Source organism: Taurulus bubalis, assembly GCF_910589615.1.
Source record: "Taurulus bubalis genome assembly, chromosome: 2".
NCBI classification, from domain to species: Eukaryota; Metazoa; Chordata; class Actinopteri; order Perciformes; family Cottidae; genus Taurulus; species Taurulus bubalis.
Window position 1 is genome coordinate 19,781,563 of NC_136590.1, and position 71,368 is coordinate 19,852,930.

Here is a 71,368-nt window from a genome sequence, read left to right on the forward strand (position 1 = left end):
GAAATAGTTTAAGGAAGAGGACTCTGAGAGGAGCTGAGATGAGGTGGAGCTGGGCTTGGAGGTTTCGGTCAAAACAGACGTGAGAGGAGCAGTGCAGCTTCCCACTGTCCCAGTGTTTCATACATATTGATGAAGCAGGGTATGCTAAAGCAGCCTCTGCTCCAAGGAGATCAATTACAGTAAAAAAAAAGGGCTCACATTTGGCAGATGTAAAGCATACATGTGTATGTTTTTAGTGTTGGTCCATTTTTATTTTATCTTTTTAATTAACAGCTCAAGGATGTTCAAGGAGCAACCTGTTTGTGCTTTCTGAACATGTGTTGCACTGTGAATTTGCACTGTCACTTCTGTTTTTGAATAAAGGGTTGGAAATTAATGCTTTTTAGATCTTTTGTTTTTTTTATCCAATTAATCGAAAAAAATAATTAACCGATTAATCGATTATTAAAATAATCGTTAGTTGCAGCCCTAATAAATAGTAAAGTAGAGTACAGATATCCAAAAAAAGAAAAGTACAGTAACGAAGTATTTCTACTTCGTTACTATACACCAGGCCTATTCAACTAGCGGCCCCCGGGCCGTTTGAATTTAACTTTGGCCCTCAAGACTGCCTGCAAATCAGTATAGCTTCGTAAGAAAACAACTGACGGACACGCCTCTTTTATACATTGAGACATCTAACCCAGAGCCATTGAGTTTCACTGTTGCCTCAACCAAACCTGTATGTTTACATCTTTATGTTACGCTCCTGTGTTGGTTGCCGTAACCCACTCCTCACTAGCGCTCTGGTCTGGCTGCCCACTGAAACACCTGCGCTAGCTGACGCTACCATTAAGCTGCGAAATGTCCCTCTCAAAGCCGAAGCGTCGTAAAGTTGACGGTGAAAGCGTCACTTCATCCATTAAAAAAGTGGATGACAAGTGGATCCACCTACACATGTGAGTCTAGCTTTTCTCACATGAATGCAATCAAAACAAGGGCACGTTGCTCCATGACCAATGAAAAGCTACACGAGTGTCTCAGGGTTGCCCTTACTACTTATGAGCCAAACTATGTTGAAATTGCCAAATCAAGGGAATGCAATTTTTCTCACTTAGTCAAACAAGCTCAAAACCACATAGGTCTGATAAGTAAGGTAGTTGTGTAGCAGTAAAATACCCTGACTGAGGCATGTGATGCTATCAAACTGAAAATGCACAGAATACAAATCTGTTTTATGGTTCAGCAGGCTCCCTTTTGGTTTGTCTGGAGTTTTAGTTTTTACCTTTAACAAATATGGACATGAACCTGCTATAGGCACCTTATTTTTGGCTTGTTTGTGATAATATCATGAGTCGGCCCATTTTTTGTTAATCTGGTGGATGCTGTTCAACCAGAATCCTCTGGCTGTTTGTGTTTGTGGATATGAACCTGCAAAGCACCTTATTTCTGCTTGAAAATGTTGTTGAAGGCTTATTTACTATTATTGTGAAGGATACTGTTGTCAAGATGTTCAGTTTACGTTATGCCTTTTGGGATATGGACCTGCTGTAACTACCTAATTTCTGCTTGGAATTGTTTTTGATAGTTTCCTGAACAGGCTCTGATACTGAATACTATTATACTATTTTCAAATTGTTTTCTACATTTGTGGATATGGACATGTCAGAAAAACAATTTCAAATTTTTTGTTTATGTTTTTTATGTAACTTTTGTACTTCTGTATCAAAGCTTGATAGCCTTCCTGTGTTTTGGAATGGAATGACAGTCTGTAACTGATTATATAAAGTGGAAGAAAAGAGATGCGTGTGTGACCGTTTACCTGTGGAAATATACATTACTGTTTTTCATTTTTTGCCAATATTTGATCAATATTCTGTGCGGCCCTCACACCCCTCGTGATTTTCTTATTCGGCCCACTTGCTACTGAAGTTGAATAGCCCTGCTATACACCACTGTCAACGGCGATCCTACCTCAAACTATAATAACACGAAAGTCAGACGGCGGCTGGTGGTACCACGGTGTCGCACTCTTCTTCTTTCACATGAACCATGGTAGCCTTCATGTAACGTAAAACATAGGGGGATCTCTCTGGGGCCAGTGTTTGGTTTGTCCGTTCTGGGCTACTGTAGAAACGTGGCGGTGCAACATGGCGTAGTCCGTGAAGAGGACGTGAAGAGGACCCACATGAATGAAATGAAAATATTTTTAACAACATACACGTTATCTCACAGGGGTTACTGTATTATATCCGTTTAAATTCAATTAGCCCTTGTGGTTGATGAGCTAGATCTGTTTTAGAAAGCTTATGAAGGTTTTAAGACAGTGAATTGTAATTAATCAGGATTTTTGAGATGCAGGGCTTTTCACTGAACAGCAAAAGTATACAATATATATATAATAATCAGATTTTAATAATCACAGAAGCTGCATTATTTGTAGGATGACAGCATATCAACTAACCATAATCTTTCATTGTTTGGGAGAATTGAGTTTATTTAATTAGACGATTACTCATTTCATTTTAACGCCGACAGCCGGTAAAAGAAATCAAGATCTTTTGAGCTCAAAGCAGTCCGAGCCCCAAACTGTTAAATCTGCAATGATAAAGAGAGAAGCCCGCTTTTTTTCCCCCACTAAAGACTTAATAGCGAGATACCAGGAGAGAGGTGTTTCTGCCTGGCTGTCTCATACAGAGAAAACCAGGCCAGGGCATGCAGAGCCAAGTAAGATTATTCATTCAGTTGTTTGCTGTATCCGTCATTACGGAGTCCCTTTCATGTGGACAGCTCAGGGCATGACAGCTCCCACTGTCTACCACTTACCCATCTCTCTTACCGCAACCTCTCTGTGCTGTCGATTATCTCTTCGTCATACCTGTTCTCCCACGGCCCAAACACAAAAACCCATCGCTCGTATGCGCCGATGCTTCTGCTCAACCGGGTTATCGGTCCGATCCTGACAGCACATCGGCAGATGTATCAGAGGCAAAGAATCTGGATGTGATGTTGCTATCTATCCTGGCTGGAAGTGGAGAGGTTGACAGGTTGCGATAAGGGGAGAAGGCGAAGAAACACAAGGCATGACACAAGCAGAGAGGAAGTAAAGTATAGCAAAGCACCTTGACCGTATGTGGTGACAGCAAAGTCGAGTTACAGGAAGTAACGTGTGCCCCAACAGCTCAGCTAGAGGGAAATGTTCCTTCCGTCAGTTGGCCATAACTAAACATTAATGCAGGAAAGTTTGAATTTATTAGAATCATATCTGCTGTGTTTTTGTATTCCGGGGGAGAGGAGGTATTTGATGTCTTAGCTGTGGTACAGCTATATAACAAACTATATTACAAGCATAAGTCCTGCATTCAGAATGGGCCCTTATTATTAAGCAGTATTTTAATGTTGCAGCTGGCCAAAGTGGAGCTAATTGTAAAAGTTTGCACGCTCATAACTATTAACTGTTAGCTGTCAGGCAAATGTAATGAAGAAAAAAATAAGAGGCTACAATTATTCCCTCGAGAAGGCAGCGGGCAAAGATGTAGAAAGTAAAACATGAGCCGATCAATGCAGGCCGGTTACTTGCTCTGACGTCATGCACACATGGTCAACGATGAGCTCCCGAGATCGAGGCGGCCGCAGATTTTAGAGTCGGGCGCCGCGACTGCTGGGAGACGCCTTGGCTGGCCAAAGAGCTGATTGGCTCTTAGATTTGCAAGTTTTGTAGAAAATCAATTTTTTTCTGTGTAGTTGTAATACTTTAGACCAGGGGTGTCCAAACTTTTTTCACCGAGGGCCACAAACAGAAAAATATACAAAAGTCTGGGCCACTTAGGTGAGTTTATGGCAAGATGAATCAAATGAGGTCAATTATGCTCATGTGTATATATATATATATATATATATATATATATATATATTCTTTTTTTATTATATTTAATATTTAAAAAAAGTTCAGAGAATTGTTGTTCTTCAGAGAATCATCACACTGCATTTCCATCAGTTCTAGTTGCAGACTCTCTTCCATTTATTCTACATCCATCAGGAAGGGAGTCGAGAACAGCTGGATTTATTTCTCAATGCAGAAAAATCTTGGAAGCGCTGACTGAATTCTGTCATGAGAGATGTGATGACAGACACATATTTCCCCTTTTTAGAAGAAAGGTTGACTTCTAGAAAAGCTACTTTGATTTCAGACAGCGTGGGGAAGTGTGCAACATTGACGTTACGTAGTTGTGTCTCAAAGAGACGGAGCTTCACACAGAAGGCTTTCATGTGTGTGTAAAGTTGTGCTACTACCTGGTCTTTGCCTTGCAGGCTCGTTTTGAGATGATGAGTATGATCAACTAGAAATGTGAAGTCTGCCAACCATAGAGGGTCGCTCAGTTCATGACGAGGTCGGTCCTTCTCTTTAAAAAACTGCTCAATTTCTGACCTCAGGGAATAAAACGGCTGCAACACAGAGCCGCGACTGAGCAACGCACCTCAGAGTGAGAGTAGGTCCCGTATTCAGCTTCAACATCAGCCAGGACAGCTTGAACTTCTCTGTGGTGGATCTGACACAGCTTCAAACATGTCCTTCCCCGTTATTGTGCACTTGAAGTCTCAATCCAGCAGCCCCTCCATAATGCAACCGTTATCGTCAACTATAACTATGTGGGTTGATTAACTTCATTTAAATTGCTGAAATACTGTTTCATTGTGATTTTTCTTTAGGTCATTATCTTTACAAAGATGGGTCTTACAACTCTGTAGGTTGTTGTTTAGGCCTTGAAGCATGCATCTGGAAAAACTCGGGGGCGGCTCGAGAAGGCATTTTTGGGAAATCTTGCTCATATGATTCATGCTGGATGTTCATAGTTATGATCAAAATGTTATAAAAGTGATTTTTCTGAAAAAAATGATATGGAATAACACAAGTATTAGAACTCATTTGGGGTTCATACAACTACTTGAACAGACCTCACTAAGGCCTCTAGAAAGGCTTCTCCCACCTTACGGGGGGAATCAAGGCTCAAAAGGTTAAGTTAGCTGACAAGTCTTTGTGTTTCTGGACGTTGTTGAATTCTGGCATCTTTTCCGGGCACATTACTCCTGCGACTTTAATGAGGCTCTGTGTTGTGAAGTCTCCGTCTGAGAGGTTTCCCGTGTATGAGTTGAGCGACCTCGTTCCAGCGCCCCCTGCTGCTGCTGCCTGCTGTCGTCTCGGCTCCCGTTGTGTCAAATTGGATCGATGGGATTCGAGAGCCCGGCGCACCTTCGGGCGAAGGAGAAGGAAAACCAGGTCAAACTGTTGCGATTGGCGGGCGCATCTGTGCGCACAGCACCAAAATATGTTTTTATTAAGCTGTTGTTGTCATCCTCCTACTACTAAAAATGGCTTCCTCGCAGCTTTGTCCTCTGCGACCTGAATGCGCCGCTGTAGCGCGTGATATGCCTTTATCCAGCAATCCACTCCCTCTTCTGCCATCTCGTTCGCTCCGTCTCTGACAAGACGGCCACCAATTTGGCCAGCCTCCCCGCGCTGCTGGTGCCAAATCCCCTTCTTAGTGGTTACAATGGGACAGGGAGCAGCTGAAGTGTGGATCGCCACGTATAAAAGGCATTTATGAGACAACTTAACAACCTCATCCTACCATCTACTGTACTAAACTCCACATCCACCTCCTGGCCTCCAGTGGAGTACAGGAGGAGCTGCTAGACTGGAGATAGCCATTAGTGCCCGGCACGGAGCCCTGTGGTGTTCCAGGGGGCCGGTAATGGCCCACTTTGAGGCATGGTGGGAGCTTGTCAGGGGGGGCCTAATGAAGACAAAGGAAGGGTTGGTGGAGTACAGAGGCATGTGTGAGGACGGACTAATGCTTCGTTAATGGCAAACCTCTGCTGTCCTTGACAAATCGTAGGGTTGGAGCGGGGCACTCGCATAGTGGCCGTGTCCGTGCGTGGATGCATACATGCCGCAGGTGGAATGAGGGAGGCGTTCAACATTCATGATTATATATGTGACCGTGGCACGTGGCCCTGTGCATTACTCGAGACAGACGGGACGGCGTGCCATTCCCAGAGGTCTTATTATTACAATTGGATAAATTACTATCCAACCAGATGCAAAGTTAACAAGTAGCGGGAGGACGTTAAAAGTTTACTGCTGTCTGGAATGGCCCTTCGCATTCTACGTGGTCAATTAAAGGCTGGCAAATGGATTTCTCTGGTTACACACCTACTTTTATGACCCGTGAAGAGGACACACCGGGAAAATTGATATCGGGGGACGTGCGAAAGGAAGATCAGAGGCTCTGCCGCTTGCCCCCCTCTCACGGCCCATTGTAACGCGACACTGATGGAACTGCTGCCCTCCAGGCCTGCCAAATGGCCCGCAATCTCCAGGCATCAGCAAAGTGCTGCGAAAGATGTTTGAGATCAATACTGAGTGAGAGCTGGTGGTGTGTTGCTGTGAAAACATGTTGTGTCTGACCAGGAGAGTTTCTGAGAGGAGACGATGCAAACGTTGAGACAGATGTGACAGGGCTGAGGGAAAACATATGTGCAGATCCCCTCATTTAGAGCCGGAACAATCGATGTTCCTTCAGCTACAAAGAATGATCACCAGCTGCTGTTATGTAGCGGGGAGGCTAAATACCACAAAGGGGGATGTAGTTTTGTAAAGTCTAGTTTATGGTTCTCCGTCACGTCGACGTGACGCCGTCGACGTGACGCCGTCGTTGAGCATTCGAAGTTCTGCGTCGAGGGACCGCGTTGCTCTGCAATTAACCGCCATGCCACCAGGGGGGTGTGGCTGTGTGTCTGTGTGGTTTCAGGGGTTATAGCCGAATTCCGGTCACAGTAAACAATGGCGACTAAGTTGGAGCGGCTGCATTAAAGTTGGAGCTCATCAATATTGAAGAGCAAATGCTTATATTGCAAATGTTGAAGCGCAGGCGACAGAGAAGACGTTTGCGGAGGTGGTCTGTACGACCACTAAACCGGTCGAGGCTGGGAAAAAGCAACTGCCGGAAATTACGTTCTGAGCGGACCAATCACAGCGCTTGCGGTCCGCGTCAACGCGACGCGTAGTTAGGATTTTTTGGAGGTGCGTGTCAGGCTACGGCGTAGGGGTCTGCGTCGACGGCGTAGCTACGGCGTAGCTACGGCGTAGGTACGCCGTCGACCTGACGGAGAACCATAAACTAGGCTTAACTCTAGAAAGTTAAGCTTTTTTTCCATGGGATTTTTCTATTGGATTTATTGCAGAAAATAACTTGATGATGCTGAAACCTTTTGTTGAGCAAGATAATCTTCTCAAATGAACGCCACTTTTATGATTTTTGAAGCGAGAATGAAGTAGTCGAAAATTAACGAGGCTGCATACGAAAACTTAAACTTGTGTTTAAGACCTTATTTCAGGCATCTGACCAAAAACGCGTTAAAAATCACTTTGAGACGGGGGAATCGGAGATGCAAAAAGTGCTCAGAGCCTTGGAAAATTCCCGAAAAGCCCATGAATTGTCTTTGGAAAGATGAATGAATGAAGTCCAGAAATCAGAAAGGTTTGTCAACTTGTACAAGCTGTGATCAGCTTCTGAGTACGGCATCAGGGTTTCTGACAGAAGGGAAGGAGCTTTTCCTTTATTCCGTACGCAGAACTGTCTGGAAACGGCCTTAACGTTTCACTAGATCGTCAATAAGTACACTTTACAAAGTTGGGTTTCAATAAAAGACACTTCTTTGTAACCCTATGAGCTTGTATGAATCACTACAGTAGGATATATTCTTGTGTGTAGTATATTAGAACCTGAAAAATCCAAATGTGGCCGGACTGTTTTTGTTTTCGACTCGCTTCGACTTTTTCCACTCTGGAGGCTTCCGTGATCGTGGGAGGTTTCTTAAAACGCGTCACACGTCTTAAGCAGAGATTTATGCACATTTTAAATCCCAGCATGCCCCAAACCTGTGTTTAGACATAAAGGTTATAATTTTTACATTTTTGAACCGAACGACAGAGTTTTTTGATTAAAACTCCATGGTAATTCCCCAAGGCTTTGATTTATTGTGATTTTTGTGATTTTGATTATTTAGGTCATTATCTTTACAAAGAGGCGTCTTACAATTCTGTAGGTTGTTGTTTAGGCCTTAAATGATAATTTGGGTGAATTAACCCTTTCAGGGTCTTTTTGTCTGCTGTGGAAAAACTGGTGATAAGTTTTCTGGAATGCGAAGAGGCATCGCTCCTAACAGCAAAGCATTGATTTTTGACTGCCATGCCACACATCATTCAGATGGGGCGTTCAGAAGAATAGCTGCACTCACAGGCTGCCTCTCACACACACACACACACACACACACACACACACACACACACACACACACACACACACACACACACACACACACACACACAGGGAAAACAAAACGCTGCTCCCCCTATATCCAATCCCCTCCTGTGGGCCCACAGAGATGTGGAGTGATGGAGGGCCGGCTATAAAAGACAGAACATTAGCTTCATTGATACCTGCCAAAGGGGGAGGAAGGATGGGGGAGTGGTGTGTGTGTGTGTGTGGGGGGGGGGGGCTGACAGTACAAGCTGAGTGTCATAACAACTTTATAAAGATGTTGTTTTTCAGGAAGCATGAAGCCCTGTGAGCTGACAGGCTGACATCACTCACGCTTCCTCCCCCCCGCCGCCACAACCCTGGAAAATGTCACAGCCAATAACCACAGCTGCTCTGTCACTGCCACACATTACATTAACATTGTTTCTGTTACACATTATTCTGTTTGTCTTCGTTCCTCTAACTTTGTGTTGCTTATTCTTCCTCTGAAATACAAGGCGCATCCCAGGTCACATGAAACAGTCCCCAATGGGACAGAAGAGAGCGGTGATGGATCAGCGGCTGCTGCAGAGAGGAAGGCAGGTGGGCGGAGCTCCAGAGAGGCACTCAGTTGATGCCCTACAGGCAAGAGATACACTGTTGTAAAGATTTCCCTCCTGTCGCCCGAGGGTGTCAGGGCTGCAAAACACTATCAAGTTTGGAATCAGTGCAAAACGCACACAACAATGCAATACAACGAAGGACGATATCATTGTGGGTTATGGTTAACATTAGCATTAATCTGCATTGCTATAAAAGATCTCCCTTAATTAATCCACCAGCCCTTTGAATAGTTCACACGACGCTCAGTGGCAACGTAGCTAAACATATGCATTTTAAAAATGGAAAAGTAGTAACCCCGAAGAAACTCCAAATTAAACCGACCCGCATTTGTTGCCCGCCAACAGGTGCATTGTGGGTGTAGCTAAAAGGCTCATGGTTGATCCTCCAGTTCCAGATAGTTCAGTGAAGAGTGCGATGTCCCCTCCACTCCACCTCCAAACCCCCTGTTTCATTTTACTATGAATGTAACATATGTCTCACCCCTTCACATCGGAACAAGACAACCTGACTGACAGAGACACAAAATGACAACAAACATGCACCATTTTGCATCCCTCTGTGGACTTGTGTATCTCATTGTGAATGTTTTCTTGTTTCTTTTCAGTGGTTGTACGTCTCTTTTTAGTCATTCTGCTTCTCTTAGTTGTCATTTTGAAGCCTTTTTTTGTGTGGGCCCGTTCAGTAGTCCTCCTGTAACGAACACAGACACACACATGCTCGCACATTATTTACAGCCTTCAGCTGAGGAGATCGGTGGTGTCGAGCGGAGAAACTGCAGCGGCAAAGATGCCTTGTTCTGCTGTTGTGATGAGGGCCAGCTCGGTGTTCTGCTGTTGCTCTAAATCCTATCAGAGAAACACACCTGTCATCCTGTTATCCCGCCTTACACATGCTGCGTGTGATGCATACATTGTTCAGTGGGAGTATCATGTGAGTGGGAGGAAGAAACGTTTTTTTTAAAAAGCATTTTACTTCATATGATCGGGTGTCGTTGGCAGAAAGCACATCAGTCAGGGAGCGGGGAGCCTCACGAGACTCTGCTGCAGCCTCTCTGGATGTGGATTCACTTTCAAAGGGAAGTATGAAAAAACATTCATTTCAAGGTGGATCTGCCGCTGTGACGATTCGTTAGCAGAACACAAGACAGGGAATGTGCTAGAAGCTCCTCACTGCTCATGCTTTTTCTCCCTGAGGAGGAGGAGGAGGAGGAGCTCCCTGGGTGCTGCCAGACTGCCCCCCTGTGGCGGGAGATTGTAACTACAAGGCTGTGGTTATATAATAAATCTCCTGACTCTGTGGAGCCTGGTGACTATTTTACATTTTGGGTCTCTTTTTTTTTATATCTGTGGCTCTTATCATGGTCTCTTATAAGTTTGCATATTTTTATTTTGAATCATGTCCTCATGATGTTGCTGTGTTTATTGTCATGCACCAATCACCAAGTCCATCCCTTGTGCAAAGAGAATCAGAAACGCTTCATAACTATGAGTTGGTTAGTACTTTTATACTGATGATGACTGTTGTCAGTTTTATTACTGTTATATTTAATTTGTGTGTGATTATAGGGCACAGCTTTTTCTTTGTACAAGGCAATACCGTGTCATTTGTTAATATGTTAATATGTTTTACAATCCCAGGGGCTGGGATGTGGAGGATTATTTTATTGGATTAAACAATTAAAAGTACTGAAAATAATAATAGTTTATTTTGCCATTTTCTCACCATGTCCTCAGTTATGTAGCTGACTGTACAACATCTGTTTGGATATAAATTACCTTGATGTAAAGACCTGTGGCATTCAGAGATTTATTTACAGATATAATGAATTCATGCTAAAATACAGTTTTTGAAGATGATGTGGCTCCCTGTGATCTGTGAGCAACATAATCCGATCCATTACTGGTAGGGAATTTTGATACGGATGCAGCTGAATGGACTGAAAAAGCAGATGAGAATTGTAAACCGATCAGATCAGGTATTAAAAAAGAGAAACATTGTAAACCTCAAGTAGAAAAAAAGAATACAAGCAACAGTGAGATTAAATATATTTAATCTCACTGTTGCTTGTATTCTTTTTTTTCTCACTGTTAGGATGAGTCTGACAGGTCACATGATCTTTTAAATCAAAGGTGTCAAACTCATTCTCACCCCGGGCCACATCAGCATCATGGTCGCCCTCAAAGGGCCGGTTGTAACTGTAACACTGTATAATTTTAACTACTACCAAACATATTGTTAAATAACTGTCTTTGTATTAGATTATTGTTTATTCAACTGTAACAAATATTGTACATGCATTTATATAAATGTAAAAATATATGTAAGCAAATTTCTCTGTTAATATGACATAAATATATTTAATTTAGGATTAAGAAACCCACATTACTCTATCAAAGATCTAACTTAAAACAGAAGAAAATAAAAAACACAAAAATTAAACGCACGTTATTATATTAACTTTGTTCAAAGCTTTTTTGTCACAGTTCTGAAAGGACATAACTCTGGTCCAACAAATAATTGTGAGCCAATAAGAACATGCATGTGGTCTAGGCCATTGGTTCTCAAATGGTCTGGCTGCTTACCCACCATCCTCCCTGAATGACCCACCAAGATCCAATGCGAGGAACATTTTCAACTTCTCAAATTGATTTAATGAAAATATGGTGCAGTTTAAGCCTGAGTTAGTACAGCATATCACATTATGCCAAATACAGAAATATTCCCTTTTACACTCAATTAAAAACCTCAAAGTGCATCTTAAGGACATGAGGTAATATGACACACATAATAATTGTATAGTTTCAGCCTTTTTAACAGATTCAAAAATGCTTTCATGCACAAACATAAAACAAAAAAAGGTTGGGAATGAACTAAACTATCACGAATAGTCCAATGTGTAAACTCACGCAAGTAAAGCGTGTTGTGAATGCAGTATTGAGGAGTGTGAATAGATGGCACTCTGCTGCATTAAAAAAATCTCTTCAAAATAAAAGCACAGGATATTTTTTTGCCCATGCAAAGGCCCGTGACCCATTGAAAACGGGTCGCGATTTCATGCCTTTCAAGCCGTTTAAGTTGAAAGATGAAGCAAAACAAATCGATTACACAAAATTACGTTTATCTTTTAAATATATTTTCTGTCCACTTTGACCCTTTTCTCAGAAGATATAACTTTGGCTGAACTATTCACAACTCCTCTAATAAACACCCCATAAAAAAGGCAGATGAAAGGGATGGATGGATGTTGAAGAACCAGGTGGATGAGCAGGAGTAGTGCAGAAAAGTGTAATTTAAAGACGAAAAGATTATTCAAAAAAGAAGAAGAAAGAAACCTGGGGAATTCCATCAAACTATATTTATACAAACAAACCCGAAACACAAGAATGTTGAACTTTAAAGTTAGGGGTTCATAAAAAAAACCTAGAAGGAATGTAATGTCTACAACAGAGGCTATTAACATTTCTCCAGATATAAGCCCTGAATGTTGCTTGATGGACCCTGTGTGAAATGAACCTTAGCATGGCCCATGTTGAAACACAGAGAGGTCCCGTGTACTGGGATGCTGTGTGCGCATCCTAGATATGTTCCTCGATAGAAGAAGTAGATCACTGTGACAGCATCGACTTGTGGGCTGCTGTTTTTCAAGTCTCGATATTTCGCATTTTGCCGTCACAATCTAGGTTTTTGGGCGTCTCCTACTATTTTTTTGTTAAGCATACCCTGTGTTATGGTCTATTTGATTCTAAATGGACCATAATTTACTAAATGAACATCATGATGTATTGAAGACTTGAAACTAGAGATTGAGACATAAACTCATGTTTACAATGTTTACTGAGGGAATAAATCAAGAGAGAAGTAGAGTCATTTTCTCATAGACTTCTATACAACCAAACTTATTTTTGCAACTGGAGGAGTCGCCCCCTGCTGGTCGGTAGGAGGAGTCTCCTGATCTCGAACACGACTGATCGGTGGTTTGAGGAACAGAAGTGCATATTGGTCAAAGAGCGTCTGATGTCATTATCAGTAAATAGGAAGACACAACAAGGTCGGTATTATTCATCATTAAAATAATGACTGGACTGAAATTAATTTATTTACAAAAGCACGATTAATGTTGGGAAAGAGGGCCGCGGGGAAAGGATTCTCAGCACTATGACGTGTTTACCGACATGCGTCCTTGTTTTCCTTTGCAGCATTCACTGTTTGATATCAAAGCGAAACCATTCTTTAGTTCCAGAGTCCTGCCCTTTGTACAACTGCATCTCACCGACCAGCACGACCTGCACACAGGGTACAAATGCACATAACCCGACATGAACATGAGGCAGGCAGCCATATGAAATGTTTCTGAATATGAAATCCTCCGAAATTACTGACTAGCAGAGGTCAATTCTCTATTAGATTTAGGGGGACCAAGTTATGGAATAACTTTTCCCACCTCACAAAGAAATGTCCCTCTATAAAAAATTTAAAAAATTGCCTAAAAGAAAGTCCAATTGCTGTTTTGCAAGAGTTTGTTATGTATTGGTGTTTTTTTTCTTCTTTTTCTTTCTTGTTTTAGCTGTTATATCTACATTTTTAGTTACCATTGCTTAGAAATTGCCACAGAGGTTTAATCCAATATTCCTGAACAAACACAAGCCATGCTGACTTTCACGCTCACACATGCACACACACATGCACACACACACACACACACACACACGCGCGCGCACACAGACTTGACATAATTACATTATTTTTTTCTTCTCTTCTTTCTTTCTTTTGTTGTCTTTCTTTATTGTCTTTATTTTTGCATATTTCAATTTATGTTTGTAATTTTTTTATTATATAGGTGGAGGCTTCAAATAAGCCCAGTTGGCTTTTTGTCTCTTCCTGCACTGTGATATTAATTTTCTGTTATGATTTTTTGTTTTATTGTTTGAATTGTGCAAAATAAAAAAAATGTCTCTCCCGTTATTTTGTTCTGCATGTGTACAGACATATTGCATGACAGCCCACTTGCTCCGGCTCACCCGGAGGACTTACATGACTGACACTATGGGCCCTCTTTCAAGTTTGAAGCGATCCATCCTTACATGGCGCTCTGGCAATCGTCGTTGTTTTCTTCTGTGTGTGTGTGTGTGTGTGTGTGTGTGTGTGTGTGTGTGTGTGTGTGTGTGTGTGTGTGTGTGTGTGTGTGTGTGTGTGTGTGTGTGTACTTTGGGCACCAGAGTGGTTCTGTGCCTATACAAGGTCATGTGAGGCAGCTTGAGAAATAGTCCCAAAAACCCATTCTACCTGACAAAAGGAGGTATCCGTGGACGAGGCTTGTTCAGCGTCCAGGGCCGACTGTAACACCCCTTAAGGCAAATTCATGGTTTGTGATCTCGTGCTGTGTATTAAAGTGACTTGATATTCCCTGAAATTATGAATTCATGGAAACAAAAACTCTGTGTTTCACAAGGGGGAGCTTCTTTGTTTTACACTCCAGACATTGCTGCTCTTGCAGCAACATAGTCAGAGGTTAATGCCGCGTGGCAGCGTGGGCTCGTCACAGCCCCAGTCCCACACAGTGCGTGTTATATTACAGTCATGATTCTCAGCCATGCAATGATCCCCTCTGGGCAGGAGGATGCTGCAGAGATCTACGGCCGTCATGAAAGCGCATCCGGCTAAAAAAAATGACTCTCCCCCACCTTCCCTCCCGAGGGCCGGAGCGGTGGAGACAGGTGTGCGGAGGTGCGTTCAGGTGCCTGCAGGTGTAGTCTGGACTCAACAGTTACGTCCATCTTCAGATTGCAGGCAAGGGGGCTTTAGAAAAAAATGCCATAAAACCTCCCACACCTTGAAATCCCTCATTTGCCTCCACGTAGAGAAGCAAATTCAGGCAATAAAACTACACTTTTTTCTTTTCTGCCCGCGAGAGATTTGAGTCAACAAACATTTTTTGCATCCGAAAGCAATTCCGCTGAAACAGCATCACACTCTCGCGAGCTGGGAGGAGAAGTGCCTCTAAAAGCAAAAATAATGACTCCGTATTACAATATATTACAGCAACGAGCGGCATCGTGCCCTCTGCATTGAACACAAGAAAGAGAACCTCTCAAAGCGCCGGGGCGGGGCCCAATTACGCCACGTCCTCTGTGTGCAGTGCCTCCGAGAGACACACACACACACACACACACACTAATACGCTTTCTGGAGTAGCGTGAACAGCACTTAGACATCAATAGTTTCATTCTCCTGAAAAATACAGCGAGAGAGAGAAAGAGAGTGAAAAAAAGACGGTTTAATCCTGGCCTTAAACCCCTGGTAAAAATAGGACTGGAAATAGAGCGCAAGAGATTAGGCCACGGGATTAACTCTCCATTTGTTTCCTGAGAGCATCCGCTGCCGGAGGTGCGAGAGGTGAGGGAGGAAGAGGAAGAGAGGAAACAGGGGCCTAGAGGAGAGACGAAGGAGGGAAATTGAGAATAGGAGTAAGAAGTAAGGAGAGGAAAGAATAGGACATTTATAAAGATTGTGATTTTCTTCTTTTTTGCAAGATATGTTGTCACATATGAGTCTCATTGACTCATAAATCTATGAGAAAATGACTCAACTCTTTTAAATTTATTCCCTTAGTAAACATTCTAAACATGAGTTTATGTTTCAATCTCTAGTAAATTGATTATGGTCCATTTTGAGTCAAATAGACCATAAAGCAAATCTATGTAATGTCCCCAAAAGTGAAAAGTGTGTGTGTGTGTGTGTGTGTGTGTGTGTGTGTGTGTGTGTGTGTGTGTGTGTGTGTTTCACTTATACAACCAAAGTGGTGTCAACCAAAGGCCAAGAATAACCAGAGTTAATCACACACACGCTTTATCTCTGGCTCTCCCTCACTGCTGCCTCAGCGTTCATGAAAGCAAGTGGCTGCCAGCCAAGGAAGCAAAGGGGGGAAATGTCTTAATGTTTCAATATCAGAGGGAGATTTGGCTTTTGAGCCGACATACCTAATATTTTCTCACTGCACGGAAGTTGGGCTCGGAGGAACTCCATCAAGTGAAGTGGGCGAGGTGGGGATACGACAGTGCCCTGAGCAAGAGATGCAGTTCTTGGTCTCTATAGCACAGACTGCATTAAGGTTGAGGCCATTAATGTCATGCAATGCCCAGTGATTTTATGACTCGTCTGCAGCTCATACCATGAAAGCCATGAGCTGCGGATCCTTAACCTTTAAGTGCCCATAAAGCTGCCTTTTATAGACTGTAAGCCTGCAGATTTCACATGTGTGCAAAACACCACTACTATTAGCATGATAGCAGTAGTTTATGTAGATGGAAGTGCATAGCAGCATGTCTGCAACAGAATAGCAATAATTTACCCTCTCTGTCTCCACTACTCATTTCTACTTTAGTAACATTATAGTATCTTATCGTTAATTACTATATGCTCCTCCATGTTAAAAGTAATTGTAATTTACGAGATAAATAAACCTCTCAGGTTTAGGACTAAAACGCAACAACAAACAAACGTGTTTTACTTTTAAAACAGAAGTTTCAAACCAGGCGGCACCGAAGTGGAATAGTCTTAAAACTTGCATTTCCTCTAATGGCCATCAGGAGGCGACTCCTTTGGTTGTTAAAAGAAGTCTGGTTGTATATAAGTCTATGAGAAAATGACTCTACTCTCTCTTGATTTATTCCCTCAGTAAACATTGTAAACGTGAGTTTATGTCTCAATTTCTAGTTTCAAGTCTTCTCCAACACAGCATGATGTTAATTTTGTAAATGATGCTCCATTTAGAGTCAAACAGACCATAAAGCAGGGTATGCTTCAGGGCGGGTTTACTGTGATTGACAGGTCGCTGCCGCTACCAGAGACGTATACGGTATCACTCCTCCGCTGACCACTGGCTGTTGTCTTTTTGGCCAAGACGTTTGGTGTGTCTGGGCCTTAAGACTCATCGGGAAGATAGCCAATCATGGTTTAGGATAATGAGTTTGCACCAGGGTTGGTCAATCAGATCCAGTGTCCATGAAGTGGCCTTGTGCCACCCCAGGCCACTTCAAGGACACCCTCCTGGAAGTTCATCATGATGAATCATCAACTACAAAAAAAGAGAAGTGAAGAACTCAACATTGTAAAAAATACATATGTATATCTATTAAAAGGATTACTTGGTTTTGAGACTGAGACATAGAATTTAGCAGCATTTAAAGTAAGCATTTGGGTCATAGCAACAAACTGGAGCAGTCTCTTCCTTCAACAAACGTGAGTGAGTCCTGATATTTAACAATCTTAAACTGTGGTTTTATTTCAAAGTTAAAGGGTTCTGTTTCTGTAACTTGTGTTGTTTAGTAATGGAACTCATCTCAGAGAGTCTTGAGTAAATGATGTGTAAAGGTTAATAGCATGCTTACCAATATATGTGGATTCAAATTCTTACTATATTTATGATGATATATCATATAAAGTGATGATTGGTGTTCTTATATATCTGTTTATACGTCTTTGATGAGTAGCATGAGCTTCGCTCGGATCAAAGTAAAATCATCAAACCATATTTGACAATACCTTCAACTGCTTTCTGTTTGAAGCTGTATCCATGGTTATTACAGGCGCTGCCAAAGCTGCAACACTTATAAACTGGTTTAGTATTATTTCAGAACTTCAAAATGAGCATGAAGGAGAAATATATTTTTAAGCACTGAGGATTATGCCTAATCTGGATAAAGTTGCAGTATGTTTAGAAGTGTACTCGACAGATTTAGCACTGCACTCCTATAATCACAAGAGATCCTATTACCTTTTATTTTTTTCATTAAAGTGCCATTTTTTGCTCTCAGCCTGTACTGATATGTCCCACCACACTTGAAAGATTCATTAATAGGCAGATCTCGCGACACCAGAACCGAAGGGCGGGACTTCACGAGACTGCTTTTCGGACTGCTCTTTCTATTTTGTCTCCTATGTCTTGCCGTCGCGCACCAGTCTCCGCCTTCTTGGATAAATTGCGGCTGCGCAAGCTCTGTCGGTCTTCTCCTCCAACGTCAACCGGTGCAGCTGCTTCTTTCTAGGTTACCCAACGTCAACTTTATTATCAAGGTAATGTGAGCGTTTTACTTGGATATGTGACGTCTGGATAAATAGAAATACTCATAAGTGCCTCTCTTTCACATGCCCGGATTTAAAGCTGGCGTTTGTCAGTTTTATAACAATCTTACAGTGGATGTGGTTTGAACACGTCTTCACTGCATGTTAATAACTGGCGCTACGGGTTAACTATACATATGTATTTATTAAAAAAAGAATTCACTTCCAACGTCAGCGACGCAGCCACATTTATCCATGAGATAAATGTGGCTGCGTCGCTGACGTTGGAAGTTTTATAAAATCTTTTTCCAGCAGCACCGCGAACAAAAGACCATGCGGCTGTGTGTCCTGAGGAGGCCCGGGCTCGTCATGTCCTCTGAGAACTGGTTGTTTCAACCTTGATTGGCTGCTTCGTCTGTTTCCTGCAATGACGTGTCGCTCAGGACTATAGACCTCTCTTCTTTGTTCCGGGGTTTGAGTTTTCACTGTACGGTTAATTCCGGCACACCAAACGTCATTGACATCGTGGCTAAGGTGTCCTTTTGTGCTCGCGTGCAGTCCAGCGCTTTTACAGAAAAGCGCTCTCACGCACACCGGACATATCGTGACCCGTGACTCTATACTAGTACATCTATTCTTCCCATTGGCGCTTTGCTAACATAGCTATGCATTCTTTCTTTGTTAAGCCACTGCGAGAAACTGTCTGTGTAAATGTCAGTCAGCTTGCTGCACCTGCAAGTTGGAGGCTCTCTGCGTGCAATGTCTGTAATCCGGAATATGTCTGTCATATTCTGATGAGATGGTTTAAAATGCAATCTTGAAAGTCTATAGTGTCATGGTCAGTTTGTTTCATGCTTAAATGGTTATTTTAATGTTTCTCTGTCTTGGACTCAATCAATTTTTTTTTTTTTTTTTTTTTTTGTGCTTAAATTAATCTAGGGCTGTAAATGTCATTATTAAATCTTGTATCAATATTTTCAAATATCCAAGGGGAGATTCTGAAGAACTATGTAATTGGGTTCTGGAAACTAGTTGATTATATAATCATATTCGTGAATTGTTAGTTATATTTACTTAATATTTTGCAATCTCAGCTACACTGCTGTGCACAGAAAAAAGTAAAAAAAAAAACGACTTTCTACGTTCCCGCTGACTGTGACAAATGCAATCAAGAGGTTTGAGTCACACTCTGGGCATGATGCACTTTATTTATTTATTTTGTTTTTAGTGTTTTAATTTCTTTTCTGCTTTGTTTCAGAATCATGGCTGAGATGAAGGAGCGCACATTCATTGCCATCAAGCCCGATGGTGTGCAGAGGGGCATCATTGGAGAGGTCATCAAGAGGTTTGAGACCAAAGGCTTCAAACTTGTGGCTATGAAGATGAAGCATGTAAGTACACTTGTTTTTATTTAAGTGATCTTTTAAATTGTTTACTTTCCTGACAGTTGGTGGTGTTTAACTATCCACACTCTGAATGAGTTCAGTGTTGCTGTCAAGAACCTCTGGTGAGCGGATAAGCCTACGTGTCTATTCCTGACTGTAGCATAGATTAGCACCGAGTCAAAGACTCCTGATCCGCGAACATCGGATCTGGGACCGAGTGGGATGCTGCCTTTACGTGAAGTGTGTTCATTTATATCCTGCATTATGCAATAATTCATGTATATATTTTATTGCAAGCTTTAATATCTATATCTCTATCTATATATCTCTATCTATATATCTCTATCTATCTATATATATTAATTATCTATCTATGCCCCACTGTACAACATGGACTAAGAATCATTATTTCATGTACATGTCCGAAGCCCAATTGGCTTACTGAGGTCCCTATCTTCCTACATTGTCTCCATGCTGCAGGCCTCCGAGGACCTCCTGAACCAGCACTACTTCGACCTGAAGGACCGGCCATTCTTTCCTACCCTAATCAAGTATATGAGCTCCGGCCCAGTGGTCGCTATGGTAAGAAAATATGATGCATATAAGACTGGTATGTCCATGGACCCAGAGTGAGAAATGTAGCAGGAGAGCAGCGGTCCCCAACCTTTTTGAGCCACGAACTGGTTTTGTGTCAGACAATATTTTCATGGACCGGTTCACGGTGTGGGTGAAAAATATGACGTAAATGATACGACCGCCATAAAGACAATTATAAAGATACAACTCACCATTACCAAATCAGTGGGCACCCTGGGCTTGTTTCTCTGCTACCGTCTCTCTCTAAGCCGTTTCCCATCTCAGGGAGACGGAAGAAAAAGACTGATTTGTGTTTATGTCCAGTCTACTGACTCTACTCCGTAACTTAAACCTTTCATGTGCACTCTGTAACTTCATTAAAACCCGCTTCACAAAGACAGAATGTTGAAATGGAGGCAGGGTTTCAGAGCTCGGGATACTCTGCCTTGATTTTAATCCAGAACACCGAGTTGAAACGGACTTTTAAGTTTCATTTTTGGGGAAACTTATCACGGAACCACTTGACATGTGTCAAGGGGTTACGTTTGAGGCTACGCACAGACAGATGTATCTGGTCATTTTTCAAAATAACATTTTTTTTCAATAAATTCTTTCTCTGCGGCCCGGTACCAAGGGACCCACGGAGGGTTGGGGACCGCTGTGTTAGTGAACCTGCTGCTGGACAAGTGTTAGTTCTGAGGACTAACCCCTTCTGTATTCCAGGTGTGGGAGGGCAAGGGTGCAGTGAAGACCGGCAGGGTGATGCTGGGTGAGACCAACCCCGCTGACTCCAAGCCCGGAACCATCAGAGGAGATTTCTGCATTGATGTCAGCAAGTGAGTGCTTTTCGGTAACCCCGACAACTCTTTGGGTCGCTAAAGTTTGTTCCTATGGACCGAATTATCCGAGTCTTCAATGTTGCGCTCTTCCTCACTTTATTTGTGTATTTCTGCCCTTAGGAACATCATCCACGGCAGCGACTCAGTGGAGAGTGCCAACAAGGAGATCTCCCTGTGGTTTAAAGAGGACGAGCTGTCCAGCTACACCAGCTGTGCTTTCAGCTGGCTCTACTGAGCACCGGCTCCTGCAGCAGTCCGCACTGGTTGGAGACCAGTGAACTTTTGCCTCAGATTTCCTTTTCATGTCCGTAGCCTAGAGAGAGAAGAACTCAGTCCTCATCATCCTCTCCCCTTGGACATCACACTGATTTTGGTCCATTCTAAATTCATTCCTCAGCTCTATTCCTCTTTTTTTAGAAACATTCCATTCAATCCTTGACATGTACAGTTAGTGACAAACTCTCCTTGACTGTCGTTTTTGTTAAAAGGTGATCTGCTTTCCAATAAAATGAACACGATACAAACGTCTCTTCATTCATTTGTCTGGAAACTCAACACTCGTACATATGATCCTTGGGTGACCTGCCAACCTCTATCAGAAACTATTTAATTGTTTACACATACAAGGAACTTGTCCTGGCGGCCGGTTTTTCAGAAGTAATCCGATCGGATTACGGCTATTGCATAAAATCTTGAAAATGGGTTTTTCATGGGGAAAAAAAGATTCAGAGATTGGATCATGTAATCCAATCTTGTTGATCTGGCTCAAACCTTGAGTTTGGGTTTTTCAAAACCTTTTGGTAGGTTTGGTATCATTTTGATCCCAAAAATCAGGATTAAACTGATCCCAGCAGGAGGGTGGATTCATGGTAGATATCAGTAATACAATTAGGTAACTAAAATTGGTTAGTTAAATAATACATGTATATCATGCATTTTACAGTATATTTATTCATCAATTTCACTTTAATTGTTCCAGCAGGAAGTACATAAAGTATGTAGGCTAGCAACCTTTCAGTACAGCAAATTATAAATATTTCTGCCCCATAAATGAATCCCCCAAACTGTCTTTGTGTCAGTGTGTTTAATGAACAATCAGTCATGGACTTATCAAAAATAGTGTAACAATTGCATCTCTTATTGGTCGTCCAGTCGGGCCCTCATTCTGACAGCATGCCGGAGGTTTGTCAGTGTCTCCAATGGGCTCAGGTCCATCAGGGACGTCATCAGAGAAGGACTTTGCGCCTGGTGTAATGTTGTGTAGGACAATGCAAGCAAGTATTGTTGCATGCTTTCTGTGGTTCCATTCAAGTAGTTAAGGCATGCGAAGCGCCTCTTCAGAATTCCATTCAAGCGCTCAATGGTGCATCTTGTTTTGCAATGAGCAGTGTTGAAGCGTGTCTGCTCAGGCGTGTTTGCAGCCAGAAAAGGGGTCATCAGCCATGGTAGAAGACTGTCTCCTAATATGATGCAATTTGGTCGGTTGGTTTGGAGCTCTCTATATAGAGCGCTCTCCCTCAGGATGCGTGCATCATGGACAGACCCAGGCCACTTCACAACGCAGTTTGTGATGAGCTCAGCGTTGCCCACAAGTTGAACGTTGATGCTGTGTCTCCCCTTTCGGTTTACAAACTCCCACTCATTCTCATGAGGTGCTTGTATGTGCACATGGGTGCAGTCGATTGCTCCAATAGTATTGGGCATATTCCCCAAAGGAAAACAATTCTGCTTGGCCTGGATGATTGGGTCATCCTTCGGAAATGAAACAAATTCATTAATCTAATCAGGCTGGCCAATGCAGTTGACACTTTTCAGAACATCACAAGCAGTTGATCTTTCCACACCCATGTAGTCACCCACAACTTGGTAGAAAGTCCCACACGCATAGAAGCGAAGAGCAATGAGGACCTGTTCCTCCACAGACAGATCATGACTCCTTTGGGTTCTGCGTTGGAGGTTGGGCCTGAGAAGGTCCACAATATACTGAATATCAGCTCTTCCGAAGCGAAACCGAGCATACAGCTCCTCATTGGTATATTTCTGCAGTGGATCTATACGCTCAACATACACCCTTTGACGGTATCTTCTCCTGTGGTGGCGATGGACAACACCTGCCATGTCACTGCCTATCTGTGACCTTCTCTCTGAGTCCTCTGAGAAAGGCTGAATATACATATGGCTGTGTAAATTGGTCTTCCCAAACACACCTGTTAGCTTAATTGCTTTGGCTTGAGTTCAATTAATGGAATCATACCCAAGGCCTATAAAATGATGCTTGCTACATCAAAGCGGTGGAACCATGGACTCAAAAAGCCAAAATTTCGCTGCTGCTGAAACCCACGCCCTTCTGGAGGGTGTCAGGTGCCATTATAGGTCATTGGTAGGATCTTTTAGTTCTGCCAAGGGTGGTGAAGTGAGCAGTAAAATGAAGAAGGAAATTTGGGCTGAAATTACACAACATGTGAATGCCATGGGGTTTGGCCAGAAGAGACAACAGAGAAACTAAGATTTCGGTGGACGAATCTTAAGTCCAGGGCAACAAAAGACCACGCTGAAGCCAAGAACAGCCAAACAGGCAACAACCCATATAAGAGGGATGAATACACAGACATAGTCCTTGATATTATTGGAGGTGAAAGGTCGGAAGCTCTGCATGGGATCCAAGATGTTGCAGAGGATGGTGAGCCTGTGATGACAGCAGAAAGTGAGCCTTCTTCAGAAACATTTATTCTTAATCTCAGCCCTGTAATCGAGGGAGAAGGTCAATCACAGGTGGAGCCAGAAGGCCTAGTTCCCACAGGACCTCCAGAGAGATGCTCAAAGCACCCAAAGAAAGATGATGCCTATAAGGTACTTCTGCAAAAAGAGACTGAAAGGGCGGAAGTACAGATCCATCTAGCAGAGGAACAGCTTATTCTTGCCTCACTGCAGCAAACCAAGGCCAGACTTGAGATCTGCCTCCTAAAGGCCAAGCTTGGACAAGCTGGTCTCTCCACAGCAGACAAAGCAGATGATGATGATGATGATGATGATGATGATGATGAAGAAGGAGAACTCATAAGAAGAACTAAGAAGTAATTTATTTAGTTAAGTTTTGGACATGTAAGCCTTTTTTATCCAGTTCAATTCAATAAATCTTTGTTTGAAACCTGTTCGAAACATCCATAATGTATTTGTGAGTAAAGTATGTATTTATTTATTTGTTGTAGGTCTCAGATGAGCGGACTGCTTGTTTCCAAGAAATGGACAATGGAGGGGGATGTTTATATTGTTTGTTTGCTGTTCCGTTCAGTCCTATTTTCTGTTCAAATGAAGCATTTTGGACTGACCTCACACTATTCTACTTGTTGTTCTTTACATAGCTACATTGTGATAGTCCCATTTAGACCACAGGTAATCCAGATTTGGTAATCCTGAACAGTTTGAATCCAGATCAGAGTAATCCAATCCCACATTGCTTTGAAAAACCATCATAAAAATAAAATGGATTACGTGATCCTGGATAACAGAAAAAGAGATTTCCAAATCTGAATCAGTTTGATCCAGATTAAAACTTTTGAAAAACCGGCCCCTGGTGTCGGAAATGCAGAGTTTGTCCGACCGAGTTGGAGAGGCGGAGACCCGTGTTGAGCAAGTAGAGGGTTGGGTGGTGGAGGCGACAGGAGCGCTCTGCACCTGCCTGGAACAGCAAAGAGCCCTGCAACAAAAACTAACGGACTTAGAGTCCCGGTCTAGGAGAAACAACATGCGCCTCTTTGGAGTGGCAGAGGGAGAGGAGGGAAACTCCTCAAAAGTGAGCTGCCAATACCACAAGACGTAGATCTGAAAATACAGCGGGCTTATAGGTCCGGGGCGCAGAAACCCCGTCCCAAAGCCCCTCCGAGACCTATCATGATCAACGTCCATGAGTTCACAACCAAGGACATGGTACTGAGAGAAGCTTGGAAAAAGGGAAAAATCCAACGGAGTAACAGAACTCTCTACTTTGACCACGACTATGCGACTGAGATAGTCAAGAAGCGCATGGAATATAGCGGTATGAAGAAAGCATTAAAGGAAAAGGGGATTCGCTTCCAAACACCATACACGAATATCCGGATCCTCTGGTTTACGGGAACCCGAACATACAGCAGTGCACAAGAAGCGCAGCGGGAGCTGAAGAGACGCGGATTCCCCGTGGAAGAGCTGGAGACCGAAAGAGAGAGCAACCTGGAAACACGGCTCCATGAGCTTCTGGGATGGCAGCAGGCACCGGGTCGCCGGGAGACAGGACCAGCCGTGGCGCAGAGAGCGAGGGATAAACTCCAGGAGTTCCAGAGGGGCCGCACCGAGCAAACATGAACGGGGTCTCAAGCCCCACGACCCGGTATGACTGTTACAATTCTGAGACTCTAATTTGACGACACTTGACTTGTATTTTGGCTTTATATTAATCACTATATATCTGGTATTGATGGTATCACTTTTCCATGGGATACGTTGGGCACACAGGATGGTAGAGCTACTGCTTCTTAATAACTTACCAGCCATCCTCAATGCACTGCCCTCTCCTAACGAGAGGCAGTACCCTCGACCCACCAACGGGGTCACAGTCGAGGAGGAGCAAAAGCCTTCTTCACGTTTGGAGGTCTGTTTACTTTTGTGTTTCATAGTTATTGTTTTTGTTCAGATTTTGTTTTGGGGGGCAAAAAACTCATGTATTATTTGGTATACGTATGATAGGGTCACATAACTTGAAAATGATCTCCTTAAATGTGAACGGCCTGAGTAACTCAGTCAAGAGGAGTAGAGTGTTAACAAAAATAAAAAAGGACAATACACAAGTTGTATTTCTACAAGAGACACACCTGTCAAAACAAGAACATGATAAACTGAAAAAGTATGGGTACTTAAACTCTTCTTTCAGCTCGTGTAAAAATACTCGAAGAAGAGGAGTAGCTATTCTGATTTCCAACTCTCTTAACTTCGAACTGATTAAGGAAAAAAGAGACAAAGAGGGCAGATATATAATATCAAAGGAAGGATAGATAACATTTTGGTCACATTTGTTAATATATATGCCCCTCCGGAGAGTGATAAACAATTCTTTAAATTACTATTTGATACAATAATTTCAGAAAGTGAAGGAATTTTAGTCTGTGCCTGAGACTGGAACACAATTCTAAACTACTAAGTAAAAAAAGACATAAATCTCATCGGTCAAAAGACCTCAATACTTTAATTAAAGACACGGGTATGTTTGACGTTTGGAGGAACCTCCATGCACGAGAAAAAGACTTTACTCACTATTCAGCTACTCGCCAGGTGCACTCCAGATTAGACTATTTCCTATTGAACACAACAGACAGACACAGGGTGAAGGAATGCTCAATAGGAACAGCAGATGTCTCAGCTCACAACGCAATCTATTTAACCATTTCCTTGAATAACAGACCGAAGAGTACATTATGGAGAATAAATATTAGTATTTTAAATAAAGAGAAAAATGAAGAATTAACTGCCCCAGCACAAAAAAAAGAATTGGACTTGGCGATTAGTAAATTGAAAACAAAAAAATGCCCAGGGAGCGACGGTTTTCCAAATGAGTGGTATAAAATCTTTAAAGAAGACCTCGCCCTGTATTGTTAGAATCCTTAAATTGGACACTCAGCAAAGCTGTGGCTCCACCATCATGGAAAGAGGCTGTGATATCAGTCATCCCGAAAGAAGGTAAAAATAAAGAATGTTGTGAATCTTATCGCCCAATCTCTATATTGAATGTAGATTACAAACTGTTTACATCTATAATCTCAAAAAGAATGGAACACTTCACTTCCCAAATGAATAAATGAAGATCAGACGGGATTTATAAAAGGTCGGCAAACACAGAATAACATTAGACGAACCCTACATATTATAGAACAGGCTAATAAACAACATCTAAGTGCAGCTCTGGTCAGTCTCGATGTGCAAAAGGCGTTTGATAGAGTCAGCTGGTCTTTTCTGTACAGAGTGCTAGAAAGGCTGGGTTTTAATAACCAATTCATTAGGTGCATACAATCTTTATATAGAGAACCTACCGCAAGAATAAAGATCAATGGCCACCTGTCAGGTAGTATTAAGCTGTCTAGAGGCACCCGCCAGGGTTGCTGCCTTAGCCCCTCCCTTTTTGCAATATTCATAGAGCCGCTGGCTCAAGCCATTAGACAAAACAAAGAGGTGAAAGGGATCAATATAGCAAAGCAGGAACACATAATATGTATGTATGTATGTATGTATGTATATATATATATATATATATATATATATACTCTTATTCCGTCTGTATATTTAATTGGAAATCGATACTATATTCTTCTTACTGTTTTAATACTGTTTATTGTTATTTGTTATTTTATTATATTACTTTTTTTTACTATGTGTCTCTATTGTGTGCAAGGCTGCTGTATTCCCGCAATTTCCCCACTGAGGGACTAATAAAGGATTATCTTATCTTATCTCATGACTTTTCACAGATGACATTATTACCTATCTCCAAAATCCCAACTCCTCAATTCCAAAATTTATGACAATTTTGGCTGACTATGGTCGGTTGTCGGGCTATAAACTGACTCACAAAAACACAGGTACTCTCTCTTAATTACACACCAAGAAAGGTAATTAGGCAGAAATATAAACTGAAGTGGGAAGCAAAATCAAAAAAATAAAAAGTGTTAATTACTCAGGAAATGAACAAAATATCTGAAACAAATTACAATATAATAAATGATAGGATACAGAAAGATATAACAAAATGGTCAACACTAATATTGGATTGCAGTTCAAGAATTGAAGTGGTGAAAATTAACATACTGCCAAAGCTGCTCTACCTCTTCTTTTTTCTTTTCACCAGTGCCGCCGCTCCCATAAGGCGCGCACAATGCGCCGTGCGTAGGGCACCAGGCCTGGGGGGGGGGGCACCAAAAAATATGCAACAAAAAAATCATCATAGTTGTAATAATTATAATGCCGATATTATTTTAGTATAGGAATATTAAGCACCTTTTAGGCACGTGTATATCACAAAACAGGCAGAACAAGGGATATATTTAATTGCTCAAAAAAAGTTACGTTGGTGCACCACCCCCGAAACAAATACACATTCAACTTCCCAAGCTTGCCGTGAGTGCCCTTCTCAGTGGCGAACTTTGACAGTAAGCTTAAAAAAGATGGCCTCAAAAAACAACAGGAGTCAGGGTCAGAAAAAAGGAAAAGAAAGAAACTGCGAGATGATGCCCGTGCATCTCTTTCAGGTAAGTCCATGTTTAATCATTGTTAAATACGGGAAATGTGCGCTGCTAATTTAATGATTAGCCTATGCATACACCTCGAACTAGCTGACGTTATTGCTAATGTTAGCAGGGCTCTTAAGTTTTGAAGACGGGCAAGAGTGACATATATCCCCCGGGAGCCGTTGACGGTGGGACGGGGGGACCAGAGGATTTGTATCCGTGAAAAGAGAAAAATATAACAGTTAAGTGTAATCTGTGTGATAGAAAAATTTACTCGACACCTTGAGGTAAAATCATAGATCAGGACATTTATTCTTCGAAGAAGGAACAGAGTCAGAATCACAACATGATATGTCAAAATAATGACCAGGAGGACAATGCTGAACATCATGAGGAGGAAGAATCAACGGATGAGGAGGATTCAGGGTCAGAAGATAAAGAAAATAATGATGAGGTGATTGATCCAACATACAGACCACATGCTACTTCTTCCTGTGAAGAAGCCCCACATCACCCGCTGCAGAAATGGAAGAAGGGTATGAAGTGAAGGAACATGATGAGGTAGGATCTGAAGCTGAAATGGAAGAAGTTTCAGAACTGGAGGACCGTACTTATCATAATGAAGAGGAAGAATTAACTGATGAGGAAGAATCTGAAATGGAAGAAGTGTCAGAACTGGAGGACTGCACTTATTATGAAGAGGAAGAATCAACTGATAGGGAAGAATCTGAGGAAGAGGACCCAGCTGTGATAGAAGAATATTTCCAGTCAAAGGATGAAACATTGATCTGGTCTTCTATTCCTCCCAGTGACGGACGACACATGTTGACAGCAGAGAGAGCAGAGAGAGAGACAAGCCACCATGGACCAACTGCATATTCAAGGTCTCATATTGATGACATAAAGTCCACTTTTTACCTGTTTCTGCCCACGTCTATTGAAGAGGTGGTGCTGAACATGACAAACAAGGAGGGGAAACGTGTTTATGGCAACAAGTGGAGAAAGATAGATCCAATGGACCTGCAGGCATATGTGGGTTTGTTGATTCTTGCTGGCGTGTACCGATCCAGTAAAGAAGCTACAGCTAGTTTATGGCATGCCGAGTCTGGGAGGGCAATTTTCCGTGCTACCATGGCACTCAAGATGTTTCATAAAATCTCAAGAGTGATTCGATTTGATAACAAAGACACCAGAGCAGATCGCCGTGCACGAGACAAACTTGCTCCCATTCGAGACGTTTGGGACAAGTGGGTGTCTCTCCTGCCGTTGATGTACGATCCAGGCACCGATGTGACTGTGGATGAGCGCCTGGTCCCCTTCAGAGGTCGCTGTCCATTCAAACAGTACATCCCAAGTAAACCAGGGAAATATGGGATAAAAATATGGGCAGCATGCGATGCCAGGTCCAGCTATGCATGGAACATGCAAGTATACACTGGCAAACCTGCTGGTGCGAAGTCAGAAAAAAATCAGGGCATGAGAGTTGTCCTTGACATGACAGAAGGTCTCCAGGGGAAAACGATCACCTGTGACAATTTCTTTACTTCACATGCCCTCGGCCTGCAGCTGCTGAAAAGAAAGCTGTACATGGTGGGGACAGTACGGAGGAATACGCCTGAGCTTCCCCCAGCACTGGTGTCCAAAACAGACCGGGCTCGACAACTGGTGATACCTCACATCAAGCGGCGCAAGGTCAGCTTCAAACTACATTTCTGTTTCTCTGCCTTCTGTAGTGACCTCACAATTTGAACTATTTGTATTTGCACTGTGATTTGTTATAATAAAGTTTGACTTGACTTAACAGGTTATTCCCCGCATGCCAGCCGCTGCCAGATGGTTATGGAGATCAAGCAGTTCTGCTCCAGCTCTACCTCACCCAGCTGCCCCTCTTGGCCCATCTCCCAAAAGGAGTAGGTACAAATTCTGCCCTCGCCAGAGTGATCTCAAAACCTCGAAAATGTGCCAACAATGCAATGCATACATCTGCAAAGATCACGCCATTACTACCTGCCTCGCATGCAACTGAGGGCACATTCAGACATTATATTCTGAAAAGTTAGTTTTGAAAAGTTAAATGTTTTGGAAAGGAATTTTGACATGTTTTATATGTCAGGTAATGAGTTGGAATAAAGTTGGCTAAAAAGTTGAAACAGAGTTGGGTGATCATTTATACTTTATGCTTTATAAACAGCCAAACCAGACGGGGTCATTTTTGACCCCAAAGGACAACAGGTGGGATTATGTGCTGCCATTACAAAAATTAAAGTGTTTTAAAAACAGCATCTTCACTAAACTTCGACATATACCAGTCTTTGATGATCTATCAACACACCGGACTCTGATTGTTAACCATTGTCAGAATAATTGATAATTTTATTTATTTTTACTCAAAAACAAGGTAAAAGTTAATGTAAATTAGGTATTATTGGCCTTACATTTAAAATATAATAAAGAAATGCTGTCAATGTGTTTGAATGAAGTTGTTATTAAAGTGTAACACAGTATTGGGGGAAGTATCCACTTTATATTCTTCAAATAATAGTCAAACCAGACGGGGTCATTTTTGACCCCAGAGGACAGCAGGTGTGATTATGTGCTGCCATTAGAAAAATGGAAGTGTTTCAAAAACAGCATCCTCACTAAACTTTGACATGTACCACTCTGTAATAAGTCAAATAGTCAAAATAATATAAAGTCAAAATAATTAATTTTTACATTTAATTTCCACTCAAAAACAGGGTATACTTTTTTTATAAACAAGGCATATTGGCCATAAATTCCAAAAACAAAGAGAAAAATGTGTGATAATGGGTTGGACTGAAGTGAGACTAAAGGTGTAGAACAGAATTGATTGTCAATTTATACTTTATGCTTTAAATAACAGTCAAACCAGGCAGGGTCATTTTGACCCGAGAAGACAGCAGGTGTATGGCAAACGGGAGGACATTACGAGGGTTAAAATGAGGTGTGGAGGGATGTGCAGGGGAGTGAACGGTAGGAAATTAGTAGGGGTCAGCTACAATCTTCCTAGCTCGCTTCAGAGTCCTTGAAGCGAACAAGTCCTGGAGGGCAGATTACAGCCAATCACCCTCTCAGCAGAGTGGATAATACGCCAGATGGTGATGGAGGAAAAGATGGACTCAACATTGGCAGTGTAGAAGTGCACTATCATTGTGTTTGGCAGGTTGAATTTCTTCAGCTGCCTCAGGAAGAACATCCTCTGCTGAGCCTTCTTAGTGATTGAGCTGATGTTCGGCTCCCACTTGAGGTCCTGGGTTATGATGGATCCCAGGAAACGGAAGGACTCCACAGCGTCGACGGGGGAGTCAGAAGTTGGACACTCCTAGACTACAGAGGCGACCGCTGTGCTTTATACAACACTAGTTAATTTACAGAAGGAAACAAGGTTTGAAAAGCATGTTGAAAAGCAGGTTTGAAAAGCTCACTTCCAACTGCCCCATCACCAACCAATCACCTTCACCACCTCCACACTCTACCTCCTTCTCACCTCTCCCATCCAACCCCCTACCGGCACTGAGGATCTGCAAAGAGGATGTAAGTCGGCTCTTTCAGAGGCAGAAGATCAGGAAGGCTCCAGGCCCAGACGGTGTGTCCCCATCCTGCCTGAAAGTCTGTGCTGACCAGCTGGCCCCCATCTTCACGCATATCTTCAACCGATCACTGGAGCTGTGTGAAGTCCCTCCCTGCTTTAAACGCTCCATGATCATCCCGGTCCCCAAGAAGTCCTCCATCACAGGATTAAATGACTACAGACCCGTCGCCCTGACGTCTGTGGTCATGAAATCGTTTGAGAGACTGGTGCTGGTTTGGGGGCGACTGTAGCTCAGGGGGATAAGTGGTCGTCCCGAAACTGCAAGGTACCCAGTTCGATCCCCAGTCCCCCCATAACTCACATGTCGAAGTGTCCCTGAGCAAGACACCGAGCCCCCATCTGCTCCCCGGGAGCCTCAAAGGGCTGCCCACTGCCCCCCAACCAGGGATGGGTCAAATGCAGAGAAGGATTTCCCCAAGGGGACTAATAAAGTGCATGTTCCTTTCTTTCTGGACCCCCCTGCAATTTGCTGACAGTGCAAACAGGTCGGTGGATGATGCAATAAATATGGGACTGCACCATATGCTGCAACACCTTGACTCCCCAGGGTCATATGCAAGGGTTCTGTTTGTGGACTTCAGCTCCGCATTCAACACCATCATCCCAGAGGTTCTTCAACCCAAACTCTCCCAGCTCACCGTGCCAGCCCCCACCTGTCGGTGGATCACAAAGTTCCTGACAGACCTGAAGTCGACCGCCAACATCAACACCATCCGGAAAAAGCCCCAGCAGAGGCTGTACTTCCTGCACTGCTAATCCTGTTTTACTCCGCCATCATCCAGTCTGTCCTCTGCTCTTCTATCACTGTGTGGTTTGGATCGGCCACCAAACAGGACAGAGACAGACTACAGCGGATTGTCAGGTCTGCAGAGAGAACTATTGGTTCCAGCCTGCCCTCCATCCTGGACTTGTACACTGTCAGAGTCAGGAAGTGGGCTGGAAAGATCACTGCAGGCCCCTCACACCTGGACACAGGCTGTTCCAACTCCTCCTCTCTGATAGGCGCTACAGAGCTTTGTACGCCAAAACCACCAGATACAGGAACAGCTTCTTTCCACAAACTATTTACATTGTTAATGACTTTCTTTTTTTATATACTTTTACTTTTTTCAACATTACTTTTTAGAACATGCAAGGCATTTTTTAGGATTCTGCTCGAAATAACATACCCACACTAAAAAGGGTGTATCTCTGCAACTACAAGGGCTATTTGAATAATTTTGGTGTTATAATAAAGGCAACCCATGTGAGCTTTTGTTCAGATGTGTAAATATTAGTATATATGTTACTGGTTGAGAGTGAATAAAGATTGAAACACAGCAAAAATAGAAGTTTCAGGTCTGCCCATACAAAAAAAGCACTTTCAGGATGATTATCTCTTTGAAATGATGCAGCAGTAAGGTCTAAAGCTCTCTCAAATCATAACACAATATGTGAGCAGTCTCTCAAGTTTGACTTTGAAAAAGTGAAGCAGAACAAAGTTAGAGAGGGTTTAGTAGAGAGAGAATTCAGGCGAGGTCTCCAAAATTTAAATTTGGGCACATTTGGGCACCATCTGTCCCATTTGAATTTTCTCATGTACCAAACCTCATATTTCACTTGTATATTACTTATGGTGTTCAATACACTAATATCATTGTGGATTTACTGGGGGAAATGTGTTTTTCTTCTTCTAATAAACAAAGGTAGGCAGCATTTGCTGACTGTAAAGCGATAAAGCGATCCATGTTGCTGTCTTCTTTGGTTCATATCTCGGTGACGCTTTGGAGCAGAGGGATTCGGTGACTATTTGGAATCTGTGTGGAATTGTCTTGCTTTTTTTCCCCGGGTTCTCTTGTTTAATATGATGTGTAGCATCAATATATTTGCTCATAATTATTGTAATGTTTTACATAGTTTAACTATCATGTGTAAATTTCACCCTATATACAGTAGGTGCCATGGGGCATTTCCATGTGTTGTGGTTTGGGTAAACCTGTAGTCAGGCGAGGACTCCCCATAGCGTGGTGAGGTCGTTGTCGGTGGCCGGCGCCAGGCTGCCCGTGGTTCACGGTATGTTACATGGATCAGATGTGTGTTAACCCTTTGCTGACCGCTAAGGCGCGCAGTGTTCACGGACTGTGCGGACTCTGAAGATAAGGAAAAAGTGAAAGCAGCAATATTGGCAAAATATGAAATCGTAGCAGTTGCGTACCGCTGAAGGTTTCAGTCTATGAATATTTTTTTACATATGCGATACAATTCTTTGACTTTTTTTCGACACTATATTAGCTATCATATAGGAGTCATATTCTACGAGAGCATCTGATTGAACTGCAGATGAGCTCAGGGGTTTTGTTCATTGAGCATTTTGCGTATAATCGCTCTGGTATTTGTGCTTTGGGAGCAAACAGTTTCCACTGCTGAGCAGGAAACCAACAAAACCATCAACCAGTTCAACCAGCGAGCGTTCGAGCTGGTGGAGTCTGGATGAGGCCATTGTGGAACTCTTGGTCCTCCCCTTTAATGTAAAGACCCCAAAGTGCTGACACTGTTTGAAGTCATACGCCTTTTTATTCAGTGTAAAAGTCAGCTCTTACAAAATCACCAGAAACTTTCACAGCCATGCGGAAACAGTTTGCAATGCCTGTAAACGAAGAAGCCATCCATTACAACCAATATTATGATCCAAACATTTGGCTTTATTTACAAAGTCTATCAAAGCTTGATCACAGCACAAATTTACCATATGAAAGGAAAATGGTATACACTATCAAAAAGATGTACAAACTTTAAACTGTAATCTAATAATGTACCTCAGGGGTCACTGTTAATATCAATAGATTTATAATTATTAACATAGATTATTTACTTTTTTGATTTGTATCCAAAATAAATTTTGCACAACAACCCTCTCAACTCACAATTATTTTCAGACAATAGTAATCCCAATACATTAAGTCATTTTTATCAAATATATATAGCACCACAATATAATGGTTTAATATAGGGGGGAGGTATCACATACAAAAGACCCGTGTTAGTATTCAAGAGAAAACAAATAAAAATACAGCCTGCTCACATTTGGCAGAACCAGTTCAGACTCTGTGGAAGCCCAATACCGCCAGGGAAAGAAATACTTATTAAATAGAAAGTCCAATGTAGTTTTCAGTTATGAGATAAATCAACATTTGGACAACTCAAAGTTTGATAGTCAACATTATTAAATACATCAAAATTATGAGACAAAATTGTGAGATACTGTGTCAAAAGTTTGATTCACCGAGCCAAAATTAAAATACTTTTTTTTTTAAACGGTCCAAATGAAAAAAAATCTGATTATTTTTTATTTTACCGGACACATCTTGACTTTGTTATATTTTTTCCTGAGTAAAACGAAAATATTGACTTGGTATCTCATAATTTTACTTTAATATTTTTTTTTCTTTATCATGCCCCACTTATAATTTCTCTTCCTGGCAGACATGGGCAACCATACACTTTACGATCACAGCGGAAGAGGAAAAAATCCAACAAACCCCACAGAGACTGAAGAACAACCAATGACGGTCACAAACAAACAAGAAAGAAAACAACCAAAAAGAACCAAGCGCAGCAAGACATCGCACAACGTGCTCTGTTCTACGTGCATTCAGCTGATCTGTGACCCTGTCATCGCTCCACCTGCAGCTACTGACGCTCACACACCACGACACAGCTACCCACATGGAGGCCAAACTTGTTCCATTTTTAGTTGTTTTTTTAGATTCGGGGATCAAGGTGAAACAAGAAAGTGTTAAATATCTACAAGGAGTGAGAAACAGAGGATCCAAAAACAGTGTTGATTGTGCGTTTTAAGTATTTAGGGTTAATCTAGAGGAAGGTAGCAGCAATTAGTTGATAGGACAGTCTTTTGTTTCCTGTTTGTGTACTAAGATATTAATGCAGTTTGGTCGTGAAGTACTTTAATGCTTCGTTCTTCCTCCAACGTCGGAGGGGAAATAAAAACAGAACTCTCGTGACCAGATCCTGACCTGAAACCAATCTGCTTCAAATGATTGTGAGACACTGCGTTTTATTGCTCATTTGGTCTGAGAAGCTTCGAGTTTCAGCAGCTTTGTATCCAATCTGATCAGGAGACACATTCCAAAACAAGAAAGGAAACTGGTAGAAAACAAATCTCACATCCCGTTAACAAACGAAAGGAAGCCACAAAAAAAAGAAGCAAATCAAAATACAGATGATAGCTTAAATGTTTATCGCGAAGGCAGGTTTTAAAAAGCTACAAAAACACGTGGCCATAAATGCATTGGGTGGTTTGTGAGATCAGACCTTTGTTGTTGGAATGGTATGGAAGCAAAAAGAGAAACAAACAAGCAGAATCTTTCAGCCACTACTGAATACTTGATGTTGAATTTTAAATACTAATTATTATACATAATTTACTTTACTCTGGAACCCACACAGTTGAATTTCTGTCATTTGAAATTCCTGTCTGTTGACTTCAGGGGGTCATTTTGCCAGCGCAAATTTTCAAAACCATCTGATTTGAGGTCGGCCGGTAAAAAAAAGCCACTCTACGCTCGTTGGGGTTTACATTTAAAGCTTTGATGTCACATTTTCATTTAAGGCGCCACGTTTTAGTCGCTCTTTTGCTTCCACAGAGGGAGACGAACACGATGAAGATGCATTTGAGCTTTTCAAACCCAGCCGAGTCAGACTTGTATTTACAACTCCAAAAAAAAAACACAAACTTCCTGAGAATCTAATAGTGAACCTTACTGGTAGAAAGAGAAGTTATGGATATTTTACAGTCACTGAGAAGTTGAAATCTGCTCTGTTTCATTAGAGCTTCAGCGTTCAGCGAATATCCTGCATGTGAACCCTTGCCCAAAAAACTAAACAAAAAAATCACAGTCATACAATACCATTTGTTGTTAAATTATCTCATCTGTTAATTATATTAATGTAGTGATCATGACATTTGAGGGTGCTATAAGATTTATTTAACATAGCAAAACAATATGGGATCTATTATTATTGCATATCATTCAAATTAGAAGACTACCTCATGTGCTGCGATAACATTCTTACAATGTTTGGTGTCTAGTCTTCAAGCGGACAATGTTTAGGTATTCACTTTCATTTGCATATGCTAACACACTGCCATAGTCGATTTCACGCACTGGTTTCAGCTAAACGTGGCTAGCATCAGGAGGTAGTAGATGAACAGCTTAAAGATCTAGGAGGAGAATGAGAGGAGTCTTTTCTGACCAATCAGGGCTTGAAACTCAATACCATCATAGTCTTGGAGAGAAGGAAAAAAAAAAAAAAAAAAAAAAAATTATATATATATATATATATATATATATATATATATATATATATATATATATATATATTCTATGTTTTTATGCCACTTTTAGATCCTGTCGTGTTGAGTGAATGCTGCCCTCAGAAAATATTGGAAAAGCAGTGCATTGTTCATGTTTCATTATAACAACAAACCTGTTATTCTGTGGCTCAGGTGAATCATAGACTAGCTTGCATACATATGGCTCTGACATGAGAACAACCTAAGCAATAAAAAAAAATAAAAACATGAAAGCGTTGCATATTACCCTAATACAATATTTAACATATTCCGTTTGTTTTTTTTGCATTTGGAAAACAAAACTGCTTGATAATGAGTCCAACCTCTTTAACCTCTTTTCAAAGACAGAAACAAGGAGTGATGCTACAGTTGCTGTATGGAGTCTCGACTGTGCCACATATTCAGTGTTTAATTATATTCAATTAATACATTACTATTTGTTTTATTATTAATTGAATTTAAGGAAAGCATGAAAAAAAGGAAAAAAAAGAAATTATTTTGTTCGCTTGTACATCTTTAAATGATGAGCAAATAGAATAACAGTGTGCTGCCTTAACAGTACATATAGTACCATATAGGCTGGAAAAAGGGCGCTATGTGGGTTGATATTTCAATAGTAAAACAAAACCACAAAAAAGGTATTCTGCCTTCTAATAATAATAATTCATAATTTACAGACAGAATAAGTAGAAATATTAATTGTCAAATACAACATTCTTTACCCCCCCCCCCCCCCCCCTCACTGTAGTTGTTAATGCATATTATCAAAACAGAAAGGTGAAACTATTTATAATTACAATTATTAATTGAGTATAACTTCATACTGAATATGTCTGTACATGTGAGGACACACTGCAGACTCCATATGCGTGAGGAGGGTTGAGCTCGGTCCTCTCGGGGTCTAAACATAGCAGACAGAAACGCCTGCATCTGCAATCTGAATCACCGACCTGTGGCGGACTGTGGGCGATACGGTCACACACACACACACACACACACACGCCGACGTTGGTCAGCTCCGTCTCTCCGATAAGACTGAGGTTCAGCCACATCCACACTGTGAAAAGGTCGAAGCTCGTATATTTTGGGGGTTGGCCAGTGAGGACGAGTCAGAGCACCCCATCATACCAGTAAGGCTTCTCTTGGACACAACAACATACCCTGCAGCTCACTCACAGTCACACTATGCTAATGGTTATTCATTTAGTATTCCTTTCAAACTAAAATTGTTTTTGTGATTTTTGTTTAGTTTTATCAACATATAGAATGAATATATATATATATATATATATATATATATATATATATATATATATATATATATATATATATTTATTAGTTAAAAAAAAAAAAAAAAAGCTTTTCATCTCCACAGCACCTTCATTTCCGTTCATCACAGAACAAAAGAATCATTGACGGCTGAGTTCTCACTACAGATAAGTAGGTTAGTGGTCTGGTGGGAGCTCCGGTTACTGTGATAGGTCCCGACGAAAACTCCACATGATAGCGTTCAAAGACCCCCGACACCGTGACCTCATGACCTGCACGCGCACGCTCCTGATTTAAGCTCATCCTCGATGGTGTGATGGACAGTAATGTGCAGGCAGTAAAAAAAAAAAAAAAAAAGCTGTGTACGGTGAAAGCCCAAAGAAGTAATTAAATAAAACAATGATCACGGTGGAGTACTATTCACAGCTGCACTATGCCCACTATCATAAACTATAACAGTACATTGGGGACAAATTCTCACAATTTCTAGGTCAGATGTGAATGATTTTGTTGAACTCTGTTGAATCAGATTTGGGGGTTCTGTAATGGGTGAATCAGAAATGACTGCGGCTGTGGAAATATCGGAAGAAAGAAAAAAAAAAAAGGAAAAAAAAAGACCAATATCAGTAATGCTGAGCAGCACTGTACTGAGATTTCTCTTCCAAATCACAATCCTTTATATCTATACTCTGTAGTTCTATTAGAATAGGTCTCCACATACTATATGAATATAATCACTTTTATGAAAACAATGCACATCAAGTTTCCCACACAGCCACCAAAAAAACCTTTAAAATGCAAACTAAGTACATTAAGACAAAAACAACTCCAAAATCATTAGAAAAATAATAAGAAAAAAAATTCAAGTACTATTAACAAAGTATAAGTCCAGCTGGCAATATTGTTCAGAAGAAAATAATAAAAATATCCACAACTCTGCTCCTCTTACTGCCAGCTTCTTGTCTCTCCTCAGGCCGTTCAGTGGCTGACTCTGACCTGAAAATAACAACACAACAACAACAACGACGAGAGAGAGAGAAAAAAAAGAGAAAAAATACAAAAAAAGAAAGACCTGGCTCAATAAATGGTTTCTCACAGTTTCTACAGGTCTCTGTGTGCAGCCCGGATTGTGGCGGAGGCAGGAGGGCTGGTGGCGACGAGCAGGACTCCCACTCCTAGAAAGAGGGTGTTGCTTTCCATTCGTCTGAGAAGCTCACGTCCGATTGGACGCTTCAGACGGGAGGAGAGGACGCTGTTGCATCATCCGTGGGTGGTCCGGAAGAGAATGCCCAAACATATGTGACCCAGGGGGGTTTCTTGTGAGTGATTACGTGCACACACGGCTACAAGGTCAGAGACATTGTTCAGTGGAGTGCTCCCTTCAGGACACTTGCTTTTTCAGGAGCATGAAACTGCCCCACTTGTCCTGGACAACGGCATCAGCTGTATGTACTCCATAGAAGAAGAAGGCCGGTGGTGTTGGTCTGAGTGGGATTCGAAGCTAGTTGGACTCTCCGTGTTCCTGATCCTTGCTGGGAGAGGGAGGGGGTTTTGTCTTCGTCTTGTCCCGTCCCGCTCCGTCCCGACATCAGGGCTCCTGTTTGATGTAGTAGCTGCCCGAGCCATTGCTCTCCTGGTCCGAGGTGCCCTGGGAGAAGGTGAACTCGTCCACCTCCGGCGTCTCCTCCTTCATTCGCAGGAGAGACTCTACAGACGGGGGCCGGAGACAGATGGGAGGGGGAGAGAGTCACACACTTAAAAGAAAAAATAAAGTCGGAGCGTTTGTCTCGGGTTCCGGCTGCTAATGTTCACTTCACGTGCATTGCAAGTGTCAAGATAACTTGTTTAAACTATACAGTGTATATATTTTTTTTTAAGATCAAATGGACGATCGCTTCAAAGTGAAAACAACGAGATTTAAGAGTACAACACGCCACATCAGCATCCTCCAGCTCCACAGCGAGGACCGTGTTGTTCCGCGCTGGTGAAATCGTAAAGTGCTAAACGTTACCTGATTTGTGGGTTTGGTGGAGGTGTGTTCGGGGGCGGGGCCGGGAGGGCCCCTGGGCGGGGTAAGGGGGCGGACTCTGCTCTTCGTCCCCGGAGAAGCTGCTCCTCCTCCTGCCTGCCTGACTGAAGGGCCGCCGACCAACCGGAAGCTTCCTCTCTAAAAACAAAACACCAAGGAGGCCTTTTACATGCATAAGGGACACAAACCAAAAAGCATCACTTCGGTTCACAGGAGATCCATCGGAAATAGACTTCCAGGTGTAAATGTACAGAATGAGAGGAAAAGGGATAAATTAAGCAAAACCAAAATAAACACACTGGCCTCTTCTCCTTCTCCATTAGCTGCACTGGATTCCTAAATTGATCACTGAATAACAGGGAGCCAAGCAGTGAAATATATATATATATGGAAGCATATATTGATCAAGCTTGTTCAATGGAGAGCTCGTCCTCCTCTCATCAGCAGCGAACTGAGCCACAGCTGTAGTCCAATCTTCATCAGGGGGGCAGGTAATATTTGGTTATTATAATACGGGTAGATCAAATCAAGCATTCTGATTGGTTGAGAGTGAGTCACGGGGTGTACTTTATTCAGCCATAAAGTACTGTACAGCCTGTTTACATTTAAAACGTTCCATATCAGGTAGATTTAAATTGCGCGACCGTTAGTTGTCATTTCAAGCTTGACAGTTACCAAACATGTTTTGTGTAAACTTTGATATTTTAGGGGGAATGACTTCTGATGAGAATGTCAGCGGTGAATAATGTATTTGTGGTCCCTGTTCCTGCTGTACAGTCAAACGTTGATACGGCTCACAATCAGGAGAGCAGAGCAGATAACGCTCTGAGAGCAGACTTGTGAGCGGGGAGCGAGTGCATAAAAACGAAAACTAAGATGAGGAATGAAAAGGGTTTGATCACAAAATCGTGATAATTTCCAGTGAGAGATAATTACGTCGGTAATTTCCCGTCTCGAGGCAAGTTTCTTTAAACATCATGGAGGAGAAAAATGACGGAGAAAAGACGGACAGAAGCAGCGAGAGCACTTCTTTACATGGCTGAGTGCCTCCACCCTGCTTTCAACCGGCCTGCGATTTACTGACCAGGCAGTCAGTTTTATTGTCCCGTATGTGCGTCAACCGCCATACACATACGGGACGCACATTTGCAGCTGTGACAAAAAAATTCTGGTTTTGGCATGGGGACATTTCATGAACTCTTTACAATGACCGCCATACACATACGGGACTATTTTCTCTGTTGCTGAAATGCGATACAAAACGTTTGGTGGCTACAACTATTTTGTGCTGAAAGGGAGCTTACTATTACTATTTATAAAATCGCAGGTAGCCGTATTATAAAAGCAATAAGGTACGAGAGGCAGTACCGTGTCGTCAATAATGTACTGTTCAAGGGTGTTGTTAGGCCCGACGCGCTCACTCACTTTTCTTTTGGCCTTTGTACTGCTGGGCCTTTTTCTTCTGCTTGGGTACAGATTGAGGCAGCTCTCTGTTACCTGAAAGAAAGAAAAAAACAGTGAACTATGGGACGTTTGAGGGACGGCAAGGCGAGGCACAGACCAGCACATGGTCTCAAAGAAATGCAGCAATATAGATTGTATGAATTCTAACACAACCTACAAATAGAGGACCGGTCTCGATGCCAATACTGGCCCTGTTAAGGTCAGATATCTGCAATGACACGACCGATTCACAGGAAATACAGCTTCTACAGTTGAGTTGATGCGTGAAACTAGGTACTCGTGGGAAACAATGACGAAAAGGTACGTACAATTAAAATGTATGCAGAAGTATATGACTAAGATCACAAAATGATGACTGGAAGAATACAGGAACACACAAAAAAGAAGAACTGTGTGCGTTTTCATCTCATGTCGCCACATGAGGTCCAAGAGGTCTCGGGGCCCTTACTCTGAGAGGCGGGGGGCTGCAACTGGTAGCCCGTCAGCTGACACCAGCCCACGGGGTAGAGGTCAGGTGACTCGCAGTCCACCCACTGGTCATACTCGTCCTCCCAGCCGTCGAAGTGGATCCTCAGTAGCCGGTGCACGATCCTCGTCACCGTGGCGACACACACCAGACGGGGCTCCATCAGGTCGACGGCCTCCAGCTTCATGCCTGGACGGAAACCGTGATTGGGAACCTCCTAGGAGAGTTGCAGAAGATGGAGGCACAGGTGTTGGTAAGCAGCAAGCAACTGATGAACACATGTTGGTGAACAGAGGAGGAGCACCGAAGCCTGAAGCCCACGGCAGAGTAAAGGAGCTGTTGATCAGCCACACAGCATCTAGCAAGTGGTACCTCTATAAGACCAGTGGTGCTGTCATTTTTTTCAAAAATTGGGTTTGAATGGATTTGTCAGAGCGAGCCAGAGGAAGAAGAGTTGACAACGCTGCGACATCTCGGAGTGAACCGGCAATCCGACAAAGTATTACAAAAAACAAAAACATGACAGCGAGCGGTGCATCCAACATTTATTTTTTTTAAAGCCCAGGGCGATAAAACGTCCACAAACATCTTCAATAAAGTAAATGTACAAACTAGAGGTCAGTGGATTTTTAAAAAGGCCAAATAATTAATCAAAAAGCCAAAAAAATCTATTAGATGTGGAACTGAACTCAAAGTAATAAATCGGACGGATCAGTGATTAAATTACTGAAAATCAAATAGATTGACATATTACATTATACAAAATCCAATAGATGAGTTAAAGTAACAGTTTTGATTTATTTTCCTCTCCGTCTTGTAAAGTGGACAAAAAGCTGATTGTTACTTTTGAAAACGATTGACTATAACATGAATCCCAAACGTCTACTTTGCTGAAAAAAATTACAATAAATGTGCTGTACATCGTGACCGCAAACGCATCGCCCCAAATTTGGCCAGTAAGAATACTGCTTTAAATGTTTTGCATTAATCACCACGGTGCTCTGTTATGAAACCCGGTGGCGCCCATTACAGAAGCAGAAAGATGATACCAGAAGACAGAAACTGAAAGAAAAAGATCTCAACACAAACACAGTGGAGAAACCAGCCTACCTTGTTAAAGAGCTTGACAGGAGCAGCTATTGAACCTGTTTCTCTGAGGTAGTCAAACCATTTAAATGGCAGTTTAGTGTACCCTGGGGAACAGAGTCAGTGTTGAGACCAGAACATTAGGAAAATCATATGCAAGATGTTATCAAACTACTAACCATCAACTTCACCTCAACCAAAAATGGTATTCAAATATGACAGTGAGGAATGGAAGATATAAAGTACCTAAATTAACAGGTGCAACAGAACCGGTTTCTTTTTTAAAGACACATTGTCCGTGCAAAAAAAGAATAAGAAAAACAATGAACTATCCAAAGCACGGCTTGGTGAGTTGGAGCTCTTCATCACCGACTCAGCTGGTTGCAGCCGTGACAGACAGACTCTCATATTCAGACGGCCTCCTGTGGCTAACAGCCAACATTACTATCAAGTGGACGTTTAATTACATCTTTGATTGATATCGATACGTCTGCTGAGTGAGAGCATTGTGAAGAGAAGAGGCTCCCCCCCAAGAGCCAGTGCTGTGGAGGGAGCGTTGGCAGGTCAACAGCATAAAGAAACGAGACAAATTATGAATTTACTATCGAAGAATTGGACAAATTTGTGAAATATCTTGTCAGTAAATGTATCTAGCTATCGGTACGTAGCCAAAAAGCAGGTATTGGTATTTGGGGGGCTGAAAAAATTAGATGGATGCATCCCTAGACATCTAAATAATAGTTTTTTTTCCATGACACAGTACATGCATACATGAAAAGGGAAATAGAAAAAGCACACGTTTTTCCCCGTGGTTTTTATTTAGGCATTTTAAATCTTCCATACCTCTGTGGTCCATCAATGGGACATCAAATGCCCGTTTACATTCATAATGAAGGGCTCAAACAAACGAAGACAAGGAGCGTACGGTACCTCTAGGGGGCGTGAGTTCAATGTCGTTGATTTCACAGAAGCCGACGGGGTAGATGGACGGGGAGGTGCCGTGGTAGCAGAACCAGTCTGATCCATCCACTGCCTCCGAACCGTCAATCCCGATCATGAGGAATCCGTCTGCCAACACCTACGGAGAACCACAGAGGTCAGTCTGGACCGAGCCAGCCCTCCCCCCCTCCCGCCCCCACAGCATTATCGAAGCCCACTCACCTTTCTTACAGTGGCTACACATATAGCTGAGAGGTTGAGGGGATCAATGGCTTCTAACTTCATCCCATCTTTGAACCAATCCCCACTCTGGTCCACGTCTTTCACCTGATACACATTCGGATGGAAGAAAGACCCCTTGTGGATTATTACCTGAAATATGATTGAATAATAGCAGGGACATGAGTTGGGCGTTGGGGAAGTCTGAGGTTTTTTTAAGGGTTTGTGGAAACCAGTCGTATAGATGCATCAATAATCTCATCCCATTGGCCCGATGGTGGTTTAACTAATCCAGACTAACTGGCTGTTAGGCTCAAATAATCCCATTGGTTCTCATCCATCATCAGTTTGAGGATTGATTCGTTCATCCTGGATGAAGTTATCATGAATAATAGTGGGCTCTTATTTTGAAATAAAAAGGTCAAACCTGATTGCATTACACTAGGTAGATGGGACCCCTCCCAGCATGCACTAGGGCGAGAGATTCAGGGACCTAAGTCTCGTTTTTTTGTGCGTTCCTGGAACTTTCTGCATTGTAACAGGTTGTTGTTCTGTTCCACGTGGTGCTCAATAATGTTTACACACTTTCATTACTGTTAAACAATTTAATATATTATCAGTGAATGTAGGCCTATTTGTTGTTTAATTAACGGGATTTGGACAATTATTTTAATGTATTAACAAACAAAACATTGAATTAAACTACAGCTGTTAGATCACTTCTTAAAGAGGTTATTCAGAGAACAGGCTGGTTTTACCTTCTGGAAGTACGGAGCGGGAGCATCAGCTTGACCCTCAATTTTCTTTGTGACATCTGAAAAATAAATTGAGCGATCAGAAGACTTGCGTGAGCAAAAGATGCTTCAGCAATATACAAGCTAATAAAGAATGAAACATGACTGCAGACAGTGGAGGCGGAGAATGAGCCGGGCGTCAACAAACACACGTTAAGGAGGAAAGAAATAAGGATTATAATCCAATTAAGCGTAGAGGGAAAAAAAAACAAGACAGATTGCCTGTCTGAAGACACCATCACTGTCTCATCACCCCAGTATTAATCACACTGCTTATATTGAATAAAAACATGAAATGGAAATACCTTTTACACACAAACGGAACAGTGTGTAATATTTAGGGCGATTTATTGGCACTAGAGGGAGCCTTCTTGCATTTTTACGTTACCCAAAAGGTGAGGATGGGGAAGGAAACTCGATGGTAAAGGTGCCTCCCGGGTTCTAAATCATTAAAGGCCGGCGTACTGGGAAGCCCACCACTAGACGTCACTAAACCGCACACACCGGACCTAGAGTTCCTGGGTTCCTCACCAGATCTTTTGAAGCGGTGTCCGATGCTGCGCGACCAGCCGATGTTGTGGATGAGGGGGCTGTACATGTGGCACCAGAAGTCGTCGGACCCGTCCTGGCTCTCCTCGTAGACCAGTCTGAGGCGACCCCCGATTACCTGCTCCACCAGCGCCACCCGTGTCCGGCACAGGTAGTTCTTGTCTACCACCTCCACCCGCATCAGCTTCTTAAAGGGGAACTGCAGGTTCTCGTGTACCTACGAGGGGAAGGAAAGTCATGCGGGGTTTCAACAACGGCAAAAGGATTTTTGTTGTTTATAAAGTCGTTTGTTGAGAGCTTTTGAGAGGAAGTTCAGGTCTGACTCAAATGAACGTTTAGGGTCAGCACTGTGTGCTTTTGTCAAATCCTTTCTGAAATCTTTATCAAGTTTAGAGATGGAAAATGAACATACAATATATTAGCTACAAGCTTTATCTGATTAAAAAGATATGGGCACTGCCCATCAAAAACTGAAAAAAAAAACGAGGAGGTATTTGCGGGTCTCACCTTGGCATTAAAGTCAGGTGGCAGTGTTTTAGCTCCAGTGAGACGCTTCACAAGAAAGGCTTTCCAGTTAGAGTACTTATGTTGTATGCCTGTAAGGGAGGTCACAAAAATAAACGGTAATTATTGCCACCCTTCCCCCTCCCTGAGAACACAGGCATTCAAGAACCAGACCCTGCACACGTTTGGTATGAGACTCACTTTTTGGAGGTACGAGGGGTTTACCGCTTGAGGCGCACCAGCCCACCGGGTGCACCTCGGGGACGCAGAGGTCGCACCAGAAGTCCTTACTGGTATCGTTGTCGAAGCCCTCGTACCGCAAGAGAGCCTTGAACCCTGAACAACCACAGAGGAAACAGACGGATCGATTTGACAGCTTCTCCCGAGACTTTCAACCCCGCCGTGCGGCCTCCGTCGTCAGATTAAGTTTTCTCTGTTGTCATGGAACCGTGGGTTACACATTTAGCATCCACGGTTCCATGGCAACGGTGCAAACTCAAATCGGCTGATGAAAACCATGCGGATGGTCAATCACGTAAAATACAGTGACGGGATGAGGACAACACGGCCGACATCATCGATCATCTTGTGGAATGTACGTTTTTATTGTGGTTGTCGACAAACTTTGTCAGAATGAGAGCATTCATGTAGATATATTTTGTATTTTATGTTACTGTGTACAATTAGGGTTAACTGAATTGACAGTAGGACCAATAAAGCCACCAATAATACTTTCAACGTTGCGAGCGAGCATGTGCCCGTTGTCAAGGTCCAATTCACAGAATCGTGCACATCACCCACAATGCAACGGCACAAAGCCACCAGAGTAAATCAGTGATTTGTCTGAGCCGTCTCCACCTGCTGTGCATCATGTTACTGTACTGAACCACAAGGCGGTTCCTTGTGCGTACATTTGCCATGTTGAGATACACAGCATCATATTCATATTGGAGGGTTAATCTTATTCAAATTAGGAAAACGATTTAACCAAATCAGCTAGTGCCACCAATTAATCCATAGGAATGAAAATAAATACATTATAAACAAAAGGAGGCAGAAAATATGAATACTAACGATACTTTTCAGAGCGGATTTGTCCGTTAACAAATTCCCTTGAGCTGTCCGAGGACACGTAGTCTTACCTGCTAGCTTAATGATTTCTGCTATCCAGTACACCTTGGTGGAGAGGTTGGTGTCGGAGTTGGTCACTTCAATCCTCACTCCTTCTTCTATGTCTCCCCAGCACGTCCCCATGGGGGCCTGAGGCACAGAGGAAGCGGCGAGGTTTTTAAGCCACCAAAAGCAAGAAACCGGGTTGGGGGGCTACCGACCAAATGTTTTACTTACATGCTTGAAACAGCTGACTGGAGCTCCGATTGTGTTATTGCTACAGATATACCGACCCCAGTCAAAGCTCTCTGCGGGGACCACTGGCGGAAAACAAGAAGGAGTGTCAAGCTGGAGTATTTATAAACGGAGCAGCGCTGCAACGCTCTTTTGGAAACATACCGGCTTTTGACTTGGCCTGGTTCTGACTTGCTTGGTACTGGGCATAGGCAGCCAGCTTTGCCATGAGCGGCTGTTTCTGTAAGACTTTTGCCTTTTTTGTTGGGGGTTTGCCCTTGTTTAAAAAAAAAAAAAAAGATATCAATATTAGTCGCAATATTATAGGTTTAATCGGAATTTGGCGTCGGATGCCCGATGATGCACTTACCTGGAGTCTTGCCAATATGCTGGCTTTTTTGGAATTTGAGGAATAACTCCGAGAACAGGACACACTGCAGAAGCGCTTGGTTTTTGAGTAAAAGGCATCTCGCACTCCAACCATCCCACACATCTCACACGTGGCTGTGGAACAGAGGCCACAGAACAGACACATGTATTCTGTTAAAATCCCCTCAGGTTACTACGCACTGGCAAAACAGAACAATAAGATCTTCCAATGAACAAGTTCCAAACATGTTTCCATGCACTGACCCATTCCCGCCTTGCCGTCAGGGTACGTGTAGACTTGACCATTGTTCTTGATGATGGGCAAGCTCGCGGGGATGGAAGGCACCACCTCATCCTCGCTGTCTTCTGAGCTGGAGCTGCTAGTAGACTCCTCGCTGCAGCTGTCATAGCCATCAAACATCCCGAAGGAGTCTCTCCGCTTGCGCTCTGAACGTGGGGTGCGTTCCGCCTTTGCAATGAAGGAAATTACAACAAAAAATACTTTTTTTTTAAAAAACATTTTTTAAAAAGGCGGGATTTTCAACAGTGAATTCTGTGATTACGTTCTGATGCAGTTTATCGTTGGGTCAATAAAAGGTCAGATAACAGTGAGATTGTCCATCACAGTTTTCCCTGACATAGAAAGTGACATCTTTAAATGTCTTGTTAGGCCCGACAACCGACCAAAGCCCACATATATTCAGTTATGGATCATTAAACTAAGGAAACTGGAAATATTTGCATTTGAAGGTAGGTCCAGTGGCCTTTTGTCAACAGTCATTTAGTAGCATTAACTGTTGCACATTCACAATTTTTTAATGATATTTTACAGCCTCATTAAAATGTCATCAGCTATGGAATGTGACCTGGGAAGCTGGCTGTGGTAGCCAATGATAAATGAATAACACAAAATAATAGAATTTAAAAGATGTCAAGATGCAAACAATCTAATTGTCATCGCCGCAGTAACACCAGAAGGTGCAAAAGGCCTCTCGGTGGACACAACGTCTCCCGGTCCGGAACAGAGAGAACATGTTTATTTTGACACAGCCTCTACTTCCTCTTCCGAGCAGCGCATCCTAACGGCGGCGCTAACAAAAACACATTTAGCCAGAGCCAGAGAGAGAATTATGAAAGAAAAAAAAAGAAAAAACAATGCCACATCCAGGACATAAATGCTACGCGGAATGCAAGCTGTACGAAATAGAAAAGCTAGCTGAGACATACGCCAAAATTAGGGGCGGCCTTTATTCCAAATAGCTCCCGATGCTAACTAGCGTTAGCGCAGCTAGCTAGCGGAAACCTGATTTTATCCATAAAGCAAACCACAATTCCCATCAGCGTAACAAACCTACGCATACACACATGTTGTTAAAATAAGTGGGGGGGTATTTTATTTATATACTTGTGTTTATTATGAGAGCTTGCCAATACCTAACGCTGGCTGAGCCACTAGCTAGCTACCAAACAGATAACAACAAAGGAGCAGCGCTAGCCGAAGCAGCAAATCCTCTGTGATCAGAGGTTCGCGGCCGTAAAATGTCTCAAATTCACGTACCAAATCCCTTGTGTCCTCCATCAGCCCTTCATATAGATAACGGTCTTGGTAACCGGGCCACCCGGTGCAAAGTAAACCCCTGCGCCGGGGATAAATGTTGGCTTTGAAATACCAAAGTCTAAATGAATACTACCAAGCAGGATATCAACAAATTACTCTGCGGCCTCTGCGCATGTGCGACCGTAACCCACTTTCACGCAATTGGTCAATCCGGGAATGGAGGTCATCGACCCACACAGAAACAAAACACAGGACTCCGAGAACAGAAGAGTCAAACTAATGTCAACAGATATCCCCTCTGTGGATATTAGTTTGACTCTTCCGTTGTTTCACAATGAATATGAAACAAGTTGTTTTAACATTAGTTTCATGCCACTTTCTAAGAGGCGTACTATAACTTTAAACAATTTGGATTTATGCAAAAGGAGATTAATTTGAGAATAACCTCTTCTCTAAGTAGCTAGTAAAGGCAGATTTGGGGTAAAATGGTCTTACTCCTCTTAATCCATTTATTATTATTATTATTATTTGTAGCATGAATAGCATAACAAAGTAAGACAGACAATTATTGTGACATAAAATAAATCCTTTATCATATATAGTGCAGTCTATTACACCTCTGAAGGAAAAAACACTTTTCTCTGCCCTTTAGTTAGAGATCCGGTAGATCGTTATACTTTTATACTGAACAAAATCTGCAGAGCAAATTCAATAATACTGTATGCTTTCCTTTCCAAAATATAATAATTTGTCAGATTAAATATGTAGGCCATGACAATCTTGATATACATACAAGTTCAAAACATTTAATAAACTATTAGCTAATCAGCTACCTTTTCGTACCACCGACTCACAGTGCTTTAAAAAAAATAATATATATACTGGCTTTCTTGTTTTTGTTCCTCTCGTCACTTCTTGAAAATATATATATATAAGCAGAGCGGTACAACGGAACAGCATGAAGGCAAAACACAGTGTGGTAACTCCAATAAAAGGTAACATAAACTGTCGGTAAGGCTTCACAATGAGGATTTATGCGGTTGAGTTGGGGTCAGACAAGGAAACAAGGTCTCCCGTGTCTCATGATGCCGATGAGGAGGAGGAGGGGCGGTCGGAGCTGGAAGACGAGAGGAGGAGAGGTCGTTACTTTTGATGTATCTATTCTTTAGGGAATGTTAAAACTCGTTCCGTCATCTCGACAGGAAACAATACCTTTGATGTCTACTCGTGTCTTTGGTCTCAGAGCAGCTCGTCTTCTATGACATCGTCCACGCTTCCTGAGATTGACGCAGCTTCTGATGTACAAAGAGAAAAAAAAACTCCAGTTAATGGCTATTCAACAAGATAATGGCCATTCAACAATCATCCCAACCACATTACAACTGGATTTAGTATAGTAGTAATGACTTTTAGACACAAAGGGCATCCAATTTCACTGAACTACTAAGAGGGCTGCATATTGAGCTTAAAATAAATACTTCACTCCTAAAATGACCATTTGTATATCAATTATTCACCCCGTGTTACCTTGAATTCTTGAAGAAAAACATTTCTTTTCTTTCCGCTTTAAAACTACTTCCTTGTAAGTGTCGTCTTCAGTCCTCTTGTCACTGGTTAACTCCCAAATGCAGAAATAACCCACCGAATAGGGAGGGATGGGAAAAGGAAGTTATTCTCCTCACCTGATAAACTGATACAGGAGAGACTAAGCTCTGACGACGCTCCGATCACGTCGTCCTGTCGGGGAACAAGAAATCAAGATGAGAGTTGGAGAAAATAAGAAAGAATGCAGAATCGAGTCGGCTACGTTGTGGTCGGTGACGGCTAAATCCCAAATCACCGGATTTCATTGTGGACTTTGTGACAGCGACTGGATGAAAAAGTCACTTCATGATGGCCATCATATTTTAAAAGAAATTTAGAATTTACAGACGTTTTTTCTTCTTTTTTTAATCTTTTGAACAAGAACGACATTTTCTCCTTCTGTTTGTCGGTCGGTCAACCACTTTGTTCCAGAAGGAAACACCTAACTATTGGACTATTATACCTGCAAAGCTAGTGACATTCCCATCAGCCTCAGCTGTGTGTGATCCCAGTAAACAATAGCCCTGATTAGCGTCTTGGCTCAAAGCACCTCTGTCCCTCAGTTCCGGTTAAATAAACAGTTAAAACAGTCGCTCTACTGACTGCAGTTAAAAAAGAAGAAGAAGTAATTATAGGATGTTTTCAAATATTTCAGTCCCCTCTCGCCTGAATCTCAGTTAAATGTGATGTAAACGTGTTTGATGCTTTGTTGCCAAATAATCTTCTGAAAGAAAAAGAGAAGTCTTCCTCTTCTTATTACATTTTCTGGTTTCAATAATAATAATGATTTTTCATTGACCGTCTGTTAAATCTAAATAGAAAAAACCTTTTCACTTTGTTGAGAATCTGGTTTAAAGATATTAAACAGGGGCGCGAAATACTGGCCATTAGATAAAACAGCCGTTAACAGTTATTCGTTAAACCGTCCCGACACCGTTGTTAAGAGGCCAATGGGAAACAATGAATGTGTTCAGTGAATCACCAGCATCCTCTGGAGACAGCCAAGATTGCCGCCCTCGGTCCTCCCGTTCACCGGCTCCTGGAAGCTGACGGCGTGGCCCAGCCGTACGAGCTCCTCGCCGATATCTATGGTCTGGGATAGGCAGTTGTTGTTTTTAAAGATGTGTGCAAAGGAGACAGCAGACAAACACAGATAAATGAAAACGGCAGCTGACCTCGGCCTCACTGTTGTAGAGCTTGACACTGGGCCAGGAGGAGATGTCGGAGTGGGAGTAGCTGCACAGCTTGGCCTGCAGGGGTCTCCAGCAGGCGCAGTGTGTCAGCTGCTCGAACTCATCCAGGGCGGCCTCAGTCCACGCCTCCCCTGACCAACAAGGACCACAATTGGAAAATGCAAAAAAAGAAATTTGAGGGGAGGGTTGAAATGCTAATCAATTGTTATTTCAGAATATTGTATTTTTAAACTTAGTTACAAGACGAGGGCTTTTACCTTTTGGTCTCACTCCTGCTAAGTTGCACTCAATGGCTTGGAATGGTAAACTGAGGAAGTCACTCCTGAAATATCAATGCAACAAAAGCAATTAGCCAGACTTAGCTGGGGCACAGCCATTGCAATCAAAAATATGCTCAAAATCACAATATGGCCTATAGCGATTTTTCAAAGGGGAAACAAGTGTCCAAATAGCTTTTTAGATGAAATATTGTAGTGCTGCAGAGATGTCCCATCCCACACATGATCACCATCTCGAGAGACAAATGAAAACAAGCCCTTTAACATTGTTTTCTGTTTTCACATTGTCATTTGATACATTGATTATAGCTGCTACATACATAATGAGGAGATAAAGTCTAATTGAAAGCGAAGGCAGTGGAGGCATCACTTTCCTCGTACCTCATTCGGCAGAGGCCGTCTCTGGACAGCTCCCCGTTGTCCCCAAAGTCAACGTAGTAGAGGTCCACCAGTCCGGAGCCCAGCACTCCCAGCACCCTGGCCCTGTTCCATGTGCTGTGGTCTCGGTATGGAGCGGCCACAATGTCCCCCACCACAATGGTCTCTACCCTCTGCTCCTGGAGAAGACCAACGCACTTGTTACTTCCAACACAACCATTTGGTTTTATTTTCCGTGGTTTTATTTTCTCAAACTTTGGGCAACTACAGATGCACAGGTTTTCAACACAGCAGAAATCTGCATATTGATAGACAGAGGAGAGCGTGTCAATGTTGACACTTATTAATATTAATGGATTCACTCCTTTTATTTTACTTTGTCTGGGGTGTATTCATGATATTAGGCTCGTTCGTTAGAGTTGCGCCTCGCCTGGAATCTAGACGAGAGCAGGCACACAAAATATGTTTTAAGATTAAACATGAGACGAATAGTCAACAATCCAGCGCTAAGTATTACAACTACACATAAAATAAGGATTTTCTACAACACGTGGTGTTTGCTGTCAGATCTAAGAGCCAATCAGCTCTCTGATGTGGCGACAGCCAGGCGTTTCCCGTCACGCACTGGGCCACGCAGTCCGTGGAGAGCTACTGCAGCGTCTGACTCTGAAATCGACGGCCGGCTTGCTCTCGTGAGAGTATCGTTGATCACGTGTGCATGACGTCAGAGAGAGTCGGGAGCAAGTCGGACACAAATCTAACCGGCAGGCATTGCGCGCCGATCGCCGGCGATCGATTCTGCGCAGAACTGACTCATCTCGAACGAGCCTATTGTAAGGGCCTGAGGGGAGGTGTGGTGGATGGAATCTACATTCCAGCCAGAAGGCTCCACCCACTCGTCAGGAGAGCATTGAGATTAGGTGTGGGCCAGGACACACCTGATCCGGATCCCCCTCGTCAGGAAGATTTACAAAAGCCAAGGAGCGGAACGGAGCAGGGGGACATCTTCACAAAGAGGAGAAGCCTCTCTTCTCCTCTTTGTGATGATTGAGCCGGTAAGTCGTCTAGCGGCCCGGCTAAGAGACTGTAGTTCAGTAGTTAACTGATCGAGCTCTGGACCGAGCTACGTTTTGAGTTGTTTTGTGTTTGTTTAATTAAAATGCTTTTAAAACCTGCAGAACTGACTCTGCCTGTGATTGCTGCCCTAACTCTGGTGTCCTCCGTGCCGTCCTGTTACACTATAATGTGGGGGATCTCAAGAGGAAGTTTAATGTCGGAGTCAGTGAGTTAGCCGTGCGCTAGAACATTACAAAAACGTTCAGTGATAGAAACTGCCTATCATTTTTTTTCAAGCTCAATAAACAGATACAATTTGACCGGAATTTCTCCCTTTTTTTAAAAAAAAAAAAATCTTCCAGGAGACGATGGCTTTGCTTAAAATCCTGATTGAAGCATCCTGACAATGTACCCACATAAACAACTCTCACTGGATTACTGAAGAAAGCTGGTTTTAAATGGATTCATGGCCGTTTATTCACAATGGACATTGTATATAATAATATCCTTGGATAGTAGAGTGTGTGGTCAGATTTTACTGAGTTATGACTCTAAAATCTGTAATTGCCACTTCAGCTGTTAGTGCTAAGTGTGTTTAAGCGGGTCCTAGGGAGACGCCTCACAGTTATTTATTTATTTATATATATATATATATATATAAAAATATATATATATATATATAAAAATATATATATATATATATAAAAATATATATATATATAAATATATATATATATATATATATATATATATATATATATATATATATATATATTATATATATATATATATATATATATAAATATATATATATATATTATATATATATATATATATATATATATATATATATATATATATTATATATATATATATATATATATATATATATATATATATATATATATATATATATATATATATAAATAAATAATGTATGTAAAGAAACTGGAAAAACAGTTCTTACGGTGGGGTTGCCACTGTTGTAGAAGCGGTTCATCTCCTCCATCAGTTTGTCCAGCTGAAGGGACCGCATCCCAAGGATCTGGATCCAAAAGTGGTTCGGGTTCTCCGAAGCAGAAACATAAACCTCGAGGTGTTCGTCGGGCTGGAAGCTCAGGTCTGGGCTGGGAACTGGACAACAGAGAGCATGATATGACCCGGTACAAAGACACATTTCAGTGATGCAGTGGGGATCGTCTTCTCGAGACTCACTTTCAAACTTGGACATTTCAGAGAGAGAGTCTGTGGAGACACTCTCCTCCTCTACCACCACCTCCTCCTCCTCATCCTCATTGGCCGTGTTGGTGATTTCAAGCTCCTCGATCTTGTCAAAAATAGTTTCCGGCCCTCCTGCGGTCCCATTGGCACGGATAAGCCCATTCTTCTCAGTCTGCGAGTAAGGGCCGATGTTGTTGTTGTTGTTCAGGCCTGCTGGGGCCTCCGTCTCTGTGCCGTCCGGCTTCTGATTCACGGCGGTGTGGCCGCGCTTCTGCCGCAGGGCAGACGACTGCGAGATCTTTGTCCTCACCATCGTGTCCTCCCTGACCTTTTCTAGAATCAGCTCCTGCGAAATGGATCGTAAGAAAAAAAAGGAAGGAGGAGTTCCACTCGTGTTCTTGCGAGTGGACCGACAGAACCCGACTCACCTTGGCCTGTTCTACTTCCTGTCTGGTCCCTGTGATTGTCACGTTGCCCGTGGCCCCGGGGCCGTGCGTCTTCTCTTTGGAACAAGTTACTTTGGCCCCTGTGACCCTGGTGATCAGTTTCAAACTCTCTCCGCCACGGCCTGCAGAACACATACCCACAATAAACGTATTGTGCCTTTGTGTGCCTTCTAGCATGCAAATATTTGTATGCTAATGAAGAGAATAGGCTGGCAGCAGTCAGCAACAACAAGCTACCTATTATTCGTCCAAAGGCGATCTGAGGAACTTCCAAAGCTTCGCTCACTGGCTCGCAGTCGATGACCAGGTTATCCAGGACGCAGCGGGCCAGCAGGACCTGCTCCTGAGAACCCTGCAGCAGGAAGCAGACGGTCGCCCTACAGCCGGGCTCCCCGGGATCTGGCAAAATCCTCATATGAGCTCCGGACTTCTGGGCCACCTGAGAGGAGGAGACAGCAGGAGAGCCTCAAATGACTGACTGTCCTCCGCATGAATGGAAGTATATTTGGAAATTATAGGTATTTTGCCCTATCTTCAAAATGTAAGAAATTATCCAAATTGAAGACTGTAGGCTCAAGGCTCTGCATGGCAGGGCCGTGAGCTTTGCTTTGTCCCCGAGCATCAAAGTGAAGAGATGTTCGAGTTATCCTGGATCTGCGATATTAGGAATCTCACTGCTCTTATTATAAAAAAAAAAAGCCATTTTGAAAAGGGGCCTTCTAAAATGAAATTGAATGATGAAATAACATTTCCCAATAATAACTTGAGTTTTAATAACTTCTTCAATTATTTCAGAAATTGCTATACTATACATTTTACACAATGTAATTTGTATTAATTTAATACGGAACACTTTTGGAGAGCCATAATTCTGCAGATGAAACCCCCCGCATGCACGCACACACGCACACGAGATGTATTTGTATTCTGTTTGGTTTTTGTAAAGCTCCTCACCATGTCCAGAAAGGTGGCTTGGTATCTGGATATGTTCCTATAAACTTCTACTGGAAGTGTCACCTTGGACACCTCCGTGTTGGGCTCCTGATCAGCTGATGTCAAAAGGAAAATAACCGGCAGTTACAGATGAGGTTATCAGAGAACAAACACAAACTCATACAATGATGTCACGCATGAGCAAATACACACAGATCTGGCTGGAGTCACAAATGGCACACTAACTTCCCAGCAGCAGATACTCACGGTGGTTGGTGCTGCTTATGTGCCGATAGACGATGTAGCCCACCGTGGCCCCGACCGAGAGCCCCACAGCCAGGGCCACCATTTTGCCCGAGCTCAGGGAGCTCTTGTGATCCTCCATCACTGCGTCCAAGACACGCCGTACACCCAGCGGGAGGCTCCACCTACAACACAAACACCACACAAGTATCCTTCCCGACTGTCCTGCAAGATACTGCTCCTTTTATTTATTTTATGTACAGTCCTTTCAGCTCTTGCTGATGAAATGTCTTCACAACCAATCAGTGAAATGTTTAGTCGGCCTGCTGAGGCAACTGTACAGTCATGCAGCGCGAAGCTTAAAGCATTAACCAGAAAACAAAACAGGAGATCAGTGTTCTCAAACATTACAGACCACTTTTAAATGTGATTCATGTGGAACCCCAATTGATTAAATTAAGTCCCAGTGACATTCAAGAGAAGATGCTTGTTTGTTTGGTTTATTTATCAAACATGTATTTATTTTGCGCTACTGTCTTGGTAACATAGATGATAGCATAGTCCTCTAAGTTCCCTGCTTGGGACCAGTAGTTTGACTAAAAAACCTTTGACTCAAGATCCACTTCCTTGCTTGTTTTTCCTGTGGAGCTTTCAACCATGAGTGGAACTTGGGATTTACTTATTTTTTGTCTTATACTAAATTATAAAGTTAATTCCTGACTTTAGGGATGCTCCTATCTGATAGAGACACCTGAGCTTTTGGGTTTCATTAACTAGCTAGTTGAGAAACACATGGGACATGGACACTAACGTCCATCAGTCAGCTGTTCTGGGACATTCGATCATATTTTTGAGAGGTTGTTCGTTGAGTCTTCTCAACTGCATGACGATTGGTACTGAAAAAACGTGTCGTTACAGGAGCGATTAGTCATATAGTCAAGATAATTTTCACTGAAGTAAATTACAGTGAACTGGAAGTGTCCCTTGTGTTGTCTGGGATCTCCCTAAAAGGTACTTAAAAGGAACCCCGGAGGTCCCTGTGACCCCATTTTGAGAACCACTGCAAGAGATTCTTATGATGTAGCCCGAAAAACTGTCATCAGACTACATCAACTTGCCAAATAAAATAAAAAACGTGCACAAGCAGTCACATACACGCTATAAAGTCCCCTAAATGATGAAACAGCACTGCACCAAGCCCACATCTGCAGCTGCTGGGACCCTGACTTCAGGACAGGGTGCACTGAAGGTTGCTGCTGCTGCATGGGCTGCATACCATTTAGGCAGTTGGGCGACCTCCAGTCATTCCATTAACCGCTGAACACTGACAGCCAATTGTTTGCGAGGCTTTTTAGTGTAACCCGGCAATAAAACTCGCGCGCGTGCACACAGAGACAGAATGCACTGGAGGTGAGCCAACAGTGATGAGTATTGAGCCGCCGCCGCAGGGGACAGCAGAGAGCACGTGCAGGATGCGCGTCTCACTGGGAGAAGAGGGTTCTGGGACAGTGGTTGAGAAACACTTGGGACTTGGACACTCCAACGTCCATCTCGGGAAGAATTTGTTTTGTTTACATCCACGTTCAAGACTACTGACGAGACAGGTAGAATAGAAGGAGAGGAAGAGTTTCAGCATTTCAAGCCACTACATGGCAGCAACATTGCACGACATGGGAGTGGGGGAGACAATCAGAAAGGCATCGTTAGTTCATCAGAAATCATCACGGACGTAAAGCAGACCTTCACTGTGGTAACGCGTGCAAAACCGAAATAAAGCCGAATTACTTTTTTTCTAAAAGAGAACCAACTCTGGTTTAAAAAAACAGCAACCTCAAGTGGAGTTTCATTTTTCAGACACTTTTCTGAAATTGTTACGGAGTCAGATAGCAGTTTTTTTTTTTTGTTGCAATAAAACAACGCCATAATCCCTAAATGTCACTTGGTCCCCCCTCGGAGCCGACATGCCGCGCGGTGTCCCGCTCGTACTACAGCGTCTCGCGCGGAGCGTTACATGTTGAGCTTTTTAAACGGAGTTTGATGACGCCACCGAAACATCCCCTCCGCGACCGGCTTGGAGGGATAACCTTGGCTTTTTCCTTCAGCGCCCTAGAGGCATGTTATTGCACGGAACCCCTCGTGCCTTTGCTTGTCTCACACCGAGACGCGGGCCTGTATAAATTACCGTCAACCTCCACATTGCACAGAACGGTGGTTCGGTTTCCGACGAGCTGTCACGGCGGCCGCGAGACACACACCTCTAAGCTAGCCGAGCTAACGCTAGCTGTAGCTGCTGGTTGACACATGCAGGCAAGTGGATGGTTAGCGTCCTTGGCACGCGCACATTACACCCCCCACAAGAACAGCCTTAGTATGTTGTCACGGTATAATGCAATTCAAAATGAAGAGGTAAAAAGCGTGTTATAATGTGAGACACTTACAGACAAGACGCCTCGCGCTCTTTAGAATCGACCCCGTCTGCAACTTGGTCACGCTATAAGTACACCGGAAACTATGTTTACCTCTACATTCAGGGTGAAAACAATAGGTGTGTGTAAGACTAATAACAACAGAATGGTTGTGAAACGGCAATACGCTTATTGCCACTTATCAGACCCCGCCCGAACATAATTTAGGTTTATTTCTTAAGGAAACGTGACTTGCCACCGAAATAACGACGTTTGCTTTGAAAGGTCAACCGGAAGTCTGTCTCTTAATTTTGGTTACTTGACACGTGTGCCAGTAGATTTGATGCACTGCCCCATCCATACACGTGCACTGTTAACAACTACGACAACAGTAAATCACGCGTGGGCCGTAAACCATCCGGAGGCGGTGTCATGAATATGTATTATTATACACCTAACTCATGTGCATATTAATGTTACATTAATAATTTCATGTTTTATTTTGATTTTTTTTTTAGGAAAATATGAATTAATGCAAGTGACAAATATGTCAGATCAATAAAAAAAACAAGATTTAATATATATATATATATATATATATATATATATATATATATATATATATATATAAATAACATACAGGGGGAGAATCAGTCATTAATTTAGTGTTACATTCTTTTATTTATTTTTTCTTTCTTAATGGTAAAAGAAATGAGTGCAGCAGAGGTATTCTGATTTCTATAGTCTCTAGAATGCATCAAACTTTAAAAAAAACATTGACTCCTACTAGAAACCCCGCTGATGACATCACAGGGGTTATTTTTCTAACTTTGGACATCACGTCACGTTTTCACAGGCATCCCTTGTGTGACGGCGGTCTCTTTAAAAAAAAAAAAAACATTTTAAATTCAAGCCGGAACCTTTTGTGTGCACGTGTGGTGAAAACACAAACGTGTCTGCTATCGAGACAAAATATAGAGAATTGGAATTTCACTCGGTTGATAAATTTAGTTTTCCGTACACTCCGCCATGCTCATCCTCTCGTTACATACTGTGCTGAATTGCTGTGTGCGACAATAGAGAAAAATAATCTCATAAATAAAAGTGTATTTATTAACATGACAATCAATACACAAACAAATTTGTCAAAAGTCCTGAACATAGACACTTTAAAAAATACAAAATATACATTTATGTATCTTGTGAACAACTATATCATAGTCAATCACCCCCCATCCCCTCCCACCCTACAAATCAAGTGACAGAAGCTTCAGCTCCTAGCATGTGCGTGACGATGTCATCAAAATGGCAAGCATCAGCTCTGCAGGTTGCACCAGAGGCTGGGTAACGAGCAGGATGAAGTCCATGCTTGACGGAGTCCACTTGTGTTGTGAACTAAACAGTAGAACTAGAGACAAGGTGTACATTGATCCAACAGAGCATTCACTGGATCTTATTCATGCAGTATAGTCCATATGTGTCATGACAAGGCCGATAAGAAACACTAATAAATAATGTAAAAACCATAAATGTTTTCTTGCATTGTGATTATCGTCTTTAAAAAACATCAGGTTCAAAAGATAAAGCTAGAAGCTAAAGCCCACACATTACAGTGTAAAAAGGAACCACCACATCACCATGGTGATCGAGACGGAGGACACAGAAATTATGGAGCAACAGTGTTCCTGTAAAACCGGATTTATTCACAATCATTAAAAAGCTAAAGCAGCACGTGTTCACATTCAGTATACGATCCGTAGCTAACGTAGCATAGAAGTGCTAACGGAATCTGCTAACGTTAGCTCCACTGGATTTTATGTAGAAACAGGTTTCTCCTTCCAACCCCTCCGGGTATCGCGTATCACTATTCTACAACGTCTAACCCCGACTAGCTCCAAATCCACTAAACCAAATCTGAAACGATTGCATGAGAGTTTATGAACCAGAGCTGGCTGATGCTCCACTGCGATTGGCCAGTCTGCATTGGAGGGCGGGATTTAGCAAAGGGTCAATCAGACCAAATGATTGGAAAACTACTACATTACAGTATATAATTTGATATCACAATATCAGTATTTAATAAATTTTTCCGGAAAATCATTTTTGGCTCATTGTTGCCCGGGTACCTCCTAGCAGTTAATCCAGCACTGACAATAATAACTTTCATTGCTTAGTATTTGTATAAAGACAGTTATTATGAGTGGCATAAAAGCATGGCATTTACTTCTGAAGTAATGTATACCAAGTCCTACCATCATCCCACTTGTATACAGAAGCAATATCAAAAGCCGTGTCCATCTGAAATTATGACAGCACCACAAGGAAGGCTGGTCTGATTGAAATAGACCGTCAGTGATACAGACGTCTGCTGATGCTGCACATTACAGGAATGATAGGAATTGAAATGCCTGAACACAGTAGATTAGTGGGGAATCCAAGTATATGGAATGATACGGTCAGCAGATCAAAGATTGAATATGGGGTAATCGGGGAAATTTACGTAACTAATAATTTTCCTATACTTTAAAACAAACAGCATCCTGAGCTCCTGTCTGTCCAAGTGTTGCAAGCTGAACCAGCCAGACAGGCTGAGAAGAAAGGCAACTGACTGTTACGAAGCACCTTTCAGAAAGCTCTGGAACGTGAGCACAACCAGAATAAACATCGTTATGTATATAGCAAATCCTTCCCTTTATGGAGGGACTTGCTGAGACCACTGCACAGCCAGCAGCCTGCATTCATGGTAGCATGCCGGCATATTCTTCAATTCGACAGATGTGTATACAGTAAATATTGAAATGCAGATATGTGTGTAGAAAACGCGGCTGATCCAAATCACTCAATAATCTTCGGTCCTCGTTGTATTGTGACAGGCTCGGCTTAACTCGGGAATTTAGAAAAACAACACCGGAGCGTTTGTTGCGAAACACAATCGAAAAATGGGGAACATTGTCGGTCACAGTGAAGATTACAATTTGGCTCAAAGGCTGAATGATGGAAAATAAGCTCAGGAAAGACTCTTTGTCACATTTTCTCAGAGGTAGTGTTAGACTCTATTCTGTCAATGCCAAGCAATGAAGCAACACCCTGCAACAAATGGAGCCCCAAAGTGTGCAATATTAAATGAATAAAAAAGAGACAGTATGAAATAAATAATCAAAAAGGTAGAAATTGTTTAAAATATAAATATCAACCAAAATAACTACTACTAATAAAAAAAGATTGTTGTTTTATTCTAATATAAACATAATTTAATTGGAAATCATTTGTATTTCATTATAGAAATGGCCTTATTCAAAAGTCTACCATTACTCTATCAGGGTATTTTACCCATTCTTATTTTCTGTGAAGTTTTTGGTCACTTTTCAGTACTGTGGTGTTGTCACTGCCCTCTCACCTTCACGTGACCCCTGCCCCGGCTATCACATTTAGATCCTGTTAGCTTCCGTTAGCTAGAACAGCAAAAATGTCAAAGGACAGTAGTTGTGAATAAACTACCTTGAGGATGCTGCTGTAAATAAACAGACACTAAACCTCTTTAGCTTCAAAGAATTAGCTTAATGAGGCTGGTCATGCAGCTAGCTCGGTAGCCTGTTAGCTGAGTTTATTAGCAGCATCAAAGTGGCGTTAGCAGTGCCGGTTAGTTGTTGCTGAGCGAGTGAGTTGTGGATCTTCTCGAGGAACAGCTTTAGATTGAAAATGTGGCAGAAGTAACTATGCATCATCTAGCTGGAGTTAGCTGCTGCAGCTAACGCCGTTTCTTCACTTAATAAAGCCCACAACCCGGCCTAGCTAGTTAGCCAAATAGGTAAGTAGCACGTGCAGCTTGTATGTGTCTTGCTATTTCTGTAAATAAAACAGCACACAGATCGTTTTGTTTTTTTCTTCCCAGAAGTATTTTGACATTCTTGTTCTAGCTAGCAGGATTTAACCGACTAAATATGGTCGCTGTTGTTAAGTTTTCTAGCTTAAGAGGCAGAAGTCACGCGACTCATTGAAAGGGTGACACCCCTGCCACCAAAAGTGGAACAATTTAATTGTTGCAAAAGAAAAACGGATGTAATAGTATCTAAGATAATACAAAAAAAACATATCTTACACAATTTCCTTATTTATTTCATAATATAACATTTGTTTATTTAAAATTGAACACTTCAAGGTTACTTTCCTTTTTCAGCCCCATGTGTTTTTCCCGTGAATAACAATTGGACTGGCCTATGTAAGACGTTTCTCATTGGGTGACATTAAAATGAACGTCACTAAAACATCCTTTGTTTTGGGGCCAGACAGCAGCCATGCACAAAGAAATGGAGAACAGAAGTGATAGTGAGAAAGCATACACTTCTTCAGAAAACATTCCTCATGCCGTTAAAACAAACTAAAACCAGACAATAAATAGTTGCCTATTTTTGGCTCTTTTCAATTAAATGGAAATGAATGCTTTGGGATTTTCAGATGCAGGAGCTGAAACGTTTGTGTCATACAGCCCCACCGTGACATATCATATCGGCTCCACCTGATGGTTGCAGTGCTGTTGGTGCTGAAGTGTTAATGTACGGTTCTGCAGTCTTTGCATTCTGCCCTTCCCTGGTATCCAGAACTAACAGTTCCCAGTATTGCCACAACACCAACTACCTCAGAGGGAACGCATCAGAATGGAGAATTCATCCCCAGCTTTGTTTCAAACTGCAGCTTCTGTCTCTTCTGGTAGCGAACTCGCACCCTGAAATGGACAGAGGGGACAAATATCAGAGCTTTTGGTCAAGACGGGGACACAATCGGCTGTGAGAGAAATTCTAAAACTGATCGGATTACAAAATAATCCTGAAAAATCTACACTGATCCCTGCAGCCTTTACTCTGCAGCCATTTGTTGCTCAAGAATCTCCCATGACTCCAAGTCATTGAGTTTATAGGTTCAACCCATCGTTTTAGTTCCCTGTGTCTTGGTACATACCGTATCTCGTGTAGCTTCACCACTTCGTTGACCAACACCACCAGCAGCGGGGACAGAGAGACCAGCAGCCACGCCAGCAGGGGTATGTCACCGAGGTTAAAGGTCAGGAGGCTGCTCTGGTCGCGCCATAACTGGTAATCCACTGTGGCCTGAACAAGCTGGCTTAGCAGACTGGAAAAAAAAGGAGAGAGTGAGGACTGAAAATGTAGTGAGACCGTGACAATGGCAGAGGAGGTCCACTTCTTCCATTCTTGCCTTTCTAAATAAAAGCCCTAGACTTATACAGTACACTGAGTAACGGAGGGACCGGAGGGAACTCAGATTCAACCAGACCATTTTGCTTCAATAAAAAAGCTAGCTGTAGCTTAGACTATACAACAATTGTCCTCAGTCAGACTGCCAGACGCTGCTCTGGGTCAACAGGACCCTGGTAGTTGGTCCTCTGCCTGCACAAATCTGTTCTGACAGTCTATCAAAAACGTGTCGCAAACACGCATCACTGCTGGTAGGAATAGTTTGGGTGCAAAATATTCTCAGCTGAGCATTTTGGTGTTCATCCGTTGCAGTATAACTTCAGACAGGAGATGCTCACTTACACCACAGGTACAGTGAGACACCACCAGGTATTGCTGAAGGGATTCTTTCTCCACAGAGGTTGAGAGCGGTGGACGTAGCTGAGGGAGATCACCACTGAGGAAATGAGACACACGGCAGAAAGAAATTCGATTTGAATAATGATGAGAAAAAATATACATGGGTGACCATGAATTCTGAGCGGTACCCTACCTGTGTGTAAGACGAGGAACCCTGCCATGACCTTCTGAGTCAGCAGCAGACCGTTGGACAGCTCGCCAAACCACTGAGGAGCGTCAACTGAAGAGCTGCAGCCAAACAGAAAAGCATCATTCAATGCTTCGACTCATCCTGAGATGCACTGCGACACTAATGTCAACAAAGGAGCTTTGGAACAGAACAACAATGCGTCTCCTACCTGGCTGCGAGTATATGTACGTGAGTGGTGTTGTCAGCTAAGCTGGCGTTGTTGCTTCTGAAGCAGACCTCCTGCAGGGTGAACCCAAAGGCCAACAGGTAGGCACACATCGTTATGCCAAACTTCAACAGGAAACAGCCGAGGAAGTAGTTCTGGGTCTGGTTAAAGGAGCACAACAATGATGCGGGAGTTAGGCTGATAGCAACGACAGGCTTTTTAGGTTTTCCTTCGTTCAGTCTATTTGGTGAACAGATACAGCATACTATGAGATACTTCTGTAATTGCAAAACATTGGGGCTGTACTAAAGGTAATTGTTTTTACTTTCAAAGTTTCTATTGAGAGTTTCCTATCAAGCTCATTATATTCCACAATGACCTCATCCAACAACATGGGAAAAAAAATTGATTGTTTGGTTTTTGTACTTGTATAAATGTAATTTACGGTACTGTTAGATTACTGCTAGACCGTGAGCAAACTTCTTTTTTTTTAACCACAGTGAAAATGTCGTTCTGCTTCTGAAAAGCTAATCGGCAAAACACAATTTAGAAATTATTGCTTCTATCTTTTGGACTCCGGACTGAATCCTACGCAGCTATCACTGGAATCTAGTTCTACAAATAGTACAATACGAATACTATTAGTGTAGCCGGATCTTTATCAGCAGAAACATAGAAATCAAAACAGAATGAATTGACATGCACAAAAAAAAGCTGCGTAGTAAATATAGTAAAGCAAGAATCTTGTGAATTATCATTTTGTAATCCTCATCACAATTTATTTTGTGCTTCATTTGGTTGTAGGAAGTGTTCCGCAGCGCATTTGAAAGATTCAACTTATACGTGATCCTACCTTCCTTGGGATCGCGTCTAGGTTCTTCCCTGTGGCAACAGTCATGGCTAAGCTGTCGGGCGGCTTCCCCAAAAACGACACGCTGTCAACACAACAACAAAAGAACTGAAGAGTGACATCCGGTAGTTTCTAAAGTTGTGTTTCTACAGTATGTAAAGCAGGTGTGTGTACCTTAGCAGTGGGCAGCTGAAGCAGGACAGCCAGAGGATGTCAGTGGTGTTCATGGGAGGGGGAAGCTGAGCTAGACAGGCTAAGAACTGCAGAAGAACACCAGCACACTGCATGTATTTATTCAACATCACATGAGCGTATTACATTAGAGCTGGCATAGTGCAGCAGTGTAAACGTCCACGTGACTGTGAGGTCTCCCGTCTCACCTGGATGATGACCAGACTGAGCTGACACTGCAGCAGGAAGAGGAAGCACTTGCGGATGCCGTAGGTCGTGTGTCGCGCCTGGAACATATTCACCCAAAAATGCAGATTAACGAATGCATTCGATTACCAGCTGCGACTGAACTGCGTGTTGGCGGTGTGTCTTGACCTGCTCGATGAGCTTGACCATGCTGACGCTCTCTCCTTGGTGGAAGGTGACGGAGCAGCCCAGACTGTTGAGCTGTCCCGAGAGCCTCAGAGGAGACAGACCTTCGCCGTCTCTATCGCTAAATCCTCCCCCGGTGGCGTAGCCGAACGTCTCCCACGAACACTGAGAGGGGTACAGAGGGTCCAGAGCGATGCTGCATAAGGGAGGAGAAGGGGAAGAAATTCACATATGGGCCAAATCGGGATTATATGTATTACTCAGTCCTTGAAGGGGTCAATGAACCCAAGTTACAAGAAGACATCTTTACACAATTTTAGAATCTAACCTAGAAGATGGCTTTAGTTGTTTTTTATCCAGGTTTTGAGACAAATGTCTCCACACTAGTGTTATGTAATGGAGGCAAATTAAATGTAATTAGTACTGACATTTTTTTTCAAAAGCAACATTGCTAATAAAGTATATAAAGCAACGCTGGTAAAAACAGATAACAGTGGAAAGTTAAAGAAGTCCGATACTCTCGATCTGCACCAGGCACTTTTAACATTTTGCCATTTTTCTTTATTCTATCTTTTTATTCATCGGTGTCGATACTGTGAGCGCCGCTCAGTCCTTTTGTGTTGGACAGGGTAGAAATCTCATAAAAGAACCCAAACTATCTGCATGGGTCGATACCACTAAAAAGGTAGATGAGAAACTAAAGTGTTCAGTTGGATTTCACAACCAAATGCAGGAATATTAATATCATCATACGTTTTTTTATTTTTTTGTTATGTTTTCCCAATAGCGTCAATTTACTAATTGTACTTTAATAATGTGCGTTTACCTGAGGTCACTCTGTAGAAACAGGCGGCTGTTGCGGAAATTGGCGGAGCTTCCCAGGCAGCATGTAACCTCCCTGTTCTCCTGCATGATCTTTATCATCTCACACATGGCTGTGAAGAAGAAGAAAAGACACACGAGTGTCAATATTACTGGAAGTGTACAGAGACAGTCATTGGGACCAGGGCAGAAGTTTCACTGGCAGCCATGGCCGCCTGGCCTTGATGCCCCCCTGATGATCACGTGAAACGCTGCGCACACCAAGAGTGGCAGCTTCGATTTTCGCTTGAAAACTGGGTCATTTATAACCTGCAGTCCTTCAAGTGGGCGAACAAAGGCGAGTGTTCTCCGCTGTTGATCGTGACTCAACATTTAACTGGATCAACGTTGTTCGCAGACAACAGCACAACAAAATAGGGAAGAAAAAAACAACAACTTACAAGCATCGGTTATTTGTAAATACAACAAAACATTTTTGTAAAATAAACATTTATTTATTTTACTGATAAAATCATTGTGTGCCCTGAAGATACATTTTGCATGTCTGCAGACTTAAAATCATTGTTTTCATGTGATGGCCCTGCTGCCCTGCCACTGGGCATTTGGTTGTCATTGCCATTATTGCTTTTCCTCATCGGAATCTACTTCATTTTGAGGGACAGAAGAAGACAATGGGGGAAAGAGGGCACGTCGGAAAGGGTCCAGACGAAAGTGTGCACAAAACAAAGTGGACTAACACACAAGAAGGGTGACTTATTATGTCAAACAAAACGCGTGAAGAGAACTCACTGTCGGGGGTGCAGTCTGTGAAGAGCGGCACCAAAAGAGGCACATTATCGATGTTCTTCAAATGAGGACGAACCTGGTGGATGCCACGAGGTAGCTTGGCCTGAGAAAAGAACAGAGACAAAAAACATGTTGAAACTAAATCCCTCTCATTTAAGTTTATTCTTAAGATGCATTATGACGTGCGTACAAATAATTCAAGCAATAAATCATCTGCTCTAGAAAGCAGAGGACAGAAAGATCGGTCTGTATTGTAAAGAATAGCGTTACGTCCTCTATTGGAGAGAGAACTGAGCAGTAGCGTAGCGTCTTTGGCTTTTAGTAAATCGTATCGTTACCCTGTTGCAGTCCTCCAGAAAGCTTGGCACGTCGCTGTCTGTGGGCTGGAAACTGGCCAGGTCAGAGTGGGCTTCCTCCTCCGGCAGCAGCGGACCCTCCGCTTCATCCCGGGAATCTGTGTCGCATATCAAGAGAGCCTAAACGCACAATTTGGAACTCGCTAACACAGGGTGCACTTGTTGAAGCTGGATTAAAAAAAAAGGAAAATGGATTTGACAGCCACCTCAACACTGATTGGACATCATTGGTTTGGTACCTTGGTTCAGGTCTTCACGCAGGGAGCCCTGACCGGGGCTGGACGGACCCCCGTCACAGGGACTCTCTCCATTTGGAGTTAAAGAGATGTGACAGTTCCAGCCTGTCTCTAAACCCATCTTCTCTGCAAAGACCTGCACAGACACAAAAGTAGCCACAGAAATCAAGTACTCACACTTTCTGTCTGATGTGCAGTAAAATGGTGCGCATGTGTGTGTGTGTGTGTGTGTGTATATATATATATTTCCTATATTTATCTTTTAAAGGTGCTACTGCGGATGTTTACACTATTACACACAATTTAAGTTTCTCACTTAAAATCCTTTGAGTTTATGTCTCAATCTTTAGTTTCAAGTCTTCTTCAATACAGCATGATGTTCATTTAGTAAATTATGGTCCATTTAGAGTCAAATACACCATGAAACAGAGTATGCTTTAGGGCGGGCTTACTTTGATTGACAAGTCTCTACCATAGCCATCTACGGCATCACTATGTCACTCTACCGCATTCCAAATATGGTCACATCCGTTCATCGGTTGCAAAAAAACGGAGAAATTGCCGAACTCGAGGCTTCAAAACGACAATCCACAAACAAACAAAATAATTGCATGCTGGGTAGTACAAATGTTGGATGGTGGAAGAACCATCACGCTGTCAGCAGAGCCATGCCCCGAGGAAAGGGTGTCATCCCCATCACACCATCAGTCTGGCCAAACTAACCAACTCGGTACTATTGAATGTTCATATGAGCTTGTGTGTGTTCACCTTGCTGCGGAGCTCATCCTCCATGGAGAAGTAAACAAACCGGATACAAGCGGTGACGAGGGCATCGATGAGCCGGACCGTGTCCAGCCTCGCCTGGAACTGGGAAGATACCATGCCCATGAAGATCTGTCCACTGAGGGCCTGGACGCAGTCCTCGCGCTCTACGCCCTCACCTATACCCTCTGAAGACATGAAGGGGCCAGATAATGAAAAAGAAACAGAGGCGAGGAAGATGATTTCGAAGTTGTATTGTTGCTTTAACTATGCACCCCTCTGTCAGTTACTCGTACCGTCGGAGCTCCAGCTGTTCCTGCAGGAGTTCTGTTTGATGGGGGTGGTGGAGGGCAGCTCCACCCCGGAGAAGAGGCAGGGGCCAGGGGCCAGCTCCACGCACTTCCCATTCAGTTGGCCGGACAAGGAGACTTGCATGGGTTTGTAGGCGAACGCCGAGCAGTAACCGGACAGACAGGCACGCTGGTAGAAGTCCAGAACCTTCTTTCTGTTACGGGAGAAGAGACGGGTGAAAGTAAGAAACGAGAGAAAGACCGGAACTAGACTAGCTCGAAAAACGGACACTGACGGCTCGTGATTCATCGGGTGAAGACTTGGATTCTTTATGCAAAGTGAAAATGATCAGTGTGAGAGACACTGCACCTGTCTGAGCCGGAGAGGGGATAGATATCGGTTCCATCCCAGAAGTCGGTGCAGGCCTCTAGGATGAGGTCAGCTGAGCCATGCGACAGCATCTGGACGTTATCTGCAAACAGGAACAGTGACATAACATGAGTCCTTAGTTAAAAAAAGTAAAATTAAGACTTATTAGCTCATTCAAAATTGGAAAATAAATAAAAAATAGACCGGTGGGACAATGACACATAGATGGGTAAGGTGAGAGTGAGAGAGTGCGTGTGTGTGTGTGTGTACACTCACTGGAGGAAGAGTCTTGCACAAACAGGGAGATAAGATGGGAGATGGGAGGCTGACGTTTGGTGAAGTAATGAAGGTGGTGGGAAGTGAACTCCTTGGTCTTCTCTCCCAATGGCAGCTGGTACAGCGCCAAGTGGTTCTCCTGTTTGAACAGCTCCCTCGCACCAGGAGTGAATCCTGATACACACAGACACGCGGAGAGGAAAGAGACTTGTTGTCTGATAGATTTGAAAAAAGCAACGTGATCTAGTACTGAAAATTCATTTCACGTCACAGAAACAACACAAAGATCATTGGATTTGAATAATGTCCATCCATTTGTCATCAGCGACCCCACCAAACAATACAATCGGGGTGATGAGGAAATGGGTTGTGAATAAAGGAAAGATCTTTCGTTTATTATCTTTCTTACCAGAAACGGAAATGTCTACTCCCAAGCAACTTTAACAAAAAACTAATTATTTTGCGAAGTGAAATACTCCGAAAGTACAGCAATGTGACATAGCAACAACCTGTGGCCCTATGTTATCATTAAAACCATGATCACAGAAGTGAAGACATTTACTCAAGGGGAGGACCATCTGAATAAGCGGAGTTCTCGTATGACCGAACAAAGTAAGAAGGGGAAACCAAGCAATGGTACAAATAACAAAAAGGCCTCTTCCATGACTCCCCGCTCACCTATGAGCCTGGAGAGCTCGCAGAGTCCCCAGGGGACGTAGACGGGCAGCACGGTGCCGTGGCTCTCCTGCAGGGCCAGGTTGGACAGGTGGTCGGAGAAGCGGCAGAGCTGCTGCGTGACGCTGGCGTTGCAGAGGTTCAGCATG

General features: G+C 42.6%; 4 protein-coding genes and 1 pseudogene across 7 annotated transcripts in view; 1 reads left to right on the top strand and 4 right to left on the bottom strand.

Annotated features, from left to right (window-relative positions):
• The first annotated feature begins 17,926 nt into the window (after window positions 1-17,926).
• nme2a (NME/NM23 nucleoside diphosphate kinase 2a) lies at window positions 17,927-21,284 on the top strand. The gene is made up of 5 exons (XM_079237319.1): window positions 17,927-17,978; window positions 19,225-19,357; window positions 19,832-19,933; window positions 20,651-20,763; window positions 20,887-21,284. Exons 2-5 carry the CDS (start codon window positions 19,229-19,231, stop codon window positions 20,999-21,001), a joined length of 459 nt encoding a protein of 152 aa, XP_079093445.1. The 5' UTR covers window positions 17,927-17,978; window positions 19,225-19,228; the 3' UTR covers window positions 21,002-21,284.
• Window positions 21,285-21,865: 581 nt separating this feature from the next.
• On the bottom strand, window positions 21,866-22,884 carry LOC306753863 (putative nuclease HARBI1; annotated as a pseudogene). The gene has a single exon. The product of its transcript is annotated as a putative nuclease HARBI1 (transcript).
• Window positions 22,885-39,839: 16,955 nt separating this feature from the next.
• mbtd1 (mbt domain containing 1) lies at window positions 39,840-49,593 on the bottom strand (the record flags this gene model as incomplete). Of its 3 annotated transcripts, none has more annotated exons than XM_079214524.1 (17): window positions 39,840-39,958; window positions 40,263-40,418; window positions 41,706-41,777; window positions 42,193-42,427; window positions 43,321-43,403; window positions 44,227-44,374; window positions 44,458-44,562; window positions 45,213-45,268; window positions 45,780-46,014; window positions 46,305-46,393; window positions 46,503-46,637; window positions 47,444-47,561; window positions 47,649-47,731; window positions 47,811-47,922; window positions 48,016-48,149; window positions 48,279-48,483; window positions 49,573-49,593. In XM_079214524.1, the coding sequence occupies 17 exons, from the start codon at window positions 49,591-49,593 to the stop codon at window positions 39,840-39,842; spliced, it is 2,106 nt and encodes a 701-aa protein (XP_079070650.1). The 3 variants fall into 3 exon arrangements, with proteins under 3 accessions (XP_079070650.1, XP_079070649.1, XP_079070651.1); XM_079214523.1 differs by having other exon boundaries at window positions 40,263-40,480; window positions 41,702-41,777; XM_079214525.1 differs by lacking the exon at window positions 40,263-40,418.
• Window positions 49,594-50,238: 645 nt separating this feature from the next.
• tdrkh (tudor and KH domain containing) lies at window positions 50,239-58,454 on the bottom strand (the record flags this gene model as incomplete). The annotated part of the gene is made up of 14 exons (XM_079214237.1): window positions 50,239-50,689; window positions 50,785-50,867; window positions 51,255-51,309; window positions 52,139-52,249; window positions 52,332-52,480; window positions 52,607-52,671; window positions 53,009-53,184; window positions 55,029-55,195; window positions 55,277-55,628; window positions 55,711-55,850; window positions 55,966-56,167; window positions 56,683-56,777; window positions 56,929-57,089; window positions 58,390-58,454. The coding sequence occupies 13 exons, from the start codon at window positions 58,452-58,454 to the stop codon at window positions 50,812-50,814; spliced, it is 1,794 nt and encodes a 597-aa protein (XP_079070363.1). The 3' UTR covers window positions 50,239-50,689; window positions 50,785-50,811.
• A 4,920-nt stretch (window positions 58,455-63,374) lies between these two features.
• tmem94 (transmembrane protein 94) overlaps window positions 63,375-71,368 on the bottom strand; it is a gene marked incomplete at its 5' end in the record, with an annotated part of 28,188 nt that continues 20,194 nt past the window's right edge. Inside the window, 18 exons of the mRNA XM_079237287.1 lie at window positions 63,375-64,032; window positions 64,266-64,436; window positions 64,862-64,955; window positions 65,052-65,146; window positions 65,257-65,414; window positions 66,107-66,188; window positions 66,278-66,363; window positions 66,484-66,561; window positions 66,650-66,842; window positions 67,473-67,581; window positions 68,258-68,357; window positions 68,593-68,708; window positions 68,850-68,982; window positions 69,615-69,796; window positions 69,905-70,113; window positions 70,269-70,371; window positions 70,545-70,718; window positions 71,223-71,368. The exon at window positions 71,223-71,368 is cut by the window's right edge and continues 167 nt beyond it. Of these exons, the coding sequence (XP_079093413.1) occupies window positions 63,960-64,032; window positions 64,266-64,436; window positions 64,862-64,955; window positions 65,052-65,146; window positions 65,257-65,414; window positions 66,107-66,188; window positions 66,278-66,363; window positions 66,484-66,561; window positions 66,650-66,842; window positions 67,473-67,581; window positions 68,258-68,357; window positions 68,593-68,708; window positions 68,850-68,982; window positions 69,615-69,796; window positions 69,905-70,113; window positions 70,269-70,371; window positions 70,545-70,718; window positions 71,223-71,368 (2,302 nt within the window). The 3' untranslated portion in view covers window positions 63,375-63,959. The remainder of the gene's footprint in view (window positions 64,033-64,265; window positions 64,437-64,861; window positions 64,956-65,051; window positions 65,147-65,256; window positions 65,415-66,106; window positions 66,189-66,277; window positions 66,364-66,483; window positions 66,562-66,649; window positions 66,843-67,472; window positions 67,582-68,257; window positions 68,358-68,592; window positions 68,709-68,849; window positions 68,983-69,614; window positions 69,797-69,904; window positions 70,114-70,268; window positions 70,372-70,544; window positions 70,719-71,222) is intronic.

Bases quoted from the DNA above. Each gene is read 5' to 3' on its own strand.
- nme2a (XM_079237319.1), top strand. From the start codon at position 19,229: ATGGCTGAGATGAAGGAGCGCACATTCATTGCCATCAAGCCCGATGGT. The intron at 19,358-19,831 runs GTAAGTACACTT...TCCATGCTGCAG, and splicing joins TGGCTATGAAGATGAAGCAT to GCCTCCGAGGACCTCCTGAA. The intron at 19,934-20,650 runs GTAAGAAAATAT...TCTGTATTCCAG, and splicing joins CCGGCCCAGTGGTCGCTATG to GTGTGGGAGGGCAAGGGTGC.